Source organism: Sphaerodactylus townsendi, linkage group LG05 (assembly GCF_021028975.2).
Source record: "Sphaerodactylus townsendi isolate TG3544 linkage group LG05, MPM_Stown_v2.3, whole genome shotgun sequence".
Lineage (NCBI taxonomy): Eukaryota > Metazoa > Chordata > Lepidosauria > Squamata > Sphaerodactylidae > Sphaerodactylus > Sphaerodactylus townsendi.
The window spans coordinates 36,927,134-36,999,222 of NC_059429.1; the positions used below are offsets into that span (position 1 = coordinate 36,927,134).

Sequence of the window (72,089 nt, forward strand, 5' to 3'; positions counted from 1 at the left end):
CTGCACAACACAATAATAAAAAAGCCTCTTTTTTGTCTGGACAGCTCGGACAAAAAAGACGTCAGAGGAGAAAGAGGCTTTTCCCCCCAACTGCCATTTCCTCCACCATGACATTAAGGCTCTTGTACTCAACATTTTATGGTGCCACAAGTGATTCTTGGTGCCTGCAGCCATTTGCTAAAGGTTTCCCCAGGATGTTTGCTCCACAAGCTCCGCTGGGCGTTTTTTTTAGCCCCAAAAGTACACGATTGTACTCAGCTTGTCCTGCTGATCCCAGCAATATATAATTTCCCCTTTTAAAAAAAAATTCAATGAGTTGTCTCTGGAGACACAAACACATGATATGAAAATCAGCATGGATTCTCATATTGTATGTTTGTGCCTTTGAAGCCAGCTCATCAAAAACTTTTTAAAAGGGGGAATATATTGCCAGAATTGGCAGGACAAGCTGAGTACAATTATGTATTTTTCAGGCTGAAAAGGCACCCAGCAGCAGAGCCTGCAGGCCAAACATCCCAGGGAAATCTTCAGCAAATGGCTACAGAGACGGAGAATCAATGCAGCACCATAAAATGTCAGGAACAAGCTGCAAAGGAAACTGACAAGAAAGTTTTAATGGTTGGGCAGGAAAAATAAGTTATCTCCTCAGCTCCTGAGGTCTGCACAGCAAGAGGAGACAACTTGCTAATGCCTTTAGGAAAAAAGGTCCACATTTTAGCGACTTCAAAAAAAGATGCCTTGGGCTGGAATAAGGTACCCTGATGGTATCTTGCGGGGAAAAAAATGTGGAGTTTGTCCCTAAGACACCTTTTTTGTGTGTTTACAGGACATCTTATTTGTGCTGTGCAGAATGGACCTCTGTGTTGCAATTTTTCTCTTTCACAACTAATGTAATGCATCACATAGAAGGCTCCATATTACTCCTGGGCAGTTTGTAGTGGCAGTTAACTTTGTAGATTAATAAAATGATCCACATAGCAATTTGATGCATGTGCATTCTGGTTTCCACTTGAAGCAGGTGTCACTCAGAGATAGCTTTATTTCACTTGGGGAAAAATAGTGGTCCCAAACATGGTTTCAATAAAACAAATGACAAACACATTTAAGCTTTGGAACTATTTAATCTTCTGAAGATTTTTTAAATTACTGCCCAGATATGATTGAGAAAGGCGAGATCAAAGGAAAGCATTTCTGTAAGATGACTTATAATTTAGCATCAACATGGATTGCAACAAATGGATCTTCAGCATAGTTGCTAATCTGAAAATAAGCAGTGCTGTCATTGTTTACATGGATTTCAATCCCTGTGCATTTATCACCTTCCTTCTGACCAGAAATTACATCACAGTAGGTTCCTTCAGGAAGGCCAGTTTGCAAAGTTTCAGACAAGTTCCTAATAAAAGGAGATGTAAAAGGAATTAAAATATAGTTATCTTTCATTATTAAACTTTACCTACTAAGCTAATGTGGTAGATCTAGGATCACATTCTGTAACACAAGTACCCAACATAAATCTGAGATTTCAGTTCCTGAAAAACCCAACCTGCTTTTTCTGAATCAGAGTTGTAGATCCCCTGACAGGAGGACATTTACTGTTCCCACTTCCTACTACTGGGAAAATGCTCCCCACTTCTAGGAAAATGGCTGATATCACTTCCAAAGAAACTCAGAAGTAACATCATACTTCTGTAGGAATCACCAAAAACTCTATAATATAACTTCCAGAGAAAACTCAGAAGAGTTGTCAGTCCTCTCTAAGAATTACCCCAAACTCTAAGGTTTTACCACAGATTTTCCAGTGATTCTTAGAGAGCAATTACATTGCTATATCTCTTCTGGTTTTCCAGGAACAAATGTTACTCCATTGCTAATGGCCACCTTCCTCATAAACATATACACACATGGTCTCCTGCTCTCTGCCCAGTACAGCAGAGAGTTCTGCTGATTGACACACTATTCCATACTATTCTAGGTATGGTGGCACTAACAACATCCACTACTGTCTTTCTGTGAAAGATGCTATAATGCTGAACAAGGCTGTCTTAACCATTATTCTGATTATTACATAGCTTCATAACCCTTGGTTTGCCTACTTACCAGTCATCATTATTAAAGACAATGAATCCTTTACTGCCACGTCCAAATGCCACTTGATTGTTGCCATTGTCCCACCAATTGGTAAATGGTTGTCCATCCACAACATTGCGGAAAATCACCATGTTCCTTTGGGGACACATTGTGATAAATGTTAGTTAAACTACTGCAGTATGAAGAGTGAAACCATGCACTAACCAAAATCCGGCACAAAGTTAAAAATGATTAACAGTGCGTTCTTAAGCAGAATTTGACCTTTTGAAGCCCTCTGGAGTCTTAGAAAGATAGAACTCTGTTAGGATTGCACTGTAAGTGTATTCACATGCATCGTGCAACAGTCATGAAGAATCTGTGGAGTCACCAACCTTATTTGGCGCCACCGATGTTCACAGACCCAGTCATTGCCACAAGTTGTGTCTGGATTAATTGTAACAGTTTTAGTTGACCAGTCAGCATTCCTTGGAGGTCCAACCCAATCATTAACATCCTGGTTGTTAAACATAATTGGTAAAATGCAAATATTAGAACCAAGGTGGAAAAATTATAAGATTATAAACAAGGTACATTGTATTGTTGAAGGCTTTCACGGCTGGAATCACTGGGGTGCTGTGTGGTTTCCGGGCTGTATGGCCATGTTCTAGCAGCATTCTCTCCTGATGTTTCGCCTGCATCTGTGGCTGGCAGATGCAGGTGAAAAGTCAGGAGAGAATGCTGCTAGAACACAGCCATACAGCCCGGAAACCACACAGCACCCCAACAAGATACATTTGTTGGGACCAAAAAAAGGCTGTTTTTATTCATGCAGGAACACTCTTTATGTTTGTTTTAATATTCAGCAAATGAATGCTCCACTTTCAGGTTGAAATGGTACAAGCCACTTGATTAGCTCAGTATTTTGTTGCTTCATGCTTCTGCATATAAAGAGCAAGCTCACAATGTGGGTAATTTCTAAAGTGAAGCTGAAAGAATGTTATCAGAGTGGATTGTTTTAACTATAAAAGAATGCTACCTATGAACCACAGCAACACTTGTAACTGTTTATTCAGTGCAAGCAGAGTAAATAATTAGATCTGTGACCTTACACACAAAGGAGAAAACCAGGGGAACTCTCCCTCCAACCATCAGCATTTCAGAACAAGCTAGCGTAGCGTAACCACTTGGAGAAATAGCTTTCAAAATTGTAAGAATCATTATTATTATTTTTATTATTTGCATATTTATTCTTCTTGGGCACGTGTCTCTAGTTATTATGAAATAATCACAACCAATATTGTTCAAATACAGGCCTATGTTGGCAATTTAATGTTCAGTACATTCAAGAACAGGCTCCTGAACTTTGCTGTGAAGCTCGCCCACTTTCACTGTTCCCTCTTATGGAAACCTGGATGGTTTGCATAAATAATGTGAATATCCTTTAGCTTGTGAAAAAGGTGGCATAAAACTTTCTTATCTGTTACTTTTAAAAGAAATCCCACCTTTCCTGTTTGGAGCATAGGATGCTAGTCATAATGTTTTCCTGCTCCATTTTATCTGTACAAAGGGGCTTGATCCATCCAGCTTTTTCACTCAATTTCATTCAATTTCTATGATTCTCAGTATTTTTAAGGTGCTCACATGTTTTTTAATGTGTTTCTAAGAGTTTTTAATATTACAATCTTTCTATTTTTGCTATAGTTGTTTATGCCCCGCTATGTCTCCTGACTGTAATGGCCTTTGGCCTTGTACATAATCTTTTAGGTGGTCAAAGGGAATCCCTCCTTTCTTTAAAACAGCAAAAACAAAACAAAAAGTCTGGTTGGATCCAACCCAATAATCTTGTGGTTATACTGAACTGAAAACGAAGGTCACCCTTCATGATTATACAGGGATTTGAACTTAGGTCTTCAAAGTTTTAGTCTGACACTCTAATCGGTATACCCCATTGGATTAAAAATAAATCAATAATAAAATAGGCATGAACATTGCATCCAAATGATGTTCTATTAAAAACTGACCTTTCCATTCTCAAAATATCTTGGCCAACGGAAGCTTGACATTACACGTGTAAACCCATAAGGGTGAGCAAGCATGAAGCCAACTCCCATTTTATACAGCCTGGAAAAGAGTGAAAGAAAGAAAGAGGAATCAAGAGTTACATGTGTCTCAGTGAGAGAAAGAAAAGGGGGGGAAACTTCAAAGAGATCCTCACCTAGCATCCCAGAATGTCAAAATGGAGGCTCCACCTGCGCCATGACCCCTCTGATTGTCATGGTTATCCACAAATACAAGCGCTCTGTCAGATGGCATAAAACTCCAACCTTCTCCCCAATTCCTAAGAAAAATTAATAAAACAGTAAAAATAGCTGACTGGTATTTCAAATGGTGGTAGTCTAAGATTTGGGACTTTGGTGGTGGAGGGAGAGAGAATATAAAACCAAATTACTTTAAATACGCCATCTTTTCTCCATCCCACTTGCGGATGACTTTGCCAAGCTTAGCCCCATATTTGAATTCAGTCACCCGGCCATTTCCAAAGTAGTCACTGCCGTGAATTCCTTCTCCCCCCAGGTCAATCACCTGGTAAAAAACAGAAAAGTGACGATTAGAATCAAAAAAGGACAAGTGCAAAAGTACAGCGTTAAAATTAGATGCAGATGGGAAAATCTTAAAGCAGAAAAGCAAAGAAGGGTGCCACTCATATTACACATGTGTATTACATGATGAATCGCATGTGTGTGAACAGACTCCTAAATCAAACACAAGAGGGAGAGCTTTCATATTCCCTCTCATAACATCTTTCAATCAATTGTACAATGAGTGGGTAACATTCATTCTTTCTGCTTTAAAATGCACGCTTAAAGCATCACAGATGTCCAGCTTATATTTAATGCGTGTGAAATAGCTCTGTGACATTTGCATCAGTCCTATCAATCATCCTGAATTGGGCTGGAGCCCAACAAAATTCTCAGGACGCATATCAGCAGAATGCAACTTTCCTGCCTTTCTTACTCCTTGGGACATCACGTAGATCTCCCCAAAATGTTGATTCTGGGGAGAGGGCCCCTCAGAAACAGCATGAGGGATGAATTGGGGTTCTACAGCAGAATGAGGGAACCAGCACAAATTGTGTCACCTTTTAGGCAGGATCCAGTCCCTTATCATACACAGCAAATGGTTGCCATTCAGGTGGTAGGGTAATTGCTACTTTTGGAGTCAGCTAAGTATTTTCTTTTACTAATTCATTCATTCATAGCATTTTTATTCTGCTTTTATACAAAGATGAACAAAATACTGAAAGTTATTAACATTTCTAACACGTTGAATTGAGGGATGCTTGACCGCCTGCTGGTTCAGCTCACATTTTGTTCACCAGTGGTTTAAGACAGAAGGAAATGAAACCAAAGCACCACCTACTGCAGAGCTGTTCAGCAGCTGTTCAAGGCTAACTGCAGATAACTGAACAGATCAGAGGATCTACTTGTAAGTGATTGGCCACCAAATTCATAGCATCTCTAACAGAAACACCTTAAAAAAATCAAAATTTCAGAATCAAACAGTGAAAAAAATAAGGGCGCAAGACAGCCAAGAGGAAATAGAATCAGTGGCTCAATCTCATCCACCAAAGAGGTTCCACTAAAGGAATATATTTTCAGCAATCTACAAAAAGTCAGTAAGAATAATGTCCAGTAGATCATTCTAGGGGGGGAGGTGTAAACTCCTGGAGTGGCTACTGGAAAAGCCCTACTTAATTATTTATTTATATTTCAAATTTATATCCCTCTCTATTCCCACAGAGCTCAGGGCAGGTCAAAACAAGTCAATAACAATATTTCCAGTACAGTGGAACCTCGTTTTTAGTCTGTGATTGGTTCGGAATCATGCAACAAAAACTAAAATCAGCATAGTCCAAGGTACGCCATTTGCGCATACGCAATGCTGTTTGCGCATGCGCAACACAAATGGTGCACTGGATTTACGCAAAAGTTGCCTTGGAAGCTGATGGAATCCGAGGCGACCAATCACTGAGGCAACAAAACAGCCGGGGGCGACCAGTGAACACTGAAACCAGCGATCTCTGAGAGCAATGTTAACCAAGGTTCCACTGTAGAGTACAATTTTGCCTTTACAAAAGATAGTGCATTGAAAACAACATTCACTCAGCTGGAGAGCATGGATTAAGCATATCTATTAAAATATGTACAAGGCCATCTCCAGGATCTAGGGTGGGATCAGTTGTAGCATTCTCACACACTGCCTCTGACCTTCTTGAATAGTCTGTCAACTATGACAACATTTTCTATGTCTGTCAACTATGACAGCAATGACAAAAATGACAACAATTTCAACACAATGACCATGTCCATTGTGGGACTGGGATCTTGACAAACATCCACCAACTTTTGAACTATCCTGAAATGTAATTAATATATATCCTCAATTTGACTCTAAGCCACATAGATTACCTCTTGGTAGATGAAAGGCCTTGCCCCTTCAGCAAACCATTTAGTGTTCAGGTTGTTTAGCTTGTCTAAAAATGCCTTCATGTCTCCCGGCCACATATGCTTGGAAGCATCAATCCGAAATCCTGCTACTCCAATGTCAATTAGGTGATTCAAATACTCTGCAACTTTGGAGCGCACGTAGTCCTTCTCTAGTGCAAGGTCAAGAAGACTAACAAGGCGACAGTCACGGACCTGAAAAGTTCATTGTGAAATTAGTTTCCTTTTTTCCCCATCCCCAAAACACAGACATGGTTCAGCAGTGCAGCATGCGCTTTGCATGAACGTCCTACATTCATTCTTCAGAATCTGTACTGGGCAGAGAGTCTCTTTGGAGCTGGAACAGACAAGTATTTTCAAAAGTCTTGTTAGTAGAGCTGTATTTTTTTAAAAAGATGCAAGCAAATTGCTTGGACAACATTAGAATGCCGTTGTTGGGTACTCCTGGGCCATGGTTCCTTCACGAGCTAATGTGTCAGTGATCTGCTTATATATGCTGCTGAGAATATGCCACACTGCATTTTTTACCATGTTAAATATCATGTTTAATGTTGCCTTGAATAATAAAAAGAAAAGAAGTGGTCAACATAAAATCCAAAAAGTTTACCTGGTAAGGATCATTGTAATTTTCAATTTCTCCACTTGATGTTCTGCATTTACCATCATTGAAATCCCAGCTGGAGTATGGAACAGCAGGAAAATCTCTGTTCATTGCATTAAAATAGGTTCCACAAGTAGAAGATGTACCAGATCCAGCTGCAGCTCCACACATGTGGTTGACCACAGCATCCACATAAATATGTACCTAACATGGAAAAAAAGTTGCTTATTCTCCATTAATGAAGCAAAATGGATGCTTATCATGAGCTTGAATTGGTATGTTAGTGTTTTGTTTTAAATAAGGACATTATAGATGTATCATGACATTGTCTGGACCAATAAACACTACTCCTAGCCTAATGATATCAGAGTTTGCTTGTTCCATAATAAAGTTCATTTGCTGTAGGCCAAGATTTCTTCTGTTAAGATATTGCCTCATTCATGAATTCACAACCTGGCATTAGATAAGCTGCCATTCTTTCAGCCTTACAGTCCAATCCAGAGGCCACGGCAGCTGGGACAGCACTACGGTTGCACTGCTGTGCCACCTCCAGAGGACTTTCAGGTGGTGTGGAAAGGCAACAAAAACTGGAGAATACCCAGCCATCTGAAAAGCCCCCATTGGCAAAAAGGGCTTATGCCATTTTTTTATGGTGTAAGTTGGAAACCTGTGCCAGGAGCATTCCCAAGGTCAAAATCCCAGTAGAAGGTGTTGGTGTTGACCTTTAACATGTTGGTGTTGACCTTTAAGGCCCTATACGGCCGGGGGGGGCATACCTTGCGAGACCGCCTTACCCCTTATGTCCCGAGTCGGCCTCTCTGCTCTGCAGAGGCTAATTTACTCGTGGTCCCTTGTCCCTCTATGATGCGGCTAGCCTCTACCCGGGCCAGTCCCCTGCTTGATGGAATGCTCTTCCACCAGCTGTCAGAGCCCTGCGGGACCTTGGGGAGTTCCGCAGGGCCTGTAAAACCGAGCTGTTCCGCCGGGCTTTTGGGGAGGCTGGCCGCTGACTCCGCCCTCTTTTTTGCCCTATGTGCCATCAGCTTATTTGAACATCGGCCAGTCCCCTCCCGGGGTTTAGTACCAGATGTCATCTGTTTTAATTGTTTAACTATGGACAGGTTACTGATGCTACTGCTACTGTTTTAATTGGGATTATTCGATTTTTAATTGTATTGTATTATGTTTGATTGGTGTGTGAACCGCCCTGAGCCCTTCGGGGGTAGGGTGGTCTATTAAATCAAATAAATAAATATAATAAATAATAATATAATATATAGAACTGACTAAGGTTGGCTCCACCCCTGGGAACACACCTAGCCCACCCCCAGTTGAACCAGCATACTCCTTTGGGCCAGTACAGGTCTTCAGGCATCAGGCTCTTCTGGGTTGGGTGCCATGGACTACCACGACACCTGTTCAACTCTGTGTTTGTCCTCCCCATTAGTGTTGGTGCCACTTTTACCAGCAGGGTGGGCAAACCAGGAACCACTTCACCATACATCTCAGGGTTGGGCTGCTCATCTCTAATCAGCAATATGAGGATAATATTACTGATCTAGTACAAAGAGTTAACATACATGAAGAACTTTGGACATGTTCGATGTAAACTGTTTTGTTATGATTATGACTACAGTTGGTCCCTGTTCTCTTTCAGCACTAGTAAACCTATAACACATTAACTTAAATCCAGTGTATTTTAAAGACATCTCGCTTTTATCTCTCAAAGATCCACTGGAAATACTTTATTAGAGATACCATGTTTGCATCAGGTTTTGTCAGCAAGGACATGAAGAGGAATATTCTTTGGAGACGGATTGTTTTAACCCTCTCTTACTGAAAGTTCAAGGCAGGGATGTTTGAGAAGCACTGTCAGACCCGCTAGTTTCAGTTAGTCTTTGGTTATCAAGGTTAAGTTTAGGAAATGTAATTTATTGATTTTGCCCTGACCTGCATAGCCCAGGCTATCAGATCTCAGAAAATAAGTAAGGTCGACCTTGATCAATATTTGGATGGAAGACAACCAGCGTCCCTGAGCAGAGGCAGTCAAATGACAAGCCACCTCTGAATGTCTCTTGCCTTGAAAGTCCTATGAGGTCTCCATAAGTCAGCTGTGACTCAATGGCAAAAGATTATGACTTAAATATTTATTTCTGCTTTGCTCATTTTTGCTTTGTTAGCCTCCCCATGTATGTGGGATAAGGCAAACAACATATAAAATGAACAAACCACTTTGTAACAGTGGAATGGGAAGGAGTTTAACAATGGGACTGCTGTCCTGGATGCTGGGCCAGTCCTAAATTTTTGCTTGCCACATTTCTAAGAGACTCTTCTGGCTGCCTCCTTTTCTTTCTCAAATTTGCCAAAGTAAGAGCTTGCCAAGAAAGCTTTAGGAATTGTTCAGAGAGGAGCCTCAGAATTTAGGCCTTAAATGTTGTCAGATGCATAGCAGAATCAAGGATTGTAGAAATGCAACTACCAGAATTTTTAATATCTTTGGTTACTAAGAAATATGAAAACTATATTCCCCATGCTTTTTAGTGGTAATAGATTCGGTGATACTAGATTCTTCTATGCATGTTCACAACAGTACATAGAGCTAAATCATGATGCCTTATCATGATTTACCAACAAACTCTGGAGTTAGGGTTGAGGAAATATAACTACATATTGAAGAAATATAAGGAGATTTTGGGGGTGGAGTCTGAGGAGTGTGGGGTTTAAGGAGGGAAGTGATCTCAGCAAGGTAGAATGCCATAGAGTTCACCTTCCAAAAGGGCTATTTTCTTTAGCTGAACTGATCTCTGCCACGTAATTTTAGGGGATCTCCAATTGCCACTTGGAGTCTTTCCCCTTGTGTTAGTTAAATTGAAGAGAAGCACCAGGGTACGATCTCAATGATCTTGAGCAGGGGTCCCCAAACTACGGCCCGGGGGCCAAATGTGGCCCCCTGAAGGCATTTATCCGGCCCGCCAGGCATGGCGGCGATGGCTCCATTCATGTGCAGTGGGGGCTCGAGGGAGAGGAGGAACCGGCCCCAACGGCTGTTGATTGCAGTTACATGATGGCACCCTCAAATCTCCATGAATTTTCTGACCCAGAGTTGGAAACCTTACATGTGGCAACGCCTGCTCCGCCCTTCCCTCTCGGCTACTCCATGTGTTGCTCTCAGGCTTTCTGTTCCGCCTCACTCCCATTGGCATCAGCCAGGCTGGCGAATCGCTCGCTGGCTGCTAGGGAGGAAAGAACCCAGGAAGATACCTGATCCTGGGTTAGATGGAATGCTTCATTGGGAAAGTTCTGCTTTTTTTTTTTTTACAGGGGAAGGTATTCCCCAGCCTCCCCAACAATATTTGGAACCCACCCTGTACTTGACATACTTTGGTCACTGTTCTAAAAATAGACCATGACAGAAAGGCTGAAAGGTGAAATCAAACATTTTACAATCATTTGTGCATAGGAATTTGTTCATAGTTTTTTTTTAGTCCGGCCCTCCAACAGTCTGAGGGACAATGAACTGGCCCCCTGTTTAAAATGTTTGGGGACCCCTGATCTTGAGGCTCTAGACACTTTTGCACTGTCAATAATACTGTGCATGAGAGGGCAGTACTGATTTTAAAAGTGGTTGATTTTAAAGGGTTTAAAAGTTTAGAGTATTCCCCTGGATGCCCTCAAAAATTAGTCTAGTTAAAATTTTTACATTCTGAATCTGAGAAGAGGAATCCATTCACTACTATTGTAAAGAGGGAATTGGAATGTGACGGTTTTTTGCTAGCACTTGTTTTTACTGTTACAGTTTGTGTTATCTCTTGCTTGGCGCTATTCCCAGACTGGTCTAGCCTTGTGTGTGAAAGTATCTAAAAAGGCAGACCCAAAAGTTCTCTTCATGTCTTTCTGTACTTTTGAAGTTTAGTTCTCTCAAGGACCATGTTTCATCTTGCCATATTAAAGATCTTTCTGCTTTCATGAAGATTCTATTGTATGGACTCAGTTTGTTACAACTATTTTGTTTGGATGAGTACCAAAGTCCCGACATACATGATTCCCTAATTGAGATATATATATATATCACTAGAGTGCAACTGTAGCCACTTTGATCAGAAAGTCTGTAATTGATCTCAGCAGATCACTTACTCCCACTGCGTTGCATCTGGTCACCATGTCTCGAAATTCAGCCTCATTTCCAGATCGTGTACACAGTTTGTAGCTGATGGGCTGGTATCTTTCCCACCATGGCCTCATTGGACTTGTAACTATAAGGTTTTCATTTGGAGGAGAGATCTGTGAAATGAGTAACATGAAGTGATACGTCAGCATTGAATACCACCAAAAGTAAGTGCTGATGTTGGCTACTTATTTGTACATATTTATTGGTCTTATTTATTTGCATTCATAGAACACTAAATTCTCATGATACTCCAAACAATACAAAATGTATTGTTGCAGCCCAAGGATGGATGCTGTGCCTGTGTCCTGGGTTGAGGGAGCAGTCACTGTTTTCTGCAGTATGCTTAAATGAACTTAGAATATACTGCAGAATCAGTATATCCATTGCTCCCACTTATTTTGCACCATAGTAGCTGCTTAGTTTCTCAAGTGGTCTGCTCAGGAGGCTATAATGCAATAGGTAGTCCAGCTCTACTAGGCCTCTACTAGGTCTCTACTTCCTAACATCTTGAAGAAAGGAATATTGTGAGCGTGATGACCACACTCTTTTTTTGCTTTGCAAATAAATATACATGCAAAATACTGTACATTTCTTCCTTTCTTTCCAATGTATTTATCGCTGCCACCAGGGATTTAATTCCACACAGCATGGGGGAAGCATCTTTAAGCCATATTTGGTGGGGGGAAGAGACTGCTAGTTTAGCATTTTCCAAAAATGACAGGTTGAGCTGAAATATCCTGAAGGCGTCTTTGGGGGAAAAGCTGTGCGAAGTTCTTACCAAAAACGCTTCTTTTAATGTCTTCAGCACGTTTTATTTGTGCTGTGCAAAAAGGGGCATAGACAGGCAGAAAGCCACTGAATGCAAACAGCAGATGATGCTTCTTTGTGTGGGCCATGGGTTGTAATTGTGCAGGAAGCCAACCCTGCATAATTCAGAACAATACAAGATTAATCTGAAAGCCAGTTGTGGCATATGTGTCACCAGCAACAGTATGTCCAATGGAATAGAATAGAATAGAATAGAATAGAATAGAATAGAATAGAATAGAATAGAATAGAATCGAATCTTTATTGGCCAAGTGTGATTGGACACACAAGGAATTTGTCTCCGGTGCATATGCTCTCAGTGTACATAAAAGAAAAAGAAAAAAAAAGAAAAAAAATTGGCTTATAAAACAAAGCATTTATTTCTATCAAAGTTACAGATCATTGCAGCCCCATAAGCCCCCAGGCCCAGGGGAATTGCGGGACTACCTCTCACACCATCCCTTTCTAGGTGCTTAATCCAATTGGTTCTGTATAATAAACTACTGCACTAAACATTCTGCTGTTTCATCTGCATTAAACCATATATATAAAAATACAAATTAGTATACTTTCATTGCACACCAGCAAGGTACAGGGAAAACTTTGCTGAATATTGGCAACAGTTTGCCAAGTGGTAACTTACCATGGTGGCACACATACCTACTTAATAAACTGGTCACTTTTATTGTCCTGACAAGGGGTGAGGAGATATTTAACATATGTCTCCACCTGATTGGAAAGCTGCTAAAATTCTCCTCATCACTTGGCAAGACATTACAGTTGACTAGGTTACAAAGTAGTAAGTTGCCACTTACCCCTATGGGCCAAACCAGAATAGATAGTTGCAGGGAGTTTGTTTTGTTTTTTAATAGCTGATGCATGATTGCCCGTTTAGACTGGGACTGCACTATAAAGTGTGGGTCATATCAAGCTTCTTCCCTCATTCACACAGCTTTTTCCTACCTCAAACAACCACACTGGGCAACCATTAGGGTTGCCAGGTCTGCTCCAAGTTGCAGGAGGAGCAGTTGGAGGGCAGAGACATCAAAATAAGGTCGCACAATGTTGGTTCTGAATAGTCACCCAGAAGCAATGACAATATTCTATGATTTCCCACCAAAATTCCTAGTGTGTTGCCACATTTTGTTGGTGTCACTTGTGGGTTCCAGCAGGAAGTGATTTTGTGGCAACCTGCAATGCGGTTCCCTACCCCCATTTCCCCCCACAGTGCCGCTAAGTGCCGGCGAGGAATGAGGAGTGTGGGAAGTGCCCACTCTAAGCAGCCAAGTGACTACTATGGTAATCATTTAGAACCTGTATCCGCCCTGGATGGGAAACTCGCCCACACCCACATGCAAAAACACACCGCAGACCTGATCCAATTAAGGCCTTCACAGTTGCTGTTTAAGAGGGGAGAAATGCTTGAAGCTCCATACGCAAAACTCCCAGCATCTCATTCGATTTGTCCTATGTAGTCCTGAATTTAGAAGGTCCCATAGTAGTTTTCATTACAATTACCAATAATATTAATAGAATAGCTCAAGTCTGCACAATGGAATCATGAAATCCACCACAAAATGTTTTCATTTTTAATCTAACGCCTCATGAGGCTGACACTTCTAATATGGTTTCTACTAAAAGGTCAATTCATGTTGAGAATGTAGATTCAGTAAATCTTTACAAAGTGGATATATTATAAAACAGCTTGATCATTATCAGTTTCAAGTAAGCACATATGCTTGATTCCCCATTCAAACCACTTTTTGGCAGCTATTCAGATGTTTGGTAATAAAATGGGTTGAATTCAGTGATTACTACATTTTTCCTCTTCGGTTTCTTCGCTGTTCCAGGATTTCACACTGCTGTGCATTCAGCTCTCTAAATTTTAATATACCTAGGGGAACTGCTACTACAAATTCTAGAATAGGATCATGTACAATTTGTTTTAGCTTTCAGTACCCTCAAATCAATGTCCACAAAAATGCAGCCTTGAAGTAATTGCATTTACATTTCTAACACAACTGTCTGTTCAGTGTTTTAGTGATTTACACATGGACTTTAGTAAAGTCTCGATTCAAACACATTGAAAATTTATTTTAACAGTGTTACCTCAGTGCACACATTCTCATAAGTAAAACAGTGTGTGTGTGGGGGGGGCGAGGTGAGGTGAGGTGAGGTGGGGGGGGGGAGATCCCAATGTGCCAAATAAATGAAAAGCTGTAGAAAAATAAGCATAAACATAGCTGTGTGCAACATTGGGAAATTAAAAATGAAACAACAGAAAATTACTAATGGATCAATTTAACTTCCAAAAAGAGGATCACCCGACTGGGAATGCCAGCCTTCAGGAAGAAATACAAAACCATATCTTGTTGAACTTCAAGTTGTGCATGCAAAAGCAATCATGGGATCATACAGCCGTAGATTTCACATAGTGCTACTCTCAGCATGTTAGTTTGGGTACATTAATCAGCCCAGCCTTTGAAACAGATCAATTAAAAAATTATATTGCTTTCTGAACACCAAATTTGTTTAAAACACATTCACAACGTCATGAAACAACTCAGTCCCCAACTAGCCCAAATATATTCTGAAAATAATTTACTACTTCCTGGTTCTAACTATAATTTATGTTGAATTTATGTTCGCTTTTCTTTGAACAAGATAAATTGGGAGAAAATCATGAACTGTAAGACAATTTCTAGTAATGTGAACAATACCTGAACTCCACCAAATCCATTAGGTGCTAAATAACGCTCACATTCAGCAGCAATGTCAGCCCAACGCCACTCAAAGAGGTGGACAATGGATGTCTTTCCTGGCTTTGTATTTGGGTTGTATTGTGCCCAACAAAGCACAGCAGATACTAGGAGAAGAAAAATCCTCATGGTGTTTCGAGTCATGACCATCTGGGTTCTGAGGTGTTCTCATTATTTATATTTCTGTAACAGAGCAAAGTGCACATTGGTCATGGGACATTTAACACAACTGGCTATATTTAGGTAACTTAATTTAATCAAAGGTCATCCACTTGGTGCCTTTAAGCAAATACAAACAGGTGAAGATCTAGGTCAAATTCCCTGGCTAACAACTTCAAACAGAAGAAACAGGATAAGATCCCGATAAGAATCCTGGTGTTTTTTTTCATGTCTGTGTTTTCAGCTGGTCTTTCTGAAGTCTCACTGATATGTGAATTTAAATATTCAATGGCTATGCAGTATCAGTTTTACATTTATTTACTTTTTAAAAACAACTGTGCATTGCCTCTCCACAAATGTATGCCTAATGCATCTCACACCAATACCAAACTCAATTATAAAATCATTCCATCATCAAATTAAAAACAAGGAAGTCTAAAATGGAATTTATACCATGCAAACCAACTAAAACTACTAAAAAGAGCAGCAAGCAGAGCAAGCCAACATGTGTTTGAAAAGCAGCAAATTGTGACCTGGAATGGGAGAGCAAAATCATAAATCAATCAATTTAAAGCCTGCTGGAAAAGGATGGACTTGCATTTTTATGTACTTGTTTATTTTAAAATGTATATATCACATTTCTCCATCAAATGGTAGACACCATGCAGTTTACATAAGTATAACATAAACAGTAGAATTCCCCACATTGAACAATCCAATAACAATAATTTATCAGCCATGCGTGTTCCATGTCAATTGTTGGCTGATGTTACAGAAGTTCAATTCATTTTGCAGGCTTTATCTGAATGCTCTGTGCTTTAAATGCCTTACTAAACTAGTGTAAGTGTTGAGGATGAGATACTATAACCCAACACACACTTTTCCTTGAGAAAGTATTAAGGAGGGACTGTAAGTATTATAAATACAGATTGAGAAAAGGGGTAATCTCTATGTCTGAGGGCGTATTTATTTATTTAGGACGTTTGTATACCCTGCCTTTTTCCCTATTGCATAATGAAGCAACAACAAACACACACATTTGTTTAGCTTAATGACTTATTATGTAATACTGGAACCAGAGGAGTAGCTGCCACTGGGACATGTGGGGACAAATGTCCTGGGCGCCCATCATTTAATCACGTGGGGGTGGAAAAATTTGGGTTTGTATTTTTTTGCAATGTTAGTGTTTTGAAATGTTCGGCCAGCAGGGGCCGCAATCTTTAGACTAGCCACACCAAATTTTCAAGCTATCCTCAGGAGATACTCCTGAGGATATCACCCAGTTTTGCTGAAGTTTTGTTCAGGGGGTCCAAAGTTATGGACCCCAAAAATGGTGCCCCTATCTCCATTGTTTCCAATGGGAGCCAATAGTAGATGGGGCTACCCCTTTGAGGGTCCATAACTTTGGACCCCCTGAACCAAACTTCATCAAAACTGGGTGGTATCATCAGGAGAGTCTCCTGAATATAGCCTGAAATTTTAATGCTGCTAGCACTGCTTTGCTGAAAGGCTCTTCCATGTTTTCTCCAAATTCTCTCTTTAAATCCACTTGCTTTGGTGTGGATTTAAAGGGAGAATCTGGGCTCTCTAGTCTAAACAACATTGAAAGTGATGATGTTTCAGGGTGGACTCCCCCACCCCCCACCGAAACAGCATCACTTTCAACATTGTTTAAACTAGGGACTCCTGGGTGTGTTCTGATTTGTGAGTTGTGGCATGTTCTATAACGTGATGGTGACTTTGAGATGACCTGGTGCAAAAAAATCACACCAAGGGCACAGAGTGCTCTCCGCCCAAGGACTTTCTTCAGCCAGGAGACTAGTTGTGGGATTTGTGGGCAATCACTTGCCTATACCAGGCAATAGGGAACCCTAAACACAACACAGTACTAGAGCCTCTTGAAGGCACTCCCAAAACACTGAGTTCACAAAGCTAGTGACAGTAATTAATAAAATAGAAAAATGTTGATATTAAATTAATTCAAACACATCAGGAAAAACAGGTAATTAACATTAAGCAAAACAAACAGTTAAAAAGGTGAATTAAAACCAGAGCTATTTCAAGCTGCTTCATAAGCACTTAGAAATGATTCTGTCCTGGCACAGCACTGAAGAAGTCATCTGAAGTCACCCGCAAAAAGTAAAAACTCAGAGAAGGGTAAATTCTTGGCACAATCAAACTTTAAATCATGTAATTCTGGTGGATTCTGCAGAGCATAAATATAATGTCCTTAGAACATTATAAAAAGATCCGTTTTGGCATTTTGCATTCCCACAGCATGGGAGAACACAAGTGAGCCTTGCATTCACTCAGCAAGCAGGAATTGTTTTCATCCAGGTTGAGGGGGAAAGATTGCTAGTTTAATGATTTTTGGGAAAAAAAAACAGGTTGAGGGGAATATAACAGACTAAAAACCTTTTTGGGGAAAAGAGTTGTGTGATGTTCTTCCCCAAAAGGCTTTTTATAGCATCCTAAAGACGTCATATTTATGCTATGCAGAATCCACCACTGGAACTTCACTACCACTTTTTTGTAATATATTTCTAGTCTAACATGTTCTTATCAATAAATCACCGCATTGTTGACCCCAGCAGTTTCACATATGATACAGTCTCTGGTGTTTCAGTCTTAGTGCCAGTTATCTTATCACAAAAGTCAATACTGAAAATCTGAGGAATAATTTACTACTCTTTTAGTATGAGTCTTGATTATAAAATTAATACAACAGTCATGTTATGCATAGTAAGAATTCCTCTCAGATTTTTTTAAAAAATTAAATGGTCTCCTCAGTAGGATTGTAACAAAGGATTGATCAAGAATGTTTAACTCAGAATCTGAATTATTGAATCATGATAACAGTCAGTTTAATCTGGTTTGATGAGGATATAGTAAAATACTGGGGATTGCCAAATCACCTTGGTTCCATTTCATTTGGGTGGCTTGCCAGTCTACACTTGGTCTCTGTTTTTGCAAAACAAAATTATAACAAATTCTTTACCAGTCTTTTGGGTTTTTTCCTAATATAGGTAGGTGGGTATTCAGGAACTGCAAAATTAATTTTAGTAATAATATTATCTTAGTTTTAGGAATAATACTATTTTGAGAGCATTAATTCTTATTCTAATAGCAATAAATATAAATACTAAGTAAATATTTCTTTAACCCTTCTTAATAACAGATTAACATTCATACCATAAATTTGATCCTTGTTCTTGGCTACATATATGCTAAGATATTTGACAAAGTGCAGACTGTTTTACCTGGGTTAACAAACATCTCTCCTCAGCTTCATCTGCTTCTAAATTTAACAGAATAACCTCTGATTTCTGAGTATTCAGATTATATCCAGGTGACTTGGAATCCATGTCTATTACCGGTCTAAGAATTTGGCTTGATGGAGCTATAGTAGCTACAAAAAGAATATCATCTGAATATAGCCCAATTTCAAATTTTAAAGAACCAACTGCTATACTTTCTATCTCTAGAGTATCTCTAATAAAGATAGCTAAGGGTTCTAATACAAAGGCACACAATGATGCAGATAAGGGACAATTCTGTTTTATCTCTGTACTAACCTGAAAAGGGTTGCAGTGTGTACCCAGAATATTTAACCTTACTACTGAACTATCATTTATTATCTCCAGTTTCATGGTTGAACTTCTAATGTGTCTGCAAGGGCTAAACTATGACTTGTGTTTAAACAGATGGAAAAGCCCACTTCATTCCCTTCCTTCCTTTGCATTAAGTGACAGTAAACTGCTCTGTTGCGTGGACTCCTCCTCCCACAACTCCCACTGGCAGGTATTCATTCACCAATATTTTTTTTTCAATGGTAATAACAACACAGTAGTGCAGTGGCAAGAGTAGAATGGTATGTCCATTCTTCGGGGAGAGGATGAATACCCTCTCCCATTGCTTGGTTAATGACTTCCAATCTGAGGATAATTCCCTTTATTTCTACAAAATGGAAATATTGTACTTTCATCCCAATAGCGTGCGTAGAGGTGCCTCTGCCCCCTGCAATTTTGTTTCCAGATGAGCTCTACAGTCCAGCACCAAGGAGGTGACATTGTGCTATTTCTGTAAAGCACCACACATGTGCAGCAGCAGTTTTAAATAAAGTCATAGAGCAGCAGTTTTAAATAGAGTCATAATGATCACATGACAGCACAGTAGTGGAGGGGTGAGATTCATGCATTGGGCATGAAAAGGAAGTCATGGCTAACAACCGGCAGAAAATGGATTGCCCTCTGCAGGAACTTCCTCTGTAAGAACAATTCAACCCACAATTATGGCAACATGATCACTATACATGATATCTCTGTAATTTAAAAAAACAACAACCCAGAATGATATAGTCCATCTTGTAGATTTTTTTATTTTTATTTTTTCCTTTTATTTTTTCTCCTTTTTTTGCTGGCATGTCTTAGCTGACTTAAGGTGATGTCAAGGGGTTTTCAAAGCAAAACATGTTCAGATGTGGTCTGCCATTGCCTGCCTCTGCATAGCAACCCTGGTATTCCTTGGTAGACTCCTGTCCAAATACCGACCAGGGTGACCTTGTCTAACTTCTGAGATCTGACAAGATTGGGCTAGCCTGGGATATCTAGGTCAGGGCTTCCAGAACATAAAATATTCAAAAAGCTAATCAGAAATTCATGTATAGTATTCAGAAATGGCTTCTAATCAGTTAAACTGAGATGTGCACGAGTATGGCTTGTGGTTAGTTTTTTGTGCATGCTTCATTTCTGCTTTCTTCATTGCCTCATTTCTTACATACAAAGTCCTGTTTAAAAACTAACAGGTTAATATGAATGTAGTGTGTGTGTTCACTAAGTTTTACTTTTACAAAGTAGGTTCTCTGTGCTTGCTTGATTTAGAATTTTAGTATGGGGAGGAGACACTCATTCAATTATTCCGCAAACCTGCAATGATGCATCATGGATGACTACAGTTAATAGAATCTCTGTTTAAGAATGACGGGGGAAAAAGAAGACTAGATCAAGGTGCATATAAAAGCTCAGCAAGAAGCCAGGCCAAACTTACTTGACACGGTGCGCTAATAAAGGATTCACACTGCAACAATGCACAGTCATTAAAACTCCATATATCACTACTAGAGCTGTCAGTTTAACAAATGTATTTAAATTTAATGGAATTTAACAAATTACAGTTAATGGAATTTAATAGATTAATTAAATGTAATGGTTTATATAAAATCCATTAAATAGTTCAAAAATGGAGGATTGATGAGCTAAAAACTCTTTATGCTGGTTGATAAGCATTAATGAAGAAAAATCTGGAAGATTTTGTTCTGAATGAAGCCCCATTATCCTTATATATCGGGGCTGAAGTCCTTCTAATTTACCAGATGACCATGGCAAAGGATGAAGGAAATCTGGCAGGTAAAAAGGTCAAGATTGTGGGAGGCTCTGCCCTTTTTTAACCTGCTCATTCTAGAAACTAGTAGTGCAAGATATATTGTCAGGAAAGGATGACTCTGGACAAATGGCCCCAGTATTTACAGTACACTGAGTAGTTAGGGATGCCAGCTGTGACTAGGTAAATACCTGGAGATTTGAGGGATGGAATCTGAACAGGCTGGGGTTTGGGGAGGACAAGGATTTCAATGGGCTCTAATGCCATAGAGGCCACCTTCCAAAGTGGCCGTTTTCTGCAGGTGAACTGATCACTGTCACCTGGAGATCAACTGCAATAGCAGGAGATCTCCAGCCACCAGCTGGAGGTTGGCAACCCCATGGATAGCTATCAAGTGGCTTCCTGCAGCCCATCACAGAGGAGACAGACCTGGAAGCCATAGGCTTCTTTTTGGTCCATGGCAGAGGTAGAAAATGAACTGGTTTAGGTGTTGTGTGCCACCGGGTGAATGTTGGGCTGAAAACTGCACCCATTTTCCTCAGTCTCTATTGTGTCAAGACTGCATTCAACAAAGTTGTGGCCTGATTATTCCCTACTCTTTGTGTCATTGTCATCCTTCCCCCATGGGCTTTACCCCACTCCAGACACAATGAGGTTTTGTAAAATAGTTCAGACCAATTACACTGAAGAAGCTAAGGTGCAGAATTCAGCATGCCGAAAGCCTTAATTTTTTATTTGTCATGTAGTTCATGGTCTTACAAAACAAGACTTAAACAAGAATGAGAAAGACTATTGAAATATTATGATGAATGAAATATTAAGACTCTCCTACATAACATATAAGAGAGCTTTGATAGGTTACCAGGTAGTTTGGTTGGAAAAATAGCTGCTAGGGCTGGGAATATAGTTCAGGGAAGGAAAGGAAAGTCCTGGAAAGGAAGAGATTAATTTCATTCCACTTCCCCAGTCGCAAATCAATCTATGTTGTAAAGTGAAAATGAGAGTTACTAGCACTCTGCCATTTTTTTTTCTGATCTGTAGCTTAAAGCACATTGGTGGAGGGGCATATCTGATTTAAGAAACAGCATGGAGGATGTGTTATCTCCCACTTCCCCAGTACCAGAGAGCCAACATTTCTCAGTCCTTTACCATAGTTGTTTTTGCCATTAAATTACACATCTGGGAATCTGACTGCTTCAAGAGTCACCGTAATATACTGGTAACTGGTAGAAGAGTGAGGGGGGCTGTGGTTTGCAATAGCATGTTGTCTGGGGAAAACAGTGAATGAAATTGAAAAGAATCACACTGGAATTCAGAAGTATCATCTAAGGGAGGTGCTTAAAAAAAGCAGTACTTCCAACTAAATATAGGTTTGATACATCAACAGTTCAATCACAAAGAGAATTACACCCTTCTAAGTCCATTGAGATTGAAGAGGGTAACTCAGCTGGATTGCAATTCTAGGAAGAATGAGAACTGGTCCACCTGGGATAAATTGTTCAAACTGTTTCAGTATAATATGGTTTTTCAGTCAGTTCAATTTCATCAATTATTTTTCATTCAGATGGTTAATACTTCCCATGTTTGGAAGAGTGAGGTGGCATGAGACACAAAACATTTTGTGCACCGCAGCAACCATATAGTATATTTCACTAGTGCCTTTTGTGCTGCTTACTGTAGACATGGCAGGTTTGAAATTTTTTTAAAAACCTCACAGGACAGTCTAACTGTGAAATCCAAAGGGGGAGGGGCTAAAGCTGCATTGAAATGAATTTCTGCATTGAAGCTGCAGGGAAAGAAATGCCCAAGGAAGGCCAAGAGTTTGCAGAGAAAATGATTGAAGTCTTGCAATCCATTTCACTACAGAAAATAGAAGGGAAGCAATCTAACTATAGCAGGTGTTTTCAGAAAGTTTTGGAAATCTCAAGTCAACTGTACCCTTTCCCACCAAAAGTTTTAAGTGCAGTCAGTAGTGCTTTGGGAGAAGAGAGAAAGGTCCATGCTTCCACAGTATAAAATAGTCCCAATGATATTTGAAGGGGGGTTGGAAGGGGCTTGGCAGGGCTGGTGACGGGCCTGGCTTGGCTGCCACTGCCCCACTGGGCCCAGTTTGATGTTTGGAGTGGGGGACAGGGTTGGGGGGAAGGTAGGAGAGGGCTTGAAAAGGCTGGTGCAGGGCCCGGCTGGGCCACTACTACCTCAACTTGATGTTTGGGACAGGGGGAGGACTGGGAGTGTTTGGGAGGGATGGTGTCGAGCCTGGCTTGGCCACCACTGCCCTGCCAGGCATGACTTGATATAGGGAGTGGGGAAAAGGTGGGTGGGTGGGTTTAGGAAATAACAGTAAATGAATAGAACTAAGTATAGAACGAAGGGGATGAAGTTATATGGTTAATGGGCAAATTAAAAAATAACAAGCCATCAAGTAAGGATGGCATACAGTGAGGGTTCTTAATGAACCTACTAACAAAAATATACTCCTTGTCATGAGCTTTCTTCCAGAAGACTGGAAAGTAATACATGCAATACTGATTAAAAAGAAAAGATCCAGGGAAGATACTGAAAATTACAGGACAGTTACCATTGAGTGAGCCAAATATTTCACCAAAAATAATTAAGTATAAAGATCATCTTCTATTTGGTATGTAACAAGGGGTTACTTTCGCCCAAAATCCATTACCACATCCAAATCTACTCTCAAAAAAGACTTGCTCTTAACATTGTAACATCTGGTCACCATGCCTCTAAATTAATTTTCATTTCCAGAACATGAATGTATCTTGTAAATGATTGACTTGTATTTTTCCCACCATAGTCTCCAAGGACTTGAAATTGCAAGATTTTCATTTGGAGGAGAAACCTATTCACCAAAAAAAGTGTGTGACATGATATTGGTAACCCCTATCTTTATCTATATAATTAACTACCCCACAAAATGTTCGAACCCTCAACCAATGGGTGAACAGGTTGTCCTTGCCTCCCCCACTTCCCCATCTGCCCTCCCCACTACCTGTCATGGCATCCCCTTCTGCATCACCAAGAGATCGGCGCAAATTCTTCCCTTTCTTTCTCAATTGACAATAGCTGAGCACCATTGCTTCCCTTCAGGCTGCTGCAGCTGGAAGGGGAGCAGTTGGGGGGAAGGGCAGGGAAGGCCACTGCACTCTCCCCTACCACAGGCCAGAGCCCATTTCATTGCAATCTGAAATGAGCTTTCCTGCTAGTGTTTTACTAATTGGTTATCAGGGCCAGATAAACCTCAAATAAGTAGTCCATTTCACACTGCACTAATAAGACATCCTGAGGACCTAAAAAAGGCATCTTGGGAAGGAATTCCACACAACTTTTTTCCCAAGATGTCCTCAGAATGCCTTATTTCAGCTCAAGGTGTCTTTTTTAAAAAATGCTTTGAAGTGCACCTTTTTTTCTTGAGGCACCTGCAAGACATCCCCTGCCTGGCTGTGCAGAATGCAGAGCTCAGGAGGCATCTTACTTTTCCCGCCTTACCATTGTTCTCTGGTCAGTTTCACTCTTTGCTTGTGCCCAACAATTTGTGTGCTGATGAAGGGACTCTCCCTGCCTTCTTTTGCCAAAGGGCAATGCTTTTAATAAGACCTGTCCTCCATGGTCCCAATGCTTTTCCATGGGAGTTCTCCAAGTGGCTCAGATTCTTTAAATTAAAATAATTTTTTTTAAAAAAACTATATATTGCTGGAGCCAGCAGGAAGGCCTGAGTACAAATATGTACTTTTGGGGCTGAAAGGGCACCCAGGATCAGAGCCTGCTACAGCAAATAGAGGAAAGGAGAATCCCTTTACCAGCACACAAAATCTCAGGAGAAAGGAAGGCAGAACAAGTCAATCCAAACTTTACATAGAGTTCCAGAGAAGTCCTAAAGCATCCTGAGATGCAGTGATGGCACTTCCGGTTACACATTCTGAATGACAGTGCAGCAAGACATTATTTTGGTGAGTTGCCACCTTCCTGAGTATTCCTAGGGATTGCTGGCAACTGTAACAGTAATCCAAAGAGGTTTTAGGGCCTGAATGAAAATATAAGGGAATTCTAGGTTCCCATGGATTCTGAAAAATCAGCTTATTATAGTAACTTTTTCATTCAACACAGGTTGACAACTGGGTCTAAAAAAACAGTTTTCACATGCCAACTTCAGAAAATTTTTGGACTCCTGATCATCCCAGGTCATATCTCTGCCAAAGAATAAGGGTCCAAACACTATATTCCAAACACCAAGTTCTAAGAGTGGCAAGCAGCCTATTGAAAAATGATGCATTTCAGCTGATCAACAGTTTGGCAAGAAAGAATAATGGTAGAAATGGAATCTCAGTTTTTCCCCTCCAAGTAACAGATTGATGAGATTTCAGCTTTTCATATAGAAGTCAACACAGAGAGCCTTGGATCAGCAAAAGGAAGAACATCAACAGGATCTGTTTTCACATAAGGTTTATTATTCAGCTAGAGATATGCATAAGGAAGCCAGCTTCCATGCCCATATGCCATTTAGGTAGATCAGCAGATATTCAAACTTGTGCTGTATTTTATTAAGCAATCTCTCTCTCCTGTTGCTTTAAATACAGATCCTAAAAGAGAGATGGGGAGGGGGGAGCATGCTCTTTTTGGAACCTGTTTCACTCTGGAATGTGCCAGTTTATATTGTGCAAGTTGCCAGAGACTGTTTCCACCAGCTGTCCCTGCATTTCACAGTCATAACTGGAGGCAAAATTATTTGGAATGAACAATTTTTACATAGTCCTTTTCAAAGAGGAAATAAAGTTTTAGTACTTGTAAATCCAGCTGAATATGGACCAAAGATGTACAAACTGATTAATGCACTGCTCACTCTGTAAATTCGAGAAAACTTAGCCAAATATTTTTATGTCCCCTGATACTTTTTATATTTTCCCATGGCAAGATGGACATTATTTCCTGAATTAGGCAGTGTGGAAAGATTTTAGAACACATTTTAGGTTGTTTGAATGACATCTGCATTTGGAGCTGTTTTGCAAATGAGCCTACAAAAAGTTTACTAGCCTGTCTGCCTACACATTATTATAAAACCACGAGCCTATAAGAAAAGAAGACTGTTCTAGGTTGTTATGGTTCCACAGTACCGTTACTATCCAAGGGCAATTTTTACTCAGAGGATATAACTATTTAGAAGATGAGCAGCCCAATCCAGATGCCTGGGAGGGCGGGGATGGAGCGCCAGCCCCAGCGGGCTTTCTAACGGTGTGGGGAAAGTAAAATAAAACAACACCACTGGAAAGCACTCCATAGGGCTGAATGGACTTACACCACTGAAAAGGGCGGCGTAAGTCTAAGAGCAGAGGCCGTGATACAACTGCCGCAAACCTGGGGTGGAAGCTCAGGTTCCAGAGGAACAAATCAGATATTACAACCTATAACTAACACACATACCTGCTCATGCCTGTTCTGTCACTATAGCCGTTCTTATCTTCTTGAATGGGCTCCCAAAAGCTTTGATGGTCTTGGGAAGTTGGATTAACAGGGTTTTATTGTATTTCAACCTTGGAACTGAAAACTGCCTCATGCCTTAGGATGCAAGTATATTGAAATCAAATGGATCCAAGGCACATCACAAAGCTAGTGAAGCAGCTGATTTGAACCCCACAACTGCCAATGTGCCCCTGCATCACACTGGAGAACTGATTGCAACCGATCATCGATGAATAAATAAGATGACGTATCTCCTGTGCAATTATACTCTACAGCTGCGATTCAGAGTATAAACTTTTCGCTACTGCCCTCTAGTGTTTGGCTAAGAAAATCAATACACAAAAGCTTCAGGTTTTTCATTTTATAAATCCTGGAGTGACTATGGGGCTTCTTCCCCTTGCACATGTGCTTCTTGAAAGCAAACATTTTTGGCTCCCTCTGATTTAACACAAACAGAAGCATCTGTTTTCAGTTACTGGCCTATCGATTCCATGACACAGTTCATGCACACTTGGTAATTACCCCAATTTGGAAAGGTTTAAAGATAACAAACAAGAGGGAAAGCAAGAACTAAGTTGAAGTTGGCACTGTTTATTCTGGGGCTTTGCAGACGTTTTTATCCATCAGCTGTTTGAAATATTCCAGAAGGGTAGCTGTGTGAAGTCAGCTGCAGATAAAACGACAAAAAGAATCTCGTACATATGGATCAGACCAGAGTCCATCTAGTCCAGCACTCTGCTACTTGCAGTGGCCCACCAGGTGCCTTTGGGAGCTCACATGCAGTATGTGAAAGCAATGGCCTTCTGCTGCTCCTGAGCACCTGGCTGCTAAGGCATGTGCAATCTCAGATCAAAGAGGATCAAGATTGGTAGCCAAAACAAAGTTATTGTGGCATAGGTTTCCATGAGCCAGAGAGGATTCTTATTCATAAAAAGCTTATCACAATAAATATTGGTCTTCAAAGTATGATAAACAAGAAATACGTTTTCTACTAGAAATTAGATGAGTCATAAGAGAGGATGCTTGTGGTAGGACAAGATAAGACTACTGGATAACTAGGCTGAAGGGCAAGGCTTGTATCAGATTGTACGCATTGAACAGGCTTAATAGGCTGATGCATATTAACTTCTCCTCCTGCTCTGATGACAAACTGTATTATAATGAATATACAGGAAGAAAATGGGAGGGGCAACATATTAAGTAGGAACATGCAAATAGGCAGACTGGAAAGTTGTGACTCTAAGTACCCTTCGCCAATGGGGGAACAGAGAAGGTGTGCAGAATTTGGGAGAAAAGAACAAACATGTTGAGGATGTGTTGTTTTGGTGGAGTCTGCCCATGTAAGGATGTCTCACCTTTCTTTGCCAATAAAGCTACTTAAATCTCTCCCCAAACTCCATCCTCCAATCATTTCACAAACCAGAGATGGTGGAGTATAGGATAACTTGGGGGTAAGGTCAGGTTTCGACTGGCCAAGAGTTCTGACCTGTCACACTGGTGTTTGCGCATCTTAGAATCTGAGGAATAGGAAGGGGTTTGAAACGTGTGATGACAGCAGAGGTTAGCACAGGAAAAGTAATTCAAAACCCCACCCACCTGACACAGCACCCAAGATCCCCCAACCATGTGGCTTTGTCAAGATTGCTATCATTCCTATATTGCTTACCTGATCAAGAGAAAAGTCCCTGGCATAGAAAGGGGTGAAAGACAGCTTAAAGAAATTCCTATTAAAAAGGGTGTTTATTGTAAATAAATATTTGAGAACATAAAAGCAGTTTGTTTTTAGCCAGTAAGAAGGCTAGAGAGGTTTCTGTTGGTTAAAGGAAATCAGTCATTGTTTCTTGGATACCCACTTAGTAAATGCAACAGGCTGGCTACGATCCTTCCTGGAGGACGAGGTGTGTCACAGGGAAGATGCATCATTATATTTTATTCTGATATTAGTTGTATAATTTATGTATTCACCATATTTTAATGATATATGCTACATTAGTCACCTCAAGCCCCACTGCATCAGGGAGGTGGGACAAAAATCATACTAAATAAATAATTTTTTAAAAAAAATTGTGGGTAAAGGGATGAGCTTACTCATTACTGATTGAAATACATAAACTATCTTCCCACCTTGATTCACTGGCAATACTGCTTTGTGAGTTCATACCCTTGGGTCCTGGAAATATTGCAAAAAGGAACATCTATGTCATACAGTCAGTTATGCATGATAAAAAGGAGGACCTCATAAAGGGCTGTATGAATCAGGGCTTATAACCTGCTGTTCAATGTGAACCAATACTATAGAAAAGCATTGCGACAGATATGAAAAGTCAGTTTGATGTGATACATTCATACATGCAAGCCACTATCTCATTAACTTGCATACTTAACCAGCTACTCATCTGTCCATTTAACACAAAACATGCCAGATTTAAAATAGCGTGATATAGTGATTAAGAGCAGATGGACTCTAATCCAAAAACTGTGTTTGATTCTTCTCGTCCACAAGAGCAGCGGACTCTTACCTGGTGGATCATATTTGCTTCCGCACTCCTACATTCCTGCTGGTGACCTTGGGCTAGTCACAGTTCTCTCAGAACTCTCTCAGCCACATGTACCTCACAAGGTTGTATGCATTTATGCAGGGACAGAAAGGGAAAAGAGTTTGTAGGCCAACTTGAGTCTCCTTACAGGACTGAAAGGCAGGGTGTAAATCCAAATTCTTTTCCACTTTTGTATTTATCAAATTGCAATTCCATTATTACCAGATATATAACTTTCTAAGTAATAAATGAATATAAGTAACCATCTCTGTCATCCCTCTGCCCCAGCATATAACTGTTGGAATATTCATGGAGGTTTACTTTATTTTTACAATGTATATCCTGCCCTCCCCATTATCCAAAATGGTGGGATGCAGCAACCCTCTTTGGTTGGGGAAATTAGCTGTAGAGCACAAGGTCGCTTAACGTGGCTTAAGAAGCGTTGGGTAATTTGATCAAGATATATATACAGCCACTGACGTAGAGTAAATTGATCTTTGCTGATGATGCAGTAAGAAACAATAGCTACCAGTTCTTGGAAAAATAACTCGCCTATCAAGCCCAAACTTTGAAGTCAAATTCCAATGTTTTAGAGAAGGTTTCATGTGATAAGACAGCACTTGAACATGTAGGCCAGACCCAACCTTTCCTCAGACGAGTGTTAAATGTGGAATTTGAACAAGATCTGGCTCAGAGTGACTTCATAATGGTATACAGTAAGCAGAAGAGCACAACCAAAGAATCTGATGAAAGCCTCACTGTCGGTTCCATTTTCCATCTGATCCTTTACAATGTTTCTCCACCCTCCCTTTCTCCATTAATTGAGCCCTAAGCCACTTCTGGTATGATCTAAGACTGACTTCCAGTTAAGATTAGAAGAAGAATAATTTGGATTTATATCCCCCCTTTCTCTCCTGTAGGAGACTCAAAGAGGTTTACAATTTCCTTGCCCTTCCCCCCTCACAACAAACACCCTGTGAGGTAGGTGGGGCTGAGAGAGCTCCGAGAAGCTGTGACTAGCCCAAGGTCACCCAGCTGGCGTGTGTGGGAGTGCACAGGCTAATCTGAATTCCCCAGGCGGAAGAGCAGAGAATCAAACCTAATTCCTCCAGATTAGATACACAAGCTCTTAACCTCCTACACCACTGCTGCTCCTAGTTTAGTTCATCCATAGTTTAGTTCATCTATGTATGGAGCTAGATACATCCATACTTTCTGTAAACAAACAAAACAAAATAGTGGCCAAAAGGATGGTGCTTCGGATCACAGGATTCACCTAGGCTGATTCCGCATGAGCCAAAAACAGCAGTGTGAAAAGAGTGTAAAAGGGTTTATACTGTTTTCACACCGCTGTTTTTGGCTCATGCGGAATCAGCCCTAGACAAAAAACAACAAAAAACTATTTGTGGTGGGGGTTGTAGTAAGGAAAAGGTTAGGATTACGCTCAGCAGAAATATTGGCTGGATTCAATCCAGGGTATCTTTCAATGCTTGAGTGAGTACCTCAACGTAAGAAGAACACACAGATCTTTCACAATTTTATTTGGTGGAAGAGTCGAAAAAGAATGTTTTTCTATGTCCCATGTGTTCACTGAGTAGCATCTCTATACAACCACCCATCATGACTTCTTTAATGTATCACCCAGATTATATATGCTGACCAGCCTTTCAGACAAATAGCTGGATTCCATTTCACCCTGGCACAATCTTCAGACCCAAGACACTGTTAGGATTGACTGAATACTTCCTCTCCTTACGTCTACTAACCAGTTTCTAATACATAAACCTATTTTAATGTATGTGTACATGCAAATACATTATTGCACATATATATGGCACATGTGTCACCTTTTTATTACAGGGAAAAAAGATTTGTTTAGAAAAACAGAACTACACAAACACAAAAATGAATAATTTATTAGATGCTTGAACAAAATACACTTTCCCACATTTGCAATGTGATTTTTTTGGAAGAGTGTCACTGTTTAAAAGAACATTCACACCTAAGGCTGAAGAACTGAACTGGGTTTTTAAATGAATTTGAAATGACAGTACGCACTGTTCAACAATCCAGCAGACCACGCATCTTCTCCTAGAGCTCGAATGCACTTGAAAGACATGGAATTCAAAACGAACCTGGAATGATTTAACGGTGTATTAAAACACATACACACATTGAACAGCTGAAAGGTTCAGATGATGATGAACACTAAAGAAATGTGTCTGAACTTGCAAGATCTCACTTTTTTGCATGCAGAAGTGTGTCTAATTCTATCTTAAAGTAATGAGGAAAGACAAAAGAAGCTATTACTTTCCAGTTATATTGTTTAACAAATACTGCTTCAATTCCTGGTCCCTTTCTTCAGAGAAACATTTTTAAAAAGCAGCTGAAATGCAGATCCTACTCATCAGAAAGAAAGTATTACAAAAAGCATATTAGTGTCAAGATTGCATTTTTCTCCTCTGCAATGCCATGAAATTGCTTCCACGATACACTCTAAACACAAATTCAGGGCCAGAATCTCAGTTTGTATAAAGCATTTTTAAAAACTCTACCAACGTAAGCAGAGCAGTTTATACTGGTTGATGATCTGGTACTTGAACCTGTGTTGCTTAGTACAAGGGATTAAAATGTTATATTTTAAGGCTACACATTTACATGGGCACCCTGACAAACAGGAGGGAATAATTAAATAATCTTTTGAGACATCTGGGATTGAAGTTGTTCTATCAGTGATGTACCTGTTTACTGCTGAAGCCAATACCAGAAGAGAACTTTTGAGAACTTATTTTTTTCAGAAAAAAAATTACGCAAAAGGATACAACAAGAAAGGATACACTTTGCATGACACAGTATTACTGCAGTATTTACGCAGGAATGCTTCTAAGGAAGAACAGCAGAATGCGGTTTTACTTTTAGTCCCTGGTACAGTTCTTTCATTCTTTAAACTGCCTATTTTAAAAAGGTCATTTTTAAAAATCTGTCACCAGAAACATAATTAATGTGTTCAACAGATGCAATGCCACACCAAGTAAATATTACTTAAATTGCTCTGTTAGTGCAATAAGGAAGAAAACAATGCTTGGAGACTGGGGACTATGGCATCATTTAGGAAAAGAGTGCCAGAAGGTGCCAACAGGTGATAAACCACTAATCCTGACACACCAGATTTCTAGTAGACATGATTTCCAAAAGCTATTCTTTCTCCATCACCTTCTTTTAACATGACTGTCTCAGAGGGAAACTGCCCAGCCTTCCAAATTTGTGCTGAACTGATAGGTTCTGGCATCAACCCTTCTGTCTAATCCCCCAGTCTGTGTTCAGTGTCTTCTGAAAAATAAGATCTTAGGAAGTGACAGCAAGAGAGTAGCTCACTGATCTGTCTTCTTAGGGAAAGCTAAACTCTATCTATGCACTCTGCAAAACACAACTGTGAAACCGAGCTATTTTCATGTATTCTCCTTCAGCACAGCACTGAATTCCTCCCCCATGGATCTGGTACAAGGACTGCCACTACTTTGTTATAGTACAACTGGACATATCCACAGTGAAAAAATGGTTACCTCTTAAAAGTTATGTGTAATGCTTGGATCAACTGTTGTTAACTTTGCTGATGAACATACACCATATTGCCCCTAATTGTATCACAATAAACGACTGTGGAAGTCAATATATGCAAGATAATTTAATTTACAAATGTCAAACTCAAACAAGACAGTCAGCTTGTGCTGGCCCTGATCTCCCTCTACAGTAATCACCAGTTCTGCCTCACCAGTCAGCATGTAGAGATGAGAAATATTTTGTGAGAGAACATACTGAAATCAATGTGCAGCGGGACATTTTTTAGCAAATGCATCATCTCAATTGAGTGCATACCTCCACCCTGCACAGTTGTGAAGAGTAGTTTATAAAACTACTGCATCAATTTTAGATTTTATTTCGAAAAAAAGAATACTCAGCCACAATATTTGGCAGATCACTCTTAAACAGTAGCTTTTTAAAGACTTTGATCAAGTGTACTTGCCTTGTTTAACGTCAGACAGAAGTCACACTTCTAAATAGTGGGCACCAAACCTATAAAGAGCCACCTGCAGTCTTTTTACAAGTATCTAAAAGTGTTTAGAAATAAAGCTTATATAATGCACAATTTTCATTCAGATTTCACTTGTGGATAAATATTAAGTGACAAAACTTAAAAAAATACTACCTTTCCGCTGATTTTCTAGAACAGAAAATATTTGACTAACAACAACAGTAAAGTGTTATATACAAACCATTAAAATCTGTTAAGGCTCTAACATCTTGTTAATTGTGTTGAAAAAGGGGGGAAAGAAAATAAATGAGTGGATAATTATATCAAATAAGAAGTGTATAATTTAATATTAAAACCTGTATTTGATAAGTCTTAGACAATGATAGTAATTATGTATTAACATTTTTATTAATAGGTTTAATTGCATAGAACCTGTTTTTTTAAATCTTGTCTTTTAAAAATTTTCTTCTGTAAAATATATTGATCATGTTATGATTTTATAGACCATCATTTGGCATACTTATATTAGCCCCCTCAATGTTCAGAATTGTAATTAAGATAATTTCCATTTTCTGTTTGCTATTTATATTGTTCTTACGGTTTTCTTCTCTCTTTTTCTATTATTGAAAAATAAAACAAGCACAACAGTAATTTGTTATGAATCTGATACAATTTTGTGCTGTGAACTAGGTGGCACCCTGTTGTGAAGATACATTAGATGTAAAGCCCTTTCTGCACGGGTGCTGAGCGGGGGGTGTATTGGCATAAATAATGCCGATGCGCACCCCAGCGGGACCATTCTCGAGTTTGACAGATGGTTCTGTGAAGGTACGAGGGGAAATAGCGCAGCCTTCGCGATTGCTGTGCTCTTGCAACTAACCGGCTTACCTGCTCCTGCTGGCTTCTGTCGCGTTGTGGAGGCCAAGGGACACACACCCCTGGCCAAAGCGACGGCTCTGAAGACAGAGACCAGGGGGTCGTGTCTTCTGGCCTCCACAATGAAACGGAAGCCAGCAGGAGCAGGTAAGCCAGTTGGGGAAGGTGGGAGGGAAATGCCACCTTTCAGCCACTGCTGTTTGCATGGCAGCAGCTGGAAGGCGCCACTTTTGAAAAACCTTGCTCATGGAGTGAGGTTCAAAAGTGGCATTTCCAAGCGGCGCGAGCATGGTGCTGCTGCATCGCAGCAGCACCTGCTATGAGAACGCCTCCCCAGGGACAGCGTTTTTGCCATCCCTGGGGTGCTGTATTCCGCCTGTGCGGAAACAACCTAAGTTACCTTTAATGATGACAGCTATTTTTTAGCATTTTAATGGTGATGATTATAATACTGCTCTCCCTTGGGCAGTTTTTTAAAGGAAGGGTATATAGGATTGATTCCTACCTTAGAAATTTACAGAAATGTCCATGATCAAGGTGTACACCATGGAATAAAGTAAATAAAGTCAATTTATATTCTAAAGTGAAGAAGTTTGTGCATTAACATTATTCCCATTCTATTAAAGGGTAGAAGAGAACGGCAGTCTCTCTTCTGGCCCTTGCTAAAATATATGCAAAAGAACCAACTCCATACAAGGATTTGGGTAACAGATAAAATCACAATTTAATCTAAAGTGCCAGATGATTTATTAGGCAAAAAATTGTTAATTTGCTGAAATGCACTGTAGCATTTGATCATTTCACTGTGTATTATAAATAAAGCTGGCAACAAGTGTTTTTTTTTTAATGTGAAAAATTTGGTTCAGGAAATCTTAGAAGTCAAAGGCACCAAAAATTTAGCCAGAAGAAATGCCTTGATTATGTTAAAAACAAAAGGTATGCATTAATTTAAGTTAGAGTTCTAGACAGTGGGAACTAAAGACAAACACTCCAGTCCAGCAAGAACACAAATCACTTTCCACATGCAATGTCAGTGTGCATCTGAATGGCCATTTGTATCCAAGTTCTATTGAACTGGCTGCATGTGTCTTTTGATGTAAATGGCAGCTAACTATAGGCAACAAATAACATGAGTTCTTACGAGTTACTTACGTTCACAGCTTTCTCTTCTCCTATCTTTTCCTTTTATCATTTTTTGAATCCTGCTTTGGTCTTGCTGAACGAGCAAATTGCTAGGATTTGATTAAGGAACATGCACCCTAGTCCAAGTGGCAGTTGTTAGAAAGAATTCATGCAGCAAAACATATTTGCAAATGTTAAAGATCATGGAAAAGTAAACATGCTGTCCAACTAAGCGTGTCACTATTTATAATCATTTACTGCAAAGCTGTCAAAAAACCTTTGGGGGAAAGGTAGTTGCAAAAAACACACACATTTTAAGGCATCCAAAAACAGGAGAAAGAATCTTGTCCTATTAGCCCAAGTAGATAACTGTTGAAGGTTTTAGTTCCCTTGATATCTAACTACATGGATAATTCTAAGTATATAGATATCCTAATATGTTCACTAACATATACAACTGGAGGTAAGCACCATCTGAGCTACAGTCTAAAGGGATAAATAAATTGATTATATTTAGATCAATGTTAAAGTATATTGTGCATCAGAGTGTAAATATGAAGGATTGTTGCAGATTGTGCAGCTATGAAAAAGACATGAAACTAACAGCCCCGCTGAATGCACATCTCAGCTTGTGAGGTGTCCAAGGCACATCTAGTCTGAATATCCAGACATTACAAAAATGTACACGGTCTAGACATTTTTCCTTCTTCACCTGCTTATTTTTCTATCTGAAGTCCAATTCAAATGGCTTGTGGACACTGCTCCAACAAGTAGAACTCTGGGCTCCTTGAGAATGTACTGGGCCCTGCACCACAGTAAAAACTGGTCCTTACACCACAGCTTATCACCTAAGATTTGTTTCCAAGTGTTCATTCAAAACAAGGGGTGATTTCAAGAGATTGCCCAATACAGAAACTGAAGCAGTTCAGCCACATGACGCTTTGATTTTTTGAATTACTTTTCAGTAATTAAGATTAGCAGTGGTTCTATAAGGAGACCCTTTCTGCAACGATGGTTAAATATGGCAGCCTGGGGACAAAGCAAAAAAACACCGTCCCTCAGGGAGCTGTTCGCTGACAGGGGGCACAGGCTGCTTTGTAGCCGCGACCGCCTCGAAGCGGTAACGAAGCCGCCACATTTTCTTACCCGCTTCCACGAAGCGAGGTTTACTGGAAGCGACGGCAGCTTCACGGCCGCTGCCGTCACTGACGGTGTTGGCTCGACAATCCCCTTGTCACCCATGCTCACTACATTGTGCAGTTGCTGGCTCGGCGTCCAGCGGCAGGGATTGCTTAGGAATACTGGTCACGCCCTCCCTGCCCTGCGACGCCGGAGCAGTCGCGCAGGGCGGGGGGGGGGTGTCCCCAGGCCTCGGCGACGTGCCGGACGGCCACAGCAACAGCAGGTCAGCAGGTCGACGGCACTCCGCAGCGCCGTCTTCCCGGCTGTTTCTGGGACCGTTTGTGCAAACGGTCACAGGGGGGTTGGGTCGGCATCGCATATGCTGACCCAACCCCAATCGTGGCCGTGTGGAAACGGCCTAAGTTACAAGTGGAAATAACAATCTAAAGCAACCTAAACATTTTGTGAATGTAAAAGCAAATTCTAAAAACCGGCTGAAATTTAAAGGGGGGGAAAACAGCTTTAGGAAAGGATACAACTACGATGGGTTTGTCAAACAAAGCATATCCGTTTACTTCCTTCAAAGCTTTCGCAGCAGCTTTTTCATTAGGAAGCCCAATAAATGCTTGTCCTTTCATACGGCCTTCTTTCATTAAGCGTATATCAAACCTAAGATGAAAAGGAAGAGAAAGAATAGTTGTATTTCCAGCTTGCCCATTACATGGCACGGTAAGGTTGCCAACAAATGGAACACAAGTACAACTTATTCCAGTACCACTTAGAAGAGCCCTGCTCTACAAGAGAGCCCTTACTATTCCTTTAACTATCAGCATGCAAACTACCTGCAAAGTTCTGAAATACTCTGGAAATAAAGAGGAAGTAGGTATCTTTTGATGCTTTCTGAAACACCTAATTTCCACCATACACTTCAACTTCAGTTTCACAAGTTGTGTGATCATGCATGATTCTTCAGCCAAGGCTATTCGATTCCCCTGCCCCCTGCTTCTCGCACAATTCACATCTCTTGTTCTTCTCCATCCTTTTCCAGATCACTCTATTTGCTGTCTCCTTAGCAGCTGTATTTATTTCCCATTATTTCTTCTCAAATTTCTTGGCCCCATCAAACTTACTTCACATATTCACTGGCTTCTTTTACTGTACAACTGTCTGCTTCCTGATGTTGGAGTTTCTCTTCACTCTAAATGTTTTGTTATCCTGTCTACCCTTCACAGACATTCACACTACAACCTGGGGGGACGGGGGCCGGAGGAGGGAAATGTGCAAAGTTCAGAGGTACCACCAGTCTACAGACGTTACTCAGTCCTCACTTACATGATACGTTCAGTTTCAGATGAAAAGTCAACATATCTTCCAAAAATAAATTTCAAATCCTAGGATTAAAATAATAAAAAAATGAGAAGTCAGTAACCTTTGACAAAGGAAATAAAAACTAGGTAACTTTCACTCAATTCCTACTTACTTTTTCCTGAACCTGCTTAGATAGATTCTTCACATAAATTCTACAGTTGGGATCACCTGGTTCATAATTTTTGAAGACAGAAAGTGTTCCCATTTCTTGAGAACAGAAAGACAAATAGATAATTGATAATTGGCATTTATATGACAATTTATTTTTACTTTAAATTTTCCCCCCACTTCCCAAGAGAATGTATAAGGGGTTGTCAAATGTTTGGATGACATTATTGTTTCACTATGTGCCCAAAGAGTTCAGCATTGTAACTCAGTATTCCAACAAAAAAACCCTAGCCATTTCTACTGTGTTCTCTAATATTTAATCACCTCTTTTGGAGACTCTTCCTTTTTCTAGCTCTCTTTTGGAAATGAATTCAGAAGGAATTTCATCATCTTCTTCTTCCATCTCATCTTTAGGACTGGAACTAGGAACAGGGAAAATTTTCCCAAATCCTGCATTCAACATTTCATCAGCTGCTGCATAGCTATCTAAGAGAAAAGACATCAGAAAAGTACTTAAAATATGATTGAGTGGCACAAGAGAGCCCAATGAAGATAAAATCTCACTTGAATTACAGGAATTACACATGCTTAAGTCCCAGTGACCCCAAACTTAACAAATATTTGTGACCAGTGTAAGTAAAGCAAAGTCAGAAAAGACAAAGACAGAAAACTAAATAGTATATGAAAAGAAAAAGACACCAAGGTATCCAACTGTAAGAATTTAATGTACATTAACAATTCCATTGCCCCTACTGAATGGTACAGAAATGGCGTCAGCTATAATTGTAATACCCACTCACATAACACGTATGTTAACAAAACCAACTAATTTGGTTGGATCTGTGTTCACTGTAGTGCAAATGCACCTAGTATCTGTGGGAGCTGCCTTGCACTGGAGAAATGTGGAAGTGCTAATGGGGAAATGTTACCTTGCAATCATACACATTACAGCAGTCCTTTGAAGGTTCTCATAACTTACCTTAAAAGGACTTCTGTCCATTTCATACCTGTCTCACAGCTACTATGCAATCCCAGATCCCAACACTGATTTATAAACTATCCATCAATAGAAGTTCATACCATTATTTTGCTCTTTCTCCAGGCTTTGCTGAAGAACAGCAGGCACATCAGTAGGAATGTGAAATTCAATTTTTTTGAGACCAACTGGCTGCGGGTGTTCAAACACATCTGAAGGTGACAGTGCTGGATGAGAGTTGCTGTTTAAAAACAATATTAAGCTCATTTAAAGATCTACACAGAACTATTCCTGCAATATAAAATGATTCCTGAAAGATCACACATTTCTCAATGGCAATATTATTCCACATACTTTTGAAAGAAAGTATTTTATATTTTACAGAACTTGATAAGCTTGTAGCCAGCCTGTTCTCTTTTTTAAAAAGATTAAAATTGTTTCGTAACTTTTGGTTTCAATTTTGCCTCTGACATCCATGTTATGAACAATTTTGAGCAATGTAGTTTTTAAAAGCGGCCTAACCATATTCCAAATAGTTTCAGAACCTCTTAATAGTTTGGAGCTTGAATGTTATCAACACTTGTGAATCATGTTTGGAACACTTCTCCTGATCAGTGTACACATGAATATACAAATATTTTCACAAACTGAGCAAATACATGTACAAAGGTGTAAAAACTCAACCTAATGAAGAACAGTTAGACAATATATTAGCCATTTTTGGAATCTAAAAAGATAAAAGCCCCATTTTGACAATATTTTTCACCAGGTAGGATGAAACTACTGTAAAAGAGTTACTCAATTCTTTGAAGGTAATATACACAAGTAGGACATTTCTGTTGTTTGTTTTGACAAAATAATGTTATCTTCAGTCACAATGTCTGGCAATCTTCTGTATGTTTAGCCACAGTATATTTCTAGTACTTGAAACTTGGTTTTGGACAATTAACTTGAGTTTTTATACCTTTTATACTTGTATTTGTTCACTTTGTATACTCACGTCACAAAAAACAACATCCATGCTCCAAACTATTATGAAAGCGGGTGCAAATCAGAAGTCGTTGCATGGAAGCACTACGTATACTAAATTCCTATCTGTACCTGTGAGAAGCAGGTAGAGAAACATTCAATAAGTCTGTTAGCTTTCTCCTTTTTCTTGCACGATGCTGCTTTGTCGGCATTTGTCGCTTGGGTTGAAGGGTGGCTATTTCCAACAGTTTTGTGTATCTAAACATTAACCAAGAAGGGTATTTCACATATTTTCAGATGGAAAATGACAAATTCTTCAGAAAAAACTTGTTGACATAATCAGTTTGCCTCTTACCCCCAGCAGCTTTTTTTTGAAGTATTTAAGAAGGATTTCTCTGGCAAATACCTGGCTTTCAAATAAACTAAAATGGCGCTGGCTCCCTTGCAGTTTCACCTCACTTTTCCTTTCCTGCACTAAGGCTTCAGAAAGGGAGAAATTGATTGGTTAGGTTTTCCACTGCCTTATGGAGAACCTGGTACAACTAAAGAGAAGCAGTAGCCAGAGCAATTGCTTCCTTTAGCCTTTGTCTATGAAGGTCTACATGACAATCAAGTTCAGGGAAGAATGCTGCCAAAGAAACTCCACTTCACGCGCAAGGTTATGGGCAGTTCTTCAAATCTGAAGATGCAACAGGAGAAGAGCTGTTCTGGCTGAGAGCCTGGAACTGGAGGTTTATTACTGAGACAGTCATAGAATAAAACAGCCCACAACACATTAAGGGACATGGTCTTTCCTACTCATTTTTTCCAGCTGCACTCTCACTCTGTTCTGTCCAGAGCCTCAAGAACTGGACAGGGAAAAAATTCATAGGACAGGCAATACCTAATCAAATATTAAAACTATTTTTAAATAATCAGGATTTGTTTAAAAATGCCTGATCAATTTTGATCAACGTTATCATTTAACAATGCATTTAAATGTATGCTTTTGCTTATAAAGTGATACAAATGCACTGAATCCTAAGTAGAGAATTTGTGACAGTTGTGTATCAAATAGACCTTTCTTTACTCATGTTTTATATCAATCAAAATACACACAGAGAGACTAAAGAAACCAGTACTACTTTTTGGCTCAATTTGGGGTAGGGGAGCAAAGGGAGTTGGGGAGGTGACTGGGCCCTATGTCGGCAGAAATGCCTTTCCCAAGGCACTTAACGCTGGTAAAGGTGTAAATCAGCCAGCGTGCAGCCACCACAGCCTCCTGGGGAGCCCAAACACAGTGCTGAGCGCCACCCACATTGCACATAAAGTCTCAGCTGTATAGTCTAATGTCTAAGGAAGTAAGGACACAGATATCATTACCGCTGATGACCACTAACCTCTCCTTATCTTCTTCATCACCACTTTCATATTCCGACTCATCTTTACTTGACTCTTGACTGTCGTCTTCTTCAGGCAAAGGAGGGGCCTCCGGAGGTAAAGGTGGAATTGGGGGAGGTGGCAGGGGCACAGGAATATATTCTTCATACTAAACAAGGGGATGCTTTTATTTAAAAAAATGCTGGCTGTCAACTATGTTTAAAGATACAGCAAATCTGCATTTCAACATAAAAAAGTACCTGTTCTCTTCTGAATTGCATTAAATTCCTACCATACCTTTCCACTATCATATAACTCAAGATGGCATATGTCAGTGGTGGCGAACCTATGGCACTCCAGATGTTATGGATTACAATTCCCATCAGCCCCTGCCAGCATGGCCAATTGGCTATGCTGGCAGGGGCTGATGGGAATTGTAGTCCATGAACATCTGGAGTGCCATAGGTTCGCCAACACGGGCATATGTGAAGTTCCCAGGAGAGCTCCTATCCAGGCACCAACCAAATCTGGATCGGCTTGGCTTCAGCAAAGTTGTTCTACTAGTAGCCTTCCAACCATAAACTTGGAATGAAGTAGTACGCATCACAACATTTCACTTACTAACCACTTACTAACTTGTGTTGCAAAAGGCTAACATCCACGGCGTCCTCATACCATCAAAAGAAAAAGTCACTTCAGTACTCATGAAGTATACTTGGGAGATGTAATCAAGCTGTAATAGGCACCACATTCATCGCCTGCTCATGGAGGAGGAGAAGCAGCTGGGAAAGGCTAAGAAAAGAAAACCAACTGCACAAACACAGGCTGTTTCCCCACCACTGCACCAGCAAAATATCTACTGTTATTGTGAGGGGTGCAAATATCGTGGTAGTAAAAAAACAGCAATGGGGTAGAATTTGAGTTCAGAATTACTGACTGCATCTGTCACAATTCTCATGACTTTTTGTGTTAATAGATATACTGCCAATGCAAAATGAAACATCCGAATGTTTCCAACTTCTTAAAAAAATCCATTTTATTTTCTAAAACAAACTGTTCCTGAATATATACTCCATTCTAGTGGTTCTGCTGATCTTCTTGACAATGAGGAGCAGGAACAAAAGAAGCATGATACAGTACAGTGAGTCACAAAGGGCTTTAGAATTACAATTTTTCTCCTGCTCCAACACAAACGTCACATGGCAAACTGAGGAACTTCAAAATCAGTTTGGGACATGACATAGAACAGTTTGAAAAAAACCCAGTAAGATCATGCAAGACAAAGCAGTGGTCTAGATCTGCACATCAGACTTTAGGAGCCCAATGGAATATTTAAACTACATACAAGTTACTGCTTTCACTAACAATATCATTCAAAATACTGTACCAATGGAGGCCGTGCAGTAACTGGTCCAAAGGGAGGGGGAAGATTCATTTTGTTCATAAGATGTAAAACCTAAAAACAAAAACACCACATATTTGCCAGCAATCCTTAAAAGACAACTGCTCATGTTTTAACACTTTACTAAATTTAAGTATTCCATGCATCACCCGCTCCCCCCCAAAAACCTACATGGATTTCTATAATAGATTAAGTATACATATAGATGAGGCTAGATCCTGCGAATCCACTTCTCTAAAGGTACAAGCAAAGGAATCTTCCTCTGGAGCAAAATGCCTCTTCCACCTGAGGAAGCCTCTATGTGCTGGAGGAAAGTGGCACCACTAGCAAAAAAAGGGATGTATATAATCCCACTAAGAGGGGCAGACGAGCCATTTTTAATTAGAACATATTCTAAGACTGGGATCAAAAAATCCTCTTCAAAGGCAATAAATTATGCAAGTAAAGATGTCATTTATAAATCTACCAAAGGTGATTTGTTAGGACAAAGAAACTATGAAAGGCAACTTCAGTTTAGTTGGAGTTTGCCAAAGGAGTTTGCCAAAGATAAAGTGATTTTCAGCAATTCTTCCTTTCTACTGCAGAACTCCATGTTATACTCAGCATGTTCAAGGGAATACAGCAAGCTGCAGCAGAAGCACGATAATTCTCAGCTCTGAATTCACAGGATAACACCAACAAGAGCAAGCTTGCTATTTTAAAAGAAAAAGCCGAGGTAACTGCTGGATCAGGCAGTGGTGCATCTAATCCAGCATCTTGTGCACCTGCAGTCAACTAGTTGGTCTGGAGGGCCAACAAATAGGTTACAGATTCTAGGATCAGAATACAAACAAATTGTATAACTCTTTTGAGTATTTATTTACTGGTGGTAAAAATCTAAACAAATTCATTTCTATAATAATGTATTATTAAGCTACGTAATTCAGACAAGGACCAATTTTCCACCTTTAAGTCAAGAGTGAAAAGGGAACTATGCTCACCTGCACATAAAATTTAGGCACACTTGCTAAGGCATTTGCTATATTGGCGAGAATTGTGTTTGACGGAGGTGGATACAGGTACTTCAGGCAAGAGCTTAAAGGAAAAGTTAGTCTGTGGGACAAGGAAGAAACAAATCAAAGAACAGAATTTTATTGTAAAAAGACAGGCAAATTAAAAAAGCTTTATAACAAGAATTGGTCATGCATTTTGCTCTTCAATTGCAAAGGAACTATTATTTCACAATTGATTGTCACAAAATCTACAGAAATTTTAGGATTACCCTTTGTACATTTTGTGCTTTTTTCTATTTTATTCTTAAAAACTGAATATTCTGAAAAACACAGCTGTTATTATAATAGCCAAGATGAAAAGGATAAGGCAAATAATTCCAACCACCTTAGGGAATCTTCTGCTCAGACCTCCACGTTTCTCTCATGTCAGAAGAGTTAGCTACTTTTGAAATTAAAGGAATTGTCAAAAGAAATGTGCAATATAGCAGTTTTGTGCTGTTCAAAGGAACATACTAAAAAATGTCACAATTATGTGCCAGTCCATATGTTGTGGTTTGCTTCTAAAGAGACAGCCCGAGAACCATCTTATCCTACTCAGTACAATGAAGACTGGATCTCTTGAAAACCAAAAGGAAGGCCAAAGAGAGGCAACAAATATCACATGCTATTTGCAACTCCTGAACCTAGATCCCGAGTTCAATTCACTGGCAGATGAAACAGGCTTGAATAAACATTTACAAGTAGAACCACATCTTGAATTATGATGCAGGAGCAGAAAGAGATATATTAAAACAATGACATGGTTTTGATTTCTGATTCACTTGCTTATACAAGCATATAAAAGCTTTAAGGCTAGGATCCAACTAAATTTTAGCATGTGCACCACAATGCCAAACACTAACCCATGGCTAGGAGCAATTCCCCTTTCAATTTGGAGGCAGCCTAGCTTTTTCTTCTCTTTCTCTTCCTTCACTGGTTCTTCAAGACTAAAAACAAAATAAGAGAAATTACTTTACAAAAGAATTTGGCAAGGTGAAATTGCCTAATTGTATTTGCAAGGTGATTTGAAAATGGATTGCTCAATTTAACTCCTAGCAGTACAATTCTAAACAGAATTACATCCTTCTAAATCCTTGGGGTCAGGAAGGTAAAGTTCTTAGCATGACACTGCAAGTTGTCCATTCTTTACTTGAGCAAGCCAATTTGGAAAATTATATTAGACAATGTAGTAACATAATAATATAAGATTATCACTTAGGATGATGTCTATGAAGTCATTTGCTAAATTAATGCTGGCTCTTGAATATGAATTCAACCCTCTTCTATTCTGATTGTATCATTTATATACTTGAAATGACACCATCAAAATGCATTCATCAATGTGCAAAACTACTGACTTAGGGGCATCTGTGCAAAGAATGGAATGCTATTATCCAGGGGAAAAGCCTACCAGCTTCTCAAACCCTGGTCCCTGAACATTGACAATACTTGTCATTTTATGAGTAAAGGTGTTTTTAGCATCAGGGCCACAGTTTGAAAAGAATTCATTTATACACCACCTTATTTCCTTAGACTAACGGTGCAAGGGCACAAAAAAAATATGAGCACATTACCAAAATAAAAAACAAAATTAGAAATAAAGCCAAATCAGCTAAAACAAATGTATTGACAAGTATTTAGATAATTCCTTTTTTAAAAGTTGTGTGAAGTAATCAAATATGAAAATAAATATTCACATACCATTTGTCCTTTTTAGAGAGAGAAGTCTGACTAACTGCATGAACACTGTCTTGGTCCTTTGCATATTCAGCTACCAGAGTGTGACCCAGTAGGCTCAGCTGATGAAGTCTTGATAACGCCTTTAATCAAACACAACAGGCAACTAAATCAAGTCATATTTAAATGCATTTCAGAACAGACTGATAATCTCCCTTCAGATCTGAGCTGACATAAAAGCTTGAGCAGTGTGGGAAACGATTAGCAATTTTCCTTTTCCTCCACTCTCTTAATGATTAAAACTACCAATGGCAAGGTTTTAAGGCCTACATAATTCATATATTGGCAGATCTTCAAACAGAGACTGAGAGCCAGTGTGGGGATTAAGAGTGTGAGACCTAGGTTTGAATCTTTCCCCACACCATGGAAGACTGCTGGTGATCTTGGCTAGTAGCACTCTCTCAGTCTAACCTACTTTACAAAGTTGTGAGGATAAAATGGAAGAAAGATGAAAGATGCAAACTGTCTTAGGTCTATACCAGGTGAAAAAGGAAGAATGCATATTAAATAAAATAGAACCATTCAGGAACATAAACTGTATGTTACAACTCAACATAAAAATACAGATGTCTGCCTCAAAAAGCATACTCTCTAACCAAAAAGGAAGGAGGAGAACATGTGCAAAGGTACAGATAGCAAACAGATGTGCCACCCTAATGTAGAAATGGCTCTCACTGACTAAAAGGCACAAAGGCAGGAATACATGGAACAGACTTCCTAATTTATAATCTGTGTTTATTTTATCTTTAGAAGGTATAAAAATAATATTTTACAGCAGCCTTGCACAACTAATTGTCCAGTAGCTGACAAGATCTATCTAAAACTTGACAAATCACCCAATTTTGCTGCTTTCCAAGGACTGGCAGATATTTCTCTAAAGATTATTCAGATTATGCAGTGCTATTTCACAGGTTGGTCCTGTGACACAAACATTAAAATCTGCCAACTGTATGTAAATGAGGTTAACCTAATTTACAAAAAAATTACTGTTTTCTAGTCCTATTAGTTAACATTTTCCGTACCTAACCCATTTTATACTCCTGTTCCCCAAAACAGTCTATGTAATCTTCACACTTGCGTAATCTTCTGCCCCCAGTCTTAAAACTTTATTTATATATTGAAAAAGGTTAGTAAGAGTTCCAAAACACACCTGAGCAGCTGCATTTTCATGGGCAAAAGTAGCAAAGGCTGTGTGTTTCTGAAAAACAAGTAAAAACAATTGTGAGGAAAGATGAATAACAATCCACTTAGCCTCAGAACTTTTGAAAGCAGTAGAGATGAACCACTTCAACTGAGGAAAGGAAGCAAGATAGTTTTCCCATGTTAGAACAGAACACCCTGAAGTCCAAGAAACTGTGAGGAGATGCTTTGATTCTGGTGCATGGATTAAGTTTCAGCAACAACTTTCTTATACTTATTCTTCACCCCAGAATTGGAAAACAGAAAGATATAGTTTTTATCTATTTCCTCACAAGTCTTACAACAATCCCGTAAACAATCCCCTAAAGTAACTTAAAGATAGACGGGTTATTCTTTTATTCTAAAGCTCATTCCTTAAACAACCCTGACCTGCTCGTAATCCAAGCAATTTAAGAGTAGTAAAAGAATGCTCACATACTACAGAACAATCGTTTCAAAGCATTCCTGTAAGCAAAAGAGCACGCTAAATAAGTTTTTCACTCTTATGTTATACCTAAATCTTTTTGGCTATGAACATCAATTTGAATTTAAAGGGCATTATTATCCTGTGTGTTTGCAGCAGTTTCTCTTTAGGTTTTTCTGAACATCACGTTTAGATCTTTTGGTCTCCCATATCTACTTTACCCAGAGACCTTCCCAGGGCAAGACAAAAAGATTTAGCTTTCTGGGGCAGCAGATTCTTGGAGGTAGATGGAAAGATCTAATGGGTAAGTCCTGAGGCATCCCAGCGGTGCCCCACTGGATCTTGAGGTTCAGTCCAAAGTGGCTTTTTCCCAGCAGATCGCGGAGAAAATATTTCCCATATTAAGTCTGCTGGAGAAACGTTAAGAACCACGCAACCCTTGCCTAGAAGGAAACGCGGCAATGCAATAAGAAATACCCCCAGTCTAACCCATATAGACCAAGGATCAGGAACCTTTTCCCCTCAAAGAGCCATTTGACTCACCCTCCCCGCTCACCCACCCACCCACCCGCACGCCCCCTGCTCCACTCCCCCGCCACTTGCTCCCCCCCCCCCGCCGGCTCACCCCCGCGCCTGAAGGGAAGGTGAGGATGGGGCCGGCGGCCCCGCAACCAGCGAGCCAGGCAGGAGGCAAAACCCACGGAGCGGCCTAGCCGGCCTTGGGCGATGGATGCGCCCGCCCTGCTCCCTGCAGGGCGGGCGAAGAGGGGGCCGGTGGCTCGGCTTGGCTGGCTGCTGGGAGAGCGCTCGCCCCGCAACCTAGCCGGCCTTGGGCGATGGATGCGCCCGCCCTGGTGCCTGCAGGGCGGGCGAAGATGGGGCCGGCGGCTCGGCTGGCCGCTGGGAGAGCGCTCACCCCGCAACCAGCGAGCCGGGCAGGAGGCAAAACCCGCGGAGCGGCCTAGCCGGCCGTGGGCGATGGATGCGCCCGCCCTGCTCCCTGCAGGGCGGGTGAAGATGGGGCCAGCGGCTCGGCTTGGCCAGCCGCTGGGAGAGCGCTCGCCCCGCAACCAGCGGGGTGGGCGGGAAGCAAGCCCGCGGCGTGGCCTAGCCAGCCTTGGGTGATGGATGCGCCCGCCCTGCTGCCTGCAGGGCGGGCGAAGATGGGGCCGGCGTTCGGCCTGGTCACAGAGCTTCGCCCGCAACTGAGTGGGCGGGTGTAAGCAAGGCTGGCTCCAGCGGCGGTAGCCTAACCGGAGCTGCAGGTGATGGATGCATCAGGGCGAAAGATGGTGCCGGGCGGCTCCGGCAGCGACGCCCGGGCTGGGAGAGCGCTTCGCCTCCCGCAACCAGTGCGGGCGGGTGCGGGAAGCAAGCCCGCTGGCGTGTAGCCTAACCAGCCTTTGGGTGATCGCGCCGCCCAGTGCTGCACAGAGATTGGGTGAAAGGTGAGGCGGCGATGGCAAAGCCGGCTTCTGGGCTTCAGCGCCGCCTGCGAACTTCGTGCGGGCGGGTGGGAAGCAAGCCCGCGGCGTGGCCTAGCCAGACTTGGGTGATGGATGCATCAGGGCGAAGATGGGGCCGGCGGCTCGGCTTGGCCGGCCGCCGGGAGAGCGCTCGCCCCGCATCCAGCTGAGCAAGCGGGAAGCAAGCCCGCAGCGCGGCCTTGCCAGCCGTGGGCGATGGATGTGCCCGCCCTGCTGCCTGCAGGGTGGGCGAGGATGGGGCCGGTGGCTCGGCTCATGGAGTTGCAGAACAGCGGCGGAAGAGCCGCATGCGGCTCGCAAGCCTCGGTTTCCCGACCCCTGATATAGACGGACAGGAACGACGAGTAGATCGATAGACAGATTTGTGAACGTGGGCTGTGCATAATCTCATCCTGATGCTATATTTGCAAACAAGGATATACATCTCCCACAGCTTCCCCCTTGCAGAAAGGGCAGAATCTAATACTGCCCCTGCACAGCAGAGATCCCCTCTGACAGCCCCGATACTCGAGGCGCTCCACGCCTCACCAGCCTCCCGTAGTCAGAGAGGACCCGCACAGACAACGCGCCGAAATGCCTCAGCAACTCCTCCTTCTCCGCGGGCGACAACGCCGAGGGCAGGTGCCGAACTAGCAACGTCCGGCTATGCTTGCTCCGCAGCGCACTGGGCTGCAGCTCCTCCGTCCTGGGCGCCGCCATGTTTTGACATGGAGGCGGCGGTGTTCTCGCGCTAGAAAACACCTCCCAGTTGAAGCACAAACAGTAGCAGAGTATCGCGAGATGGGGGGGGGGGGTAGCTAAATCCTAAAGGGATACAGTCCCACTGCAATTGTTTAAACACTTCCGTTATCGTTGACCTGTTTGCCACTGTGCTCCTTTTCCTGCTATGTGGTGACAAATCATAGAGATGCAGAGATAGAGCAATGCCCCGTAGTAGCTTTTGCTTTAGCAACGGAAAATTTGGTTGGGCAGTTTTTTTCCCCCCATTGGCCTAAGTCTGAATGGATAGAATCGTAGAAATGGTAATTGATGTCGGGCTCTTGATCTCCGCGATGTAGGAAAAGAGTGAATGAGTCTATGGCGGGAAATCAGATGGAAGAAGTTGCTTCAAACAGCTCCAGGGTGACTTTACTTTTCTTTTGCAATACCAGCCTCCTGCACGGTACTGATAGAAAACTGTCAAAACTGCAGCGGAATTTTGTGGACAGATAAATCAAATAGCACAATTTGCACAAAAAACCTGAAACTCTTCTTTTCTGCAATGTTTTTCCTTTTTTCTCCACACTACTATTGAGCTGGCCATGATGCAGCTTCACAGAATCGATTCCCTAGTATCCAGGAGGAAAAAAAGCAACCAGTCTGGCCAGATGTGCAGGAAGGAGTGGGTGGCTCTGTACAAAGGGATGACACAGCACTCATGCTTTCCTTGAAGAACATGGAACTGGGGAATAATTCTGCTTCCAACATTAATATTTTAATAAAGACATTAGACCTAAGAGGATTAAGAGCGAGTGCATGGGTCATCTGAACAGCATTCAAAAGAAAACTTTTCTGGCAGGGATAGTCATTCAGGCTATTGTAATCTGCACAGAGCATTGTAGGAATTTGCCTTCCCCTTCCTTGTGGAAAAAGTTATAAACACTAACAATGTTATTTTGTTCCTGAAGAAGGAACCTATATCGATCGATCTTTTGCTAACTCTGTGCCACACATAACTTACCAGAAATGTCAGCCACTTCACAAACACCTATTAGCAAATGTCAGGGGGGAACCTAGGCAAACTGGCGCCCAGGGACAAAATCTGAGTTTGGCGCCTCCCCACCCACCCGGCGTATGGGCGGCCACCCTCCCCCACCATGACCAAACAATGATTTTTTTGTACCAGCTCACAAAACACCTCCCACTCCCATCAAAACATACATGGCTCTCTCCCCACCAACTCTTCCTAATTTCCTAATCACAACAACCCTATGAGGTAGGTTGTTAGCCTGAGAAAAAACTCCAAGCCAGTGCAAGTGGGTATTAAGCATGTAAATCTCTCACAAATCACCCCCAGCAAAACATTTACCAAACAAATGTCAGCATCATCTCTCACAAAACACCTCCAGTGGAATCCACCCCCAAACAGCATCACTTTCAATGGTGTTTAAACTAGAGAACTCAGATTCTTCTTTTAAATCTACCTTAAAGGGAGAATCTGGGGTCCCCGGTTAAAACAAAATTGAAAGTGATGCTGTTTGGGGGTGGATTCTCCCCCACCCTGAAACAGCATCACTTTTGAGAGTTGGAGATTGAGATGAAACAAATACCAGATTAAGCTGGAATCTGGGCAAATTTGGGCACATTCAGACAAAAATTGTCCGATTATGTCCTGCCCAAATATGAACAAATGCAAATGCAAGGTATTTGGGTTGGGGGGGGGTATTTTTGGTGTTTTTTCAGCCTGCAGGGAGTGCATTTTTAAAGCTAGTGTCACCACGATTTCAGGGCATCATCCAGAGACTGCCCTGATGATACCACCCAAGTTTGGCAATGTTTGGTTCAGAGGCAGCAAAGTTATGGGCGGCCAAATGGAATGCCCCCATCCCCATTGTTTTCAATGGAAGCTAACCTGAGATGGGGGCTACCCATTTGAGGGACCATAACTTTGGTCCCCCGAACATAACTTCACCAAACGTGGGTGGCATCATAAGAATAGTTAACAGATGATACCCTGAAATGTTGGTGTCACTAGCTTTAAAAATACATCCCTTCCAGGCACCCCAAGAAATGTGCCCAAGATTCTTTGTTTTGCAGTGACTTTGCTCCATTGTAGCTAATGAGGAATTTCTGAAACAGCCTGCACATTTTTGAAGATAGAGGCACCAGACTTTCAAGGTGGCTCCAAGAGGCCTTGAGTAATAGCATCCAAGCTTGGTGAGCTTTGCTTCTGGAGTGGCGGGGGGGGGGGGGGGGGGAGAGAGTTCAGAGAGAACTCAGCCCACAGGCTTTCATGTGCAGAAGCGGGGAAACAAAATAAGCCTTTTGGGGGCCCATAAAATTGAACCCCCAGAAGCAAAGGTCTCCAAACCTGGATGCTATTACCAGGAGGCCCTTCTGGAGCCACCCTGAAAGTCTGGTGCCTCTATCTTCAAAAATGTGCAGCCTGCCTACACACTCAGAAATTCCCCATTGGCTACAATGGAGCAAAGTCACTGCAAAACAAAGAATCTTGGACAAATTTCTTGGGGTGCCTGGAAGGGGTGTATTTTTAAAGCTAGTGACACCAAATTTTCAAGGTATCATCTGCTAACTATTCTTATGATGCCACCCAAGCTTGGTGAAGTTGTGTTCAGGGGGACCAAAGTTATGGTCCCTCAAATGGGTAGCCCCCATCTCAGGTTAGCTCCCATTGAAAACAATGGGGATGGGGGCACCCCCTTTGGGGGTCCATAACTTTGCATCCCCTGAACCAAACATCACCAAATTTGGGTGGTATCATCAGGACAGTCTCTGGATGGTATCCTGAAATCATGGTGCCACTAGCCTTAAAAATGCGCCCCTTGCAGGCCGGAACTATAAATGAAAGTAATAATAATAATTTAGGTTGTTAAAGGGGACTCCTGTTTTGTTTTTTTTCACCAGCAGAAAAGCTGGTTGGATCCAACCCTGTACATTTCTTGGTCAAAAGTTGGAGACAGTGAAATGGATACCACTTTTCAACCTTGGGATAATCTAAATGCAACGATGCAGAAATGTCTAGAGAAATAGGATGACGAAGATTAAGAAATGTTAAAACAAGATCCAATAGAGAACTTATGGACATTTGGAACCTTTTATAGAATATCTAGACAACACAAAATAAAATGGTGACTAATGGTTGGTTCTGAAGATTAGGGACTGTAAAAATAAGATCCAGTAGAGAACAGTGAGTTTTTAAATCAATAATTCTGCTAAATCAATAATTTAAATCAATAATTCTGCTATTTTGATTTTTAATTGCCAAGTGCTGAAATTATAGGGTTGGGTTAAAATTTGGTGCAGAGAAAACTGGGAGTCTCTATGAAATAAGTACTTGCTCATTTGGTCAATTTTTGTTTTTGTGTACTTTTTAGATTTTGACTTTAAAGTACAAATAAAAATAGGAGGGAAGGAGGGAGGGAGGGAGGGAGGGAGGGAAGGAAGGAAGGAAGGAAGGAAGGAAGGAAGGAAGGAAGGAAGGAAGGAAGGAAGGAAGAAGGAAGGAAGGGCCCAAACATCTTGCGCTTCAGAACCTAATTTCCCAAAATAAAATTCCCAAAAGATTCAGGATGATGTGTTCATTGGCAGTGTGACAGCCCTATATAAATCATCTTTTTTATTTGGAATATTTATACCTTGCTTACTGAGCTTTACAACAAACTGCCAATAGGCATGAAAAGTGAAAAATCACACTTAAAACAACAGTTGAACATGCAAGTTAAAAGTGGCAACCACAGCAGAATTTCACCCAGATTAAATTTTCAAATCAGTATTAAAAATATTCATTAATAACATGAAAATCAAAATAAGTGTAATCTTTTTTTAGATTTTTATTGTAAAAGAGTCAGAGAATAACAATAAGCAATGCATGAATAACATAAATTAACTTAAGGGGCAGAAGAGTGTAATCTTAAGGGGCAGAAATCTCTGATGAGTAAGGTGTTCTGCCAATCTGGATAGCACACACACAAATACAGAAGGTCTGATTTTTTACAGACCAAATGAGCAAGGAGAATCAAGAGGACATTCAACAGGGACTGTTAGGCACACCTAAAATGGTGCATTGGTGAGAGGTACTTGTTCAGACTTGAGAGATAACAAGCATCTTGACTTGAACCTGAGAACAGATTGGTAACCAATGGAATTGTTCCATGACAGGTGCTAAGTACTCATACCAGTTCACAGTCAGTAACAAGTGAGCAGCTGTATACCAATCAGTTTCTCAGTTGTCTTCCAAGAGACAGTCACATTACAGTAATCAGGATTAGTGTGGCTGGTGTTACCCAGCTTTCACAGGTTGTGAACTTATTTCTAAGGAATCTCCACCAGCTGCTAAGAGTTTAACAGCACACAAATATCTTAAAGTAGCAACGGGGAAAATAACTCGGCAATGCTAGAGGCAGGCTGGGTAGGGATCTTTTCAGACTATGTATACCAGAAATGGCTTGAAACGTATCTGCAGAGAATTCACAAAAGACCAAATTGCAGTTTAAATATTTTTTATATAAGTTTTGGTTGCAAACAATCACACAGTGAGACGTTAAAGCACCTACACGCAGTTCCTAGGTATATAGATAGGGAGGAAAAGATAGGTGGGATGTTTGGGGAGTAGGAGTTTTGGGGAGGCAAGGGACTTATACGTTACCTAAATTCAGCTGAAGAAGATCTTAGAGAAGGCAAGGATTCAAATGACCAGCATCTGAATTCAGGTGAAGGACGAATTCGTGTCTCACACCAACAAGACCAAGGGAGGTTCAGGTCAGCAATGAGCAATGAGCTTAAGGTGTGCAAGACTTTTATAGGGTGGATTGCTAGTTTGGCGGGAAAAGGAAACCCTTTGCATTAGGTTTCATTTCTTGCCTCTATGCTGGTTGCAGGTCTGAGCCAATTAGCAGCTCTATCTATTGATCTACTTCCCGGGACAATGGGGCCAATTGGTCCTAGATTACATCAGTAGCTCTGAAAGGCTTTATGCAGAGGTACTTCCTAAAGTCTCTGCCTTAAGTATTTAAATTTAGCTGAGGCTTGAGTGATTTAGGACAGGATCTTGTTGTTAGGGAGATTGTATCTGAAAGGTGGGGGAAATGCAAGGAAGCAGCAATTGTTTGAGAAATGTTTTCTTAAAGGTACAGTATCGGTTTCTCTTGGGACCAGCTCCTTATGCTTTCCCCCAGTGATCTGCACCACTGTATTAAGGAACGGCTATTTGACCAGGAACATCAACTCCTAGTTAGCAAAGCAAGGAGCCTGTTTCCCCCCCTTCACTTTGAAATCATGCCTGGGAGCTGCAGGACAGCTGCTTACCTAAATATCTTGCTCGACCCTAAGTCTAGGTGGTTATTCACCAGAGCAAGAACAAACACATTCCCTCTCACCTTCTCCCCGGAGAGATTCATGGCACACTCACAGAAAAAGCGTACATGTCCATATTGCTCAACCTCTGAGGAATCTTTGGAGCATGTTCTATTAGTCTGCCCGAAATTCATAGATGTCAGACCTAGCTTGTTCTTTTCAACACCGACTTACTTGTGCCCTCCATATTCCAAATTGAACCGCCTCTTGAACAATGAGGATCCCAGGCAGTTGAAAATGGTGGCCAAGTTCCTGCTCGATATTGTAAAATAAGTTTCTGGCTCTCTTTTTATTTACTTAATTTCCTGAAGTTTGTACTGTATGAACTATGAGCAGCTGTTTTACCCTGTCAAACTCAGGATCATATTACTGCACAGTTTTATCTGTATTTTCTCTTGATGCCTAATAAAGGTCTTTGAATTTGAATTTGAAAGGTACAGTATCAGGGACTTCCAAAGAAACAGCTTAGCGAGGTGTGGTGCTCAGGAGTTCTACAGACTCCATTATGTTAACGGAGTACCCTGGCAGGGTGAGATAATCAAAGATGCATGTCCTTGCTATGAGACATCCAGATAGTTGCCTGGAGTAACTCATAGATTTGCACACAGATTGTTTTGCCTTATGCTTGCTTTCAGCTTGGACACTCTGCTATCCACCCATACAAACATGGAAACTGGCATTTTGCAGCACATAGCATGAGAAACAATATGAAATCCAATATTTCATAAGGCATGGTATACAGGGCAGGGTTACACTGGGTTGGATGAATCTAAAAAGGAGAACAATCCTTGGATCAGATGGAACTGGGAAAAGTTATTGTTTGCAAATGCTACTCAACATAAGGATCCAAAGGTATCTTAAGATTTTCTACCTTAACAAGGTTTAGAAAAGTACTTGGATCTTGTGTGTAAATTTCACAAATGGAAAGGAAGTGATTTTTGCTGATTTTCCCCTCCCCCTACAAACTCCCAGCTGTCTCCTCATGCAGTTCTGTGAGGGTACCCTGTGTTGGATTTTGCGTGTACCAGCCCCCCTCTGTCATGAAAGAGTTAACTTGCTGATGGTCTGTTGCATGTAACCAGAGAGTTAGATTACCTTGTAACAAATGGGGCATTGAATTTGTAGGTTCTCCTAGAATATAGTTGTCTTTTTCATAATTGGTAAAATGCTTGTTTAACTATTGGGTATCAGTAAATATGGGCTTTTAGACACATACACAAAGAGGGAGGTACTTTGGATAAAAGGTTAATTGCTCTTTGTTCTCAGTCACTCATTTCTTTTCACTTTAACCTCAAGTCAGTCTCTAGTCACAATATAGTTAAGATGCAGCTTAAAACACCTTTTATTGTCTAACGTTAATACTAAATTCATTTTAAGATAAATTTCATATCCTGAGGATGGATAGTACACTTCAAAGGATTTACAGACATAATTTCAGCTTTTTATTTATCAAAGTCATTTTGGAAAGAGAAATGCATTTTCCTGGAGTACTTTTACACCTCTTTTCAAATATATTCTCTGAATAGAATCTTGGCTGCTGTTATTATTCATCTTATAAAGAATCCTGTAAGTTTATTTCTTGGCACACTGCAGGATTTAAACTGTCAGTTTTGATTTTTTTTCTCACTAAAAGAATGTGAGACAGAGGAAAAAATTGTCCACACAAATGTTAATTCATGTCATATTGGGTCTTTTCCTGCTGCCTTCAACTTTTCTTACCATTATTGCCTTTTCCAATGAGTCTTGTCTTCTTGTAATGCAGACAAAATACAATAGCCTCAGCTTAGTCATTTTAAGCTTCTAGGGACAGTTCAGGTTTAATTTGTTCTAGAACCCATTGATTTGTCTTTTTGGTGGTCTGTGGTATCTGTGAAATTCTCCTCCAATACCACATTTCAAAGGAAACTACTTTCTTTCTGACAGCTTTCTTCATTGTCCGCCTTTCACATACATACATAGTAGTAGGGAATGTGTCTGTGTAAAATGCCATCAAGCTGCAGTTGACTTATGGTGACCACATGGTGTACAATTCTTTTAAAAAAGCTCCCTTAAACTGTGACTTTCCCTTAGAGTTGCCAGCTCTGGGTGGGGAAATACCTGGAGATTTTGGGGTGGAGCCTGGGGAGGATGGGATTTGGGGAAGGGAGCGGCTTAACCGGCCATACAGTTCTCCCTTCAAACTAGTCATTTTCTCCATGGGAACTGATCCCTTTTGACTGAAGATCATTTATAATAGTCGGAAATCTACAGGCCCTGACTAGATGTTTGCAGTTCTAAAATCCCTCAATGTATTGTGGGTGCCCCTCATCTGTCAACATAAATCTCGGAGAAAATTAGATCATTTTCAGAGGTATCTAAGGAAAATGTAGCCCTGTGCAAAATCTGAGCCCCCTCCCCTGGTATGGGCGGCTGCCCTCCCCCACCACGGCCAAACAAGGTTTTTTTGCACCAAGTAATTTCACAGGAAGATGGGTTTGGGGGGCGATTTTTCATCCCCAAGTGACTAAATGGCCACAACCCAGGGACATTTGACCCCATATGTCCCCATGGGTGGTACGCCTGTGGATCATCTTGATAACTTTGATCCACCAAATGAAAAGCTGGTCATCTACTTGTGCATTGTGGCCTACCAGACATTTGACACACCCTGCTTTTTTAGTTCTAATCAGGCAAAAAAAATAACAGATTTATTGACATGTGAGCACCAGGTATACATACGTGTCATGTGTATTTTTTGCCTTATATGTTGAGGCCCTCAAAGGAGCTCCGCTTTTCTTAGATTAGGGGAAATCTAATTGGTTATCATGTTCACATCAAAGTTCTCAGCACTTTTGCAGAAAAGAGCCCAGGTTTTCTTATAACTTGGTTTGCAAACCCATTTCACATGAAAGTGTCCATATTTGGCTTACAAAAGAGCCATAATTTGTATCAGTCGGCATGTGATGTGTAACTTGTTATTTGCCCTATTTCCTTCTGCATGGAAATTAAAAGCAAATTCTAGTCCTCTAGTATAGTTTGGCAGTGATACTAATAGCAATAATCAGAAAGGTTGTCTTTATGAAGGTGGACAGTCTAGAAAAAAGATTTCAAAATATCATCTCAGTAGCTTGGGTGATCGTTTTGATAACATCAGCAATAACAACAAAAAATGATTAACTTTTTACGGATGTAAATCAATTAAGTTGTTTAAGCTAGTTAACAGGTAGTAAATCAGCAAATGTTCCTTATCTATATACTGAAGAAAGTAATCCTTTTCTTTGGGGTAAAGATAATAAAATAAATAAAATTATTAGAAACAGAAGATGTTTCCAGTCATTTTTACAATAAGGTCTCTTAAAACTCTACAAGAAGTTTCATTGTAAAATGACTTGCCTCACATAATATTCTGAGGAATTTTTTCTCATATTTTATTTTAAAGAACATTTTAAACAAATTTGAAAGGCATTTTTGCACATGTTAAAGCAGTAACGATGCTAAACCATTACATTTCTTCAGAGTATTCAAAATTTTGACAGAAAACAGTGACAATCTTCACTAAATAACCTCTGAAAGATTGTTTTAATGATCCACTGGTAATTCCCACCACAGCCTCAACAGATATGTTCTACTAAAACTTATTTTAACAAGTGTTCTGGAATCTGGTAGCACACACATTATTTTGCTTTGAATCGCTTTGGGGTAGGAAGCCTGCTGTTGACACTTCAACCAGAAAGTTTTCAGGTCTAAAACTCAACTCTTTCATCTTTTTTTCCCTACAAGCATTCATAAAGAACATATTGTACAAAGCGAGATCATTTATAAGCCTTTCCTGTATAGTAGGTTTCTTTCCAGAGATGCTGGCATGGCTTCTGTGGGTAATTTTGTATGTCACGACCACCTAGGATGCAGCTGTCAAACTGTAATTCTTCCAACAAGAGAGATGTTGCTTTGTGTTAGCAAAATACTACGTTAAACCTATCAGACCAAGCTAGCAAATTTTAATGGTTTTAATGGTTAACAGGTTATTGATATGTAGCCTGGTCATCACAACACTGGAAATCCACAGCAACAAATTCCATTTGGCATGTGGTAGAAGCATTTGTTTAATATAGATGTTCTAAATCTGCTGGTCATTTTGGATTTTTGAAAACCCTTCATCAACTCCACCAGCAATTTTGGTGGTGGACCATGCGTAAAGACATTGAAGCCTATGTTCAAGGCTGTCCAATCTGTGCTGCTGCTAAATCCGACACCAGTCCTGTACCACTTTCACTGGCTGCCCATCGAGTTCTGGATCATGTTCAAAGTGTTGGTTTTTACCTTCAAGGCTATAAGCAGCCTTGGCCTGTATTTCTGAGGGACTGCATCTCCCCGTACTTCCCCACTAGGTCCTTCCGCTCCTTGGAGAAAAATCGATTGAAGGACGCTGGCCCAAAAGACATCTGGCTGGCCTCCACAAGAGCCAGAGCTGGTATGGCCTTGGTCCCTATCTGGTGGAACAGGCTCCCTAGGAAGATTAGGGCCCTGCGAGACTTACAAAGCTTTCGTAGTGTCTGCAAAACGGACCTGTTCTGCCAGGCGTTCAGTCAGCCGGGTTAAACACGATTACATCTAGGCCCCCTGTGGGCATGGAAGGGGTGTGAGTTTTGTTGCCATCTGCTGTTATATAGTTCCCATTTTATAGAAAAATTCTGGTTTTATTGTTTTAATTATTATAGGTTTTTAATGTGATTATGATTAAATTATTGTATTTTTGTGTTGTTCACCGTTATCCCCCACCCGAATACTCAGCTTCCAACCCTCCCCACCCAATAGTCACCTTCCAAATTTCCCCCACCCAAGCCTCCCCTTCCACCTTCACCCCACCCAATACTCACCTTCCAACTGCCCTCCCACTATAACCCTCACCTTTCCAACCTCCCAACCTCAGATCTCACCTTTCCCATCTCCCCCACCCGAAGCCAATCCTTTCTACCCTGCCCCAACCCTCACCTTCCCCCCACCCCCAAGCCACACCTACCCCCAAGCCACAAAAACAGAACTCAGCACGAGGTACGTGGAAAGCATCACAAGAATAGAGGTGGGGACTCGCTACCATCCTGGCTAAGTCCATTGCAGTGGGAAATGCTTACTCCCCCACCCTTTTCTAGGGCCCATTGCATCTCTCCCACAATGGGCTTTGCTGCTAGCAATAACATGAGAAGCTTGAGTTTTTTAATACCATGGTCAGCAAACTACTGATAAACCAAAATGGAGGTTGCATGGCAGCAAAGAAGGTTAGCCACCATCAATGCAGATCAGGCAAGGCCACTTCTGCGGAAGGTAACCATGACAATGGAGGCTGGAAAGCAATGAAAGGGGTGCCAAAACATGCATGCATATAGAATGAGGAGTGAATACTCAAATTTCCTATCACTATACAGTTGTGATTGATCTTTTGTGGGAAAAATAAGGAATGTTCTCTTTCACCACATCACAAGTGATACCATGCACCTGGGACAGGTGCTAATTGCAATCAGTGTTTGTGATGAAGGGGAGCACCTTCCATTGATGTGACTTGTTTCTTGTTGGCGGGAAACAAAGAGTTCTTCCTAATGTTTAGATAAGATCTCTTTTCCTGTACCTTGAATCCATTACTCCTTGTCCTAGTCTCTTGAGCAGCAGAAAACAAGCTTGCTCCCTCTTCCACATGACATTCTTTCAAATATTTAAACATAGCTATCATGCCACTCTGAACCTTCTCTTCTCCAGACTAAACATATCCAGCTCCCTAAATCTCTCCTCATAGGGCATGGATTCCAAACCTCTGACTATTTTGGTTGCTCTCCTCTGGACCTGTTGCAGCTTGTCAGTATCATTCTTGAATGTGGTGCCCAGAACTGGACACAGTATTCTAGGTGAGATCTGACCAATGAAGAACAGAGAGGGGGAGTGCAGGGGAGTGCAGCTATCGCATACCTTTGACAAATGAACAATGCACTCCTTCTATCTGGGATGGTTGTCCTCTTCCACCAAGTGTGCAGCTTCAGGGGGGATGCTCATAAAGCTGTGAGGCAGGAGACACCCACCTAGCCATATCAGCCGAATCAACCCTGATGATCAATGGAGTGACAGATAATGCAGCCAGACCACCCTCACATCCAGTACTATCATGCCCCTCAATCTAGACCAGTGTTTCCCAACCTTTCCAACGTCACGGTACCCTTGACCTCACTCTTCATATCTCATGGTACCCCTGCCATCCCCCCTTCCCACCCAGTGCCCCTGCTTGCCACCCGCCCCCTTCCCCTCCCAGGGTGAAGGGAAGCACTGGGGGGGCGGGAAGGGGCTGCTGACCTTGCAGCAGGCCCTGCCCTCTGGGCCAGTTCCATGTCCTTGCTGGTGCCAGTGGGAGACATTGCAAAAGTGAGGGGGGCTGTTAGCCTTGCTGCAGTACCCCTGGGACATGCTCATGGCACCCCAGGGTACCACGGAACCCTGGTTGGGAATCGCTGATCTAAACACTATACTCCTCTTGATTTTCCAGGCAGTGTCTCCAAAATCTTCCAGCATTTGGCTAGTTAGTGTTGAGCTTCCTACTCTAGGGGGTCTGTCAAGGATGCCATTCTACATTATAATGAATAACCTTGCCCTAGGTGAGCAGGCCTAAATATCCTAGTGTGATCTTTAGATCAGTATGAGATTCCCAGGCTATAACTCTTCTTCATGTAGGCATTGCTCTGGTTTTTGAGAGAGGTGATGCTACTGTAGGAGAAAATACCATCATGTTCATACAGGTACACCACCTGCATGCTACTCAATTCAGACATTGTTAAGTCCAGTTTGGATATCAGCTAATTCAGGAATTTAGTGAACTATGCAAAATGTATTGGTTACCCTATTCCAACAACAGTGTGAAGATGTCTTCATCATTTACAGGAATTTCTTGTATGTTGGATACACTGTTCTATTTACTGCTGCATAGAACTTAATAGAATAAACAAAAAAAGCATATTTAACAAGCTGTGAAATTGATGAGAACCACATGGTTATTCAGTGCTGCTCTGTAAGATTTATACTGTGCAGAACCATTTTAATTTGTGGTATAAAAACCAGGAAGTCACAGGAAAGAAACCACATAACTCTGGAGACTGCAATAAAAGCTTCAGAAAAGACACAGCTGAAGCTAAACTTATGCCAAATGGTTTACTCAGGTCACAGAGAACAATATCTTTCATTCCACACCACAGCTCATGCACACACACACCGCCCCACATACATCCCGTGTAGATGCAACTAAGAATGGCTTCGGAAGCTTAAGAAATACTTTAAAAAATAATAAAAAAGTTACTGTGTAGGTATGTTGAAGGTGAAAAAGCTAGTTAAAATTTGTGAGGAGAGAGAAGCTACAAAATACAGACAGGAAAGAAGGAATTTTGCATAAGAGAAAAGAGCATGTGGAATGAAGCGGGGAGAAATAAAGAGAGGGCTTAAATGAAATTGGTCTGAGAACAGTGCTGGTGCAGAGAGTAAATGGAAGATGAGACAGAATTTAACAGATCATGTTGAGTTAAAATTATGTAAAAAATAATTTTTTTTAACATCGTGGTAAGGACCTACTGAGTCTGAGAAAATGTAGAAGTACCTCTCATTGTTATTTAAATCATGAATCACGACACAAAAAATGTCATTTTCTTGAATTAAATAAACTGGATGACACTATGATTACCAACCTCCAGGTGGGGTCTGGAACTCTCTCAGAATTAATACAGAGATTAATTCCTGATGGGCAGACTCTAGGGTATTACAACCCTACTGTGTTCCTTCCTTCCCAAACTCCCCACTCCCTAGGCATCATCTCCAGTTCTCCAGGAATGTCCCAAATTGGAGCTGGCAACCCTGATTGGAATGCTTTTATGAAACCCTTCACCTTGCTAATTTACTCGAGGCAGGAAACCACTCTCTGACCTGGCTTGTCAGATTTTTCCCAACTTTGTCTTCTCAGGGACTGAGCTGCTTCAGATATGGTAGTCTGTGGTGAAATAAAGCACTTTCCCTCAGCCCTGTGACTCTCCCAGAAGGTATAAGGAACCTGTTAATTTTACATTCTAGGCAAACCCCTTCCCAAGGCACAAACACTATTATAGATGCTGATTTAAACAACAAACAGAACTAACGTTTTATTTAACAGAGAGGTGATGAGAATGGAGATAACTTTGTTGAAAGGAAATGATAAGGTAGAAGAAATATATTTACAAAAGAGCTTCAACAGAGAATAATTCATTTTTTATTTTCAGGCACAGGCTTATTAAGTTTCTTCAGTTTCAGTTTGCTTAGATGTTACTTCAGATATTTCTTAGATGTTCCTAGATGGTACAGTTTCTTAAGATGGTTTGGCTTAAGGATATCACATGCCTGTCCTAACAGGTTTGTTACTCTCACGCATCCCTCACAGAGTTAGAAACCCAAAATAAACATAACTCTCTCTGGAGGTAAAACAAAGCAAAACCCCAATACACCAGACTACTGGTGCTTCACTGTTCCTAAGCATTTCTTCCTCACTCTGAAAGTAAACAATCTGGCCTTCAGACAGACCTGTATTTTTAAAAACTCACTTTTCCTATACAATCCATCACAGAAACAAACATAAAGAGATATTTTTATAAATTTCCAAAAAGTTCACCATATTAGTGTCTCTGACATGCTGAAGACTAACAAACTGATTGTATGCGTGAGACCACCTCCTCCTCCACCCACTTTCTCCTCCTAAATCCATCCATGACAATTTCTCCAACTGTGACATAAAAAGACAATTATGTAAATCATTCTTTAAAATCAGTGTTCCTGATTTATAAACCCAACCTCAACTAGATGCTCTGGAGAAAGTGGTTTGTAGCTTGTGACCTAGGAACAATGCAAAAATAAGAAAGAAAATCAATTTTATTGTATTCCTGTTGTGTTAAAAAGACAATATACACACCAAAAGGGACAAATAGTCTTCGCGGTTAAAATACGTCTAGCTTAAAAAAAACACAACAGATCTACTTGTATTCTTTTTCACTCATTTACTTTCTTGTGTGCAAGGCTTACACAGTATCTTTAAACCACAATAATATTAAGAAACCTCCACACTCAATAGAAAACTTATGTTCTTTGCCTGAAGTTCTTACAAGTTCAGAAAATTTAATTGGAAGTTACAGCTGGGCAGCTTGTCCAAGTTGCAACTGCTACTGTTTAAAGTCAGGCAACAACCAAGGAACAAGAGTGAACCATAGCTTTCAGATGCATTTATAAACTAATATTGTTTTTTTAAATTGTATTTGTCTTTATTTTGCTGTGTCAGTTCTCAATGGGGGGGAACCCTTACTTTTCACTGTATTAAAAAAGTAATTGTGCCATATCTCCAGTAGAGGTCACTCTTAACAGGCAAATAAAAAAACATATTTTAAAGAGAAATGCAAATAAAATTTAGAAATGAGATTCTAATCTCCTTTTTTGTGATAGCTGTCTCTCACTGATGGCATGAATTTGCTTCACTACAAAATACAGTTTGAGGTAAATGGGACATAAAAGAGAAAGGAAAGAAGTGCGCTATTCAATCTGCCCCAAAAATGCTCAGAGCGGTTCCAGACAGAGGTGACATACCTACTGTGGACAAACTTTGACAGAAATGAGAGGACTGTCATTTGACAATTGGGGATGAATTCTTGTGACAAGCAAATGTTCCCTGTTTTGTTATTAACAAATGTATATAACTTTTTTGTACTCCATGTATGCGGATTTCAGTTCTCTGTTTTTCACTGCTTTGTAGAATTGTCTGAATGCGTGCTGTATGTGTTCATATGCAATTACACAGGCTTTATACATGTCAAGTAAGTAATTAAGTTATATAATACATGCTTAAGACTGATTAATTTATACAAATAATGTTGAAAATTTCTATGCAAGGAAACAGAAAATAATGTATGTGGAAGGAAATCAGAGGTTCAATTCCAGAAAATATTGAAATCAAAATTTTGGGAGAGCACCAAGATGAGAAATTCAAAATTCCCCTAATGAGTGAATCCTCCTGGGTCAGTTTCTCATTATTTCTCTGTATATCTGCACATAGCTATTACATTCCTTTATCCTTGTGCTCCTCTCTAGGTTTTTTAAAGATCTTTGTGTTTTGTTTTGAATATATATCTGAGTATATAGATTGTATTATTCTGTTCAATAATGACATTTCATGTGTTTTTGGCTGCATGAACCCTGAAGTCATACAAGGTTCCCTGAAACCATATATCTGTGTATGGGCTTATTTGAGATTGGGAAATTGGGAGGTGCAAAACTCTGAACTATGAGGTTGACTGTTAGTTCTCAGACTACTCAACATATGAGCTTCTGCATGTTCTGGCAAAGCCTGTTATTCTCCACCTCCCATTTTTCCATCCAGCTCACCCTCTTGCCTTTATACAAATAACTTGAGCTGTAAAACATGTGAAGCTTGCTTTGAATAGAGGAAGAAAGTTAGATGTGCCTCTGAGAGGTATTCGCAAATTTTCTCATTGCCCCATATATTCTTACTGTGCTGCCAGTGCACTTATATACGTGTGAGGGAAGAGCAAACAACTCTCTGAAACCTATATGATTTTATCATGCTCTGGGGATACGTCTGTGGGGGAAATGGACTATGGTGCAATGTTATTGCTACTGTAGATCTGAGGTTGCAGTTTTTTTAATTATTAAAGGGCCAAACCATGTCAAACCCTGTCAAAATTTAGAGGAAGAAATCAACAAGGAGTCAGTATAATGAAGCCTCTCTGCATAACTGAAAATATACTACTTGAGCAATTTTGATAATTGGCATGTTCGTTAACAATCCAAAAAACGTTTTTGCAACCCAAACATTGGTTGTTGAGACTCCTTTATACAGAAGGTCTTACAGTAAGTAATAAACGTCTATACATATGAACGCGAAATACCACTCACTGACTCATGCACAGAACTCATAAACCACCAAACCTACAATGTTGAAATTTGGCACACCAGTTCGTTATGTGGTTTAGGTGCTCGCTAAGAAAGGATTTTTCAAAATATTCAGTATTACTTGATTTATTACACATTTACTGTTGAACTCTGGCCATCTGCGCGAACATTCTAAAGGTGACAGTTAAAAGCCTGCTTGCCAAATTTGAGGATGCAGTACAGGGAGTAAAAATGATTCGTTTCACAGGAGACTTTAATGAAGGGCACTTTGACGCTCTACTTCCATTTGTCGAATCGACAAGTTCTGATAATGCCCACCAAACAACAAGCACAATTGAATCAATAGTGGCCCAACTGGATTCTACCACCGACCTCCTCAACGCATACAAACCTGTTCCTTATGTTGAAACCGGGAGGAGAGGGATTAAACACAGAAAGCGATTTACAGATTTGGTTAAAAAAAGTCAAGTAAGGGAAGCTGCTGCAAAATATGCAAAAACCAACCTGGCTGTTCATAGAGAGACTGTGAAAAAGTATGCTGAATGTCACCCCGAAGTTCACAGACGGGCTATGAAAAAGTATTCCTCTAACAACCCTTACATTAACCAGACCGCTACAGCCAAATACAATTAAAAAAAGATTACAAACCAAATTCTCACCTTGGACTAAAAAATATTTGTCGGGTTTTAAATATGGCTCTCACATTGATTACTGTGGAGACACGGTTATTTCTTTCGGACTTCGATCACCCTGTGCTTGGTGTCATGTTCTGAAGTGGCAGGATGAGCCCCCAGGAATGTGCTGCAGTGGCGGTAAAGTTCAACTCCCTGCCATTCAACCCTTCCCTGAACCTCTTCACAGCCTTCTCACTCATCAGCATCCAATGGCAGAACACTTTCTTTCTGCTTCCTGGAAATACAAAGGATGCTTCCAAATGAAGTCTTTTGGAACCCGGAGGTGAAAGAGAGCAATTTCATGGCAACATTCAAAGTGCAGGGACAGGTCTACCACAGGATAGGAAGCCTCATGATGGGATCCCAGCAGCAGCCGTCATTTCTTCAGGTATAATTTGTTGGGGGTGATAACAATGAGAGGGACATTCAGAGTGCTCCACAGTTAGTTCACCTGACAGCTTGGTCATCCTTCAACCAGAGAGAAAAACTAAGAATATTATTTACAGGGAAGTTTTGAGCACTTAATCTGAGGGAGAAATGAAAACTGTATGCTGAACAAGTTATTAGTATGGCTACGTAGACCACAAAGCTAGGGGTGGTGATTATTTGCCTTTTAATGTTTTATCCTGTGACAGAAACTCATCCTACTGTTTGTAAATAGTTAATAGTGTAGTGTTTATTAATTCATTACATTTGAAACTCTCACGGTATTTTTATCAGGTCACTTTTATTTTTTCACTATGTTTTAGTATTCTTTGTTTTTAAAGGATCTTTATTTTTATGAATTCATTAAATTGCAACCTTTAAGTGTATTTTTATGCCATGCATTTTATATTTTCAATATTTTTCCAGTATGTATATTTTTATGAATTCATGACATTTCAAACTTCAAGGGTAATTTTATCAGGTACATTTCATATTTTAGTAGTTTCCAGTAGTTTCAGGTTTTTTGCCATGCAAGGGAAGGGGAGGGAGTGAGGGGTGGCATGCAAGGGAAGGGGAGGGGGCCCGGCATCTGGACATGGCCCACCTACCCTAGCGGGGAGAGGGGAGGGGAGGGGAGGGGAAGAAGTGAGGGGTGTCATGCAAGGGAAGGGGAGGGAGTGAGGGGTGTCATGCAAGGGAAGGGGAGGGAGTGAGGGGTGGCATGCAAGGGAGGGGAGGGAAGAGGAGGGGGCATTTTTTATAATCTCCGTAGTGAAGCATGGGTATCCTGCTAGTATATACATAGAAACATCTTGAGTGATTGCTTAAGTGTGCTGGCATAAACATATGTGAATATTTTGCATTCACTTCTATCATTTCCCTTTCTATAAAACATCTCTAAGAATTCCTTTAGTAAAAGATTTTGTTGCCTGCCATATTTGTCATGTACTAGTTATTCTAGCAACCCTCCACCCCCTCCAATATACTTTAACATAGAGATTTGATTTTCTTTTTTAAAGTGCTGTATTTACTTCTATACAGAGCCACATTCGCAGATCAGTGCAAATACATAAATTAATTCCTATAGTTTATCCTGCTTGCAAGTTCCCTAGAATTTATATGAAGTAGGGAGGATACAAAAAGTTTGCGCATGTAAACATTTACAAGACTAGACCAAAAAAACTGGCTAGATACACATAGGTTCTCAATAGTCTTTGTACATCTGCAATTCATCTGCAGGCATCTGAATAGAGAGAATAGATAGCACTGGGGATTTGGAGCTACCCATCACCTGCAATAGATTTTCATGGCTCCATGGCATTTCTAATTACGGAAGTCCATGGAGGAAGGTTTCCCAGCACTGTGGCTCTGATCAATAACAGCTGCACACACTGCTTGCTCTTTTGCTTCTGAAATACATGTCTGCACTCTGGAGACCCAGTTAAAGATAGCTTGTACCAAGTGTGATTTGGCCTTCAGTGAGCATCTGGATATTTGAATACTAAGAATACAATGGGGGCAACAGCAGTTTTATGACACATTCTTAGACTATACAGGGCATTTGTGGAGAAGACTTCAGCATGAAAGCAACAGCTAAGCGTATGCCATATCACAACATATTTTGCTGCTCTGACATAAAATTTAGGATGGAGTTGCTTTAAACTTTCATCCTTTTACCTGACATTGAGATGTTCCTGCTCTTGAAGGAAGTCAACCTTCTATCTTTAATAGAAACAACTCCCTTGTGGAATAAGATAATGGTTTAAAAAACAAATTCATTTTATTTGGTCATGATAATAAATATTTAATACCCTCCTAATCAACGTATCTTTTCAGTATTGCACATTTTGTGTTTCAGCGGTAATCAACTTGGAATGAATTAAAAAAATGTTTCAGTGTGTCGTCCAATAACTAACTGTCTTTCACTTCACCATGATAAATGTTGAGTTCATCACCAGTTGTACATCTCAGGTTTCATGATTGCAACTATTTTCTGACACATGAGGTGATTAATAATATATCATCAACAGTTGTGAACTCCTTTACGAGGGTATCAGGCACTACAGTAATAATTAGCAATCAATAATGTGGAAAGCAACTTTCAATCATCAGTAAGGTATACATACCAAATACTACTGATAATCTCCTATCTCTGTACTGCTTTCTTTGAGGTGATGGGCCTGTAGCTAGTGGCTCTGTCTAATGCACATTATTACAATTAATCATCTCACTTCTTTGTGTCTGATGCAGTTCTCCTAATTTACTTCACTGATGTTTTGCATGCCTAACCTCTTTTAGAAAGCTAGAACTTTAGCATTTAGTTCACGGTGTTAACTCTTTTGGGCGATGATAGATAGATAGATAGATAGAGAGAGAGAGAGAGAGAGAGAGAGAGAGAGAGAGAGAGAGGGAGAGAGAGATGCTTTATGCAACTTCGGTGGATATGCTTTATGTAACTTTTTGAAGTGCTTTGTGCAAAGAGAGAACACCAATAGATATTGGGATTTTGTTCTTCTGTGTGACAAGGTGAACATTCAAACAATATTCCCTTAGAGAAACTGCCACATTGAATCTAGTTCTCAGAGCATCTCCCATAAGGGAGGTAGATGAAAGGACCCTTGAGAATCCAGTAGAAAGGGAAATGGAGAAAATATTTTATTTCAGACTTACATTCCATCCTTCTCATGGGTCGCAGGCCTTGGGGTGACTCACAACAGTTCAATGAAAATTCAAAAATGATAAACCATATAAAATCTTTAAAATACAAGATAGTCAAATGTCCTAACTACCATCAAAATAAAACACCATCAGTCAGAACCTGGCAACCTACATCCCAGACTACTATCAAAACCAGGTGGCACTGATGGTAACGTGGAAAATTGATCTTGACCATCCTCAATGGAATGCCTAGTTTAACAGGGTCTTAAAGACCCTGTGGAACCTAGAAGACAAAGTTTTTTTGACAAAGTTCCTCACCAGAGACTATTGAGAAAACTCAGCAATCAAGGAATAAGAGGGGAAGTCCTCCTATGGATTAAAAACTGGTTGAGAAACAGGAAGCAAAGAATGGGTGTAAATGGGAAGTTCTCACAATGGAGAGATGTAGGGAGTGGTATCCCCCAAGGATCCGTTTTGGGACCAGTGCTCTTTAACCTATTCATAAATGACCTGGAAGTAGGGGTGGGTAGCGTGGTGGCCAAGTTTGCAGATGATACCAAATTATGTAGGGTGGTGAGAACCACAAAGGATTGCGAAGAGCTCCAAGCGGACCTTGATAAATTAGATGAGTGGGCTAAGAAATGGCAAATGCAGTTCAATGTAGCTAAATGCAAAGTGATGCACATAGGGGCAAAAAATCCAAACTTCACATACAAGCTACAAGGGTCAGTGCTATCAGTCACAGATCAGGAAAGGGATTTGGGCGTCTTAGTTGATAGTTCCATGGGAATGTCAACTCAATGCATGGCAGCTGTGAAAAAAGGCAAACTCTATGCTGGGGATCATTAGGAAAGGAATTGATAATAAAACTGCAAAGATTGTCATGCCCTTATATAAAGCAGTGGTGCGACCGCACTTGGAGTACTGTGTCCAGTTCTGGTCGCCGCATCTCAAAAAGGATATTGAGGAGATAGAAAAAGTGCAGAGAAGGGCAACAAGGATGATTGAGGGACTGGTGCACCTTCCCTATGAGGAGAGGCTGCAGCGTTTGGGACTCTTTAGTTTGGAGAGGAGACGTCTGAGGGGGGATATGATTGAAGTCTACAAAATTATGCATGGGGTAGAAAATGTTGACAGAGAGAAATTTTTCTCTCTTTCTCACAATACTAGAACCAGGGGGCATTCATTGAAAATGCTGGGGGGAAGAATTAGGACTAATAAAAGGAAACACTTCTTCATGCAACGTGTGATTGGTGTTTGGAATATGCTGCCACAGGAGGTGGTGATGGCCACTAACCTGGATAGCTTTAAAAGGGGCTTGGACAGATTTATGGAGGAGAAGTCGATTTATGGCTACCAATCTTGATCCTCCTTGATCTGAGATTGCAAATGCCTTAACAGACCAGGTGATCGGGAGCAACAGCCGCAGAAGGCCATTGCTTTCACATCCTGCATGTGAGCTCCCAAAGGCACCTGGTGGGCCACTGTGAGTAGCAGAGAGCTGGACTAGATGGACTCTGGTCTGATCCAGCTGGCTTGTTCTTATGTTCTTATGTTCTTATGAAGGATTCCACAGGGTATGTATATTATCTACTAGAGTATTCCTTCATACAGGAGCCATAACTCTGTTCAGTCATTTCTGCAGCCTAACCACATATAAAAGGAGATTGCTCTTTGTGACCCTCCTGATACATGGTCATCATTTTGAGCAAAAATAGGGTAACATGCGTATTTTCCAACTCTGAACTGGGATCATATATACCTGGGCTATTTTATCCTGGTTTCTGCATACGCATGATTCCCCACTTCTGCCCAGGAGCAGAATAAGTAATTCTCCAGTTTGTTCCACACAACCCAGGCTTCTGTATTTGCTTTGGAAGCATTTCTGAGCATGCCCAATGCCCCGCGTTCTGATTGACTGTTGCTTTTGAGTGGCAGCTTGAATGGACGTCAGGCAGGGAGATCAGCCAGCTGGGTGGGACAATACACTCGGTCTGCCCCAATTGATGTTTTTGTGTATGTGCTGTGGAAATAGAAGAAATTGATCTGTGTTTTTAATGGTTTAAAATACGATTTTGCTGTCTGAGGCCGTTTCTGCACGGGCAATTCATGGCGGCCTGGAGACGGTAAAAACACCGTCTCCAGGCCGCCATTCGCGATCGGGCCTTAGCGTAACGCAGCCGCCGCCGCTACGCGCCTCGGGTCCGGCATGAAGGCGGCGTTTCCCCAGAGCGCTTCCCAGCTTTTGAAACGCCGCATGAAGCCGCTGCCGAAGCTTAACGGCAGCGGCTTCATACTTCCCCCCACCCGGCACTTCACGCCTTCCTCAGGTTCAGCGTTGCCGCCGAAAGTTTCTGGGATTGCCTCTGGCGCGCCTGCTTCAGGCGCCAAGAGGGCTGGCGGTCCCCAGGCCTCGGGCGAAATTGCCGGAGGCCCGACAGGTGGTCGGGTTGGGCCGGCGTCAGCTGCGCCGCTGCCCAGTTGCTTCAAGCTGACCGGCCCATGGGACGGTCCTAGCGTCTTCAGGTCGGGCGCTAATGCGCCGACTAAGCTACGGCCGGCAAGGAAACGGCCTGAGGGAGGAAACTAGTGAATAGGTCTGCTAACTGATTTAAAATAAATCTTGTACTGAGAAAAATAGACCAAGTGATTGTTCTGACTGGTTGTTGCTTTTTAGTGGCAGCTGTAAGCACCTGTGAGCTTATCCTATGTTCTGATTGGATGCTGTTTTTGAGTGGCAGCTTGAATGAACTTCAGGCAGGGAGATCAGCCAGCTGGACGGGAAAAATAAACCAGTCCTTTTCCTGATTGGTTTTTGCACGGCACAGGCACAAGCAGCGTCATACCAGGATTTTTAAAAAGAACCTCCAGATTGGCAATTTTTGAAAATCCCAGGCTAAGGTAAATATCACCAGAAGAGAATTTTGAAGAAGAAATGAAAAGCTCTTGTAAGTTATTGAAAAATTAGATTGTGAAGGAAGGCTTAATACATGCAATATATCTCTCCCCATTTCAGATTATTTTGCTATTCTGGCCCCAAACTCACCGGCACTCAGAAGTGCTTCTTTCCTAGAGGTAACAGAGGAAATTTCCACTCAAATCTCCTAAAACATTCACAAAATGTTTGTAAAATGTTTTCAACTCCCTTTTGTTCTCACTCACCCCCTGGAATTGATTCCTCACCACCATTTCCTGTTTTCCCCTGTTTTTTCTGCAGTTTGTGGACAAATCAGTGCTTAACAGCAGAAAATCCTGCTTAACAGCAGAAAATATTCAGTGTAATATAAACAGTTTCAGAAGGTAGCCATGTTGGTCTGCAGTAGAACAATTAGACTCAAGTCCAGTTGCATCTTAAAAACCAACAATATTTTCAGGTACAAGCTTTCGGGAATCAAAGCTCTCTTCATCAGACCTGATCTAACTGTATTGTAAATGTTATCCTTTCTGTTTGCAGAAAAATTTTGGTCAAGGACAAAAACAGGCAGGAATTTGAATCATTCCTAGCATGTTTAGGATAATATTGGGTATCTTAAAAGAGAGGACTGTACTGCCATTTAAATTATTTGACTGTACACTGACTAATGCAAGCATGAATACTAAATGAACAAGGACTAATAGGTATAAATTGTATATTTCTTGTTTTCAAATTTGATAGTGGATCTACCATTTCATAGCCATCAGTG

At 40.8% G+C, this 72,089-nt stretch overlaps 2 protein-coding genes across 5 annotated transcripts; both read right to left on the reverse strand.

Annotated features, from left to right (window-relative positions):
* Positions 1–1,101: 1,101 nt before the first annotated feature.
* On the reverse strand, positions 1,102–30,647 carry LOC125432722 (pancreatic alpha-amylase-like). 2 transcript variants are annotated; one of them, XM_048496595.1, is made up of 11 exons: positions 30,516–30,647; positions 14,869–15,090; positions 11,308–11,454; positions 7,180–7,377; positions 6,537–6,767; positions 4,517–4,650; positions 4,283–4,405; positions 4,089–4,188; positions 2,460–2,581; positions 2,098–2,223; positions 1,102–1,393 (listed from the first exon to the last, which is right to left on the reverse strand). In XM_048496595.1, exons 2-11 carry the CDS (start codon positions 15,055–15,057, stop codon positions 1,204–1,206), a joined length of 1,560 nt encoding a protein of 519 aa, XP_048352552.1. In that variant the 5' UTR covers positions 15,058–15,090; positions 30,516–30,647; the 3' UTR covers positions 1,102–1,203. The 2 variants fall into 2 exon arrangements, with proteins under 2 accessions (XP_048352552.1, XP_048352553.1); XM_048496596.1 differs by lacking the exon at positions 30,516–30,647 and adding an exon at positions 25,882–26,168.
* RNPC3 (RNA binding region (RNP1, RRM) containing 3) lies at positions 30,356–48,387 on the reverse strand. 3 transcript variants are annotated; one of them, XM_048496599.1, is made up of 15 exons: positions 48,179–48,387; positions 45,711–45,758; positions 44,525–44,643; positions 43,687–43,770; positions 42,773–42,884; positions 41,778–41,846; positions 40,411–40,559; positions 39,164–39,289; positions 38,167–38,303; positions 37,411–37,572; positions 37,091–37,185; positions 36,943–37,001; positions 36,147–36,279; positions 34,519–34,598; positions 30,356–31,340 (listed from the first exon to the last, which is right to left on the reverse strand). In XM_048496599.1, the coding sequence occupies exons 1-14, from the start codon at positions 48,347–48,349 to the stop codon at positions 34,539–34,541; spliced, it is 1,524 nt and encodes a 507-aa protein (XP_048352556.1). In that variant the 5' UTR covers positions 48,350–48,387; the 3' UTR covers positions 30,356–31,340; positions 34,519–34,538. The 3 variants fall into 3 exon arrangements, with proteins under 3 accessions (XP_048352556.1, XP_048352554.1, XP_048352555.1); XM_048496597.1 differs by having other exon boundaries at positions 30,356–31,409; XM_048496598.1 differs by having other exon boundaries at positions 30,356–30,592; positions 48,179–48,386.
* Between the last annotated feature and the right edge of the window lie 23,702 nt (positions 48,388–72,089).

Excerpts from the sequence above, each read along its gene's own strand:
- RNPC3 (XM_048496599.1), bottom strand. The coding sequence starts at position 48,349 with ATGGCGGCGCCCAGGACGGAGGAGCTGCAGCCCAGTGCGCTGCGGAGC. Across the intron at positions 45,759-48,178 it reads TCTCTGACTACGGGAGGCTG|AAACACACAGCCTTTGCTAC; the intron begins GTGAGGCGTGGA and ends CTTGTTTTTCAG. Across the intron at positions 37,002-37,090 it reads CTAAGCAGGTTCAGGAAAAA|GATTTGAAATTTATTTTTGG; the intron begins GTAAGTAGGAAT and ends TTTTAATCCTAG.
- LOC125432722 (XM_048496595.1), bottom strand. The coding sequence starts at position 15,057 with ATGGTCATGACTCGAAACACCATGAGGATTTTTCTTCTCCTAGTATCT. Across the intron at positions 4,406-4,516 it reads GAAAAGATGGCGTATTTAAA|GAATTGGGGAGAAGGTTGGA; the intron begins GTAATTTGGTTT and ends AATTTTTCTTAG. Across the intron at positions 2,582-4,088 it reads GATATTTTGAGAATGGAAAG|GATGTTAATGATTGGGTTGG; the intron begins GTCAGTTTTTAA and ends TTTAACAACCAG.